General features: G+C 39.8%; 2 protein-coding genes across 3 annotated transcripts in view; one reads left to right on the forward strand and one right to left on the reverse strand.

Moving 5' to 3' along the window:
- Positions 1 to 1927: 1927 nt before the first annotated feature.
- Positions 1928 to 38334, reverse strand: LOC137037790 (cilia- and flagella-associated protein 44). The gene is made up of 32 exons (XM_067412082.1): positions 38244 to 38334; positions 37307 to 37469; positions 35381 to 35483; positions 35044 to 35260; positions 34516 to 34630; positions 34250 to 34414; positions 33948 to 34103; positions 33777 to 33824; positions 33595 to 33694; positions 33401 to 33495; positions 23730 to 23939; positions 23545 to 23655; positions 23288 to 23440; positions 19401 to 19637; positions 18693 to 18835; positions 18222 to 18501; positions 18083 to 18138; positions 14943 to 15105; positions 14713 to 14843; positions 13549 to 13754; positions 13295 to 13460; positions 13042 to 13219; positions 10866 to 11333; positions 10582 to 10785; positions 10297 to 10492; positions 9347 to 9460; positions 4387 to 4517; positions 4176 to 4292; positions 3844 to 4045; positions 3496 to 3656; positions 2365 to 2499; positions 1928 to 2182 (listed from the first exon to the last, which is right to left on the reverse strand). The coding sequence occupies exons 1-32, from the start codon at positions 38324 to 38326 to the stop codon at positions 1934 to 1936; spliced, it is 5256 nt and encodes a 1751-aa protein (XP_067268183.1). The 5' UTR covers positions 38327 to 38334; the 3' UTR covers positions 1928 to 1933.
- A 20398-nt stretch (positions 38335 to 58732) lies between these two features.
- LOC137037071 (catenin beta-1-like) overlaps positions 58733 to 72089 on the forward strand; it is a 14303-nt gene continuing 946 nt past the window's right edge. Inside the window, exons 1-16 of one of the 2 annotated variants that reach the window (XM_067410817.1) lie at positions 58733 to 58912; positions 60897 to 61003; positions 67332 to 67379; positions 68070 to 68294; positions 68437 to 68690; positions 69168 to 69406; positions 69556 to 69757; positions 69842 to 69986; positions 70071 to 70174; positions 70264 to 70602; positions 70688 to 70846; positions 70942 to 71061; positions 71218 to 71368; positions 71554 to 71675; positions 71777 to 71837; positions 72007 to 72089. The exon at positions 72007 to 72089 is cut by the window's right edge and continues 149 nt beyond it. In XM_067410817.1, the coding sequence (XP_067266918.1) occupies positions 67367 to 67379; positions 68070 to 68294; positions 68437 to 68690; positions 69168 to 69406; positions 69556 to 69757; positions 69842 to 69986; positions 70071 to 70174; positions 70264 to 70602; positions 70688 to 70846; positions 70942 to 71061; positions 71218 to 71368; positions 71554 to 71675; positions 71777 to 71837; positions 72007 to 72089 (2217 nt within the window). In that variant the 5' untranslated portion in view covers positions 58733 to 58912; positions 60897 to 61003; positions 67332 to 67366. The remainder of the gene's footprint in view (positions 58913 to 60896; positions 61004 to 67331; positions 67380 to 68069; positions 68295 to 68436; positions 68691 to 69167; positions 69407 to 69555; positions 69758 to 69841; positions 69987 to 70070; positions 70175 to 70263; positions 70603 to 70687; positions 70847 to 70941; positions 71062 to 71217; positions 71369 to 71553; positions 71676 to 71776; positions 71838 to 72006) is intronic. The other variant, XM_067410816.1, reaches the window with a different exon arrangement.

Consider the following 72089-nt stretch of genomic DNA (forward strand, 5'->3'; position numbering starts at 1 on the left):
TATTTAAATCTAGTGTTTTGCAAATGTTTCTGTGACGGTTGTGTTTAGGGGTAGGTAATAGAAAATATCATGTAACCTTAAATAAAATCAATGGACGTCTATGCAATGTCCTCACTAATATAATGACACAAACAAGTGTGTGTGAGTGTGTGTGTGTGTGTGTGTGTGTGTGTGTGAGAGAGAGAGAGAGAGAGCTGCTTTTATAGAGAGAATTGATAAACAAGGCTTTGAGATTATAATATATATATATATATATATATATATATATATATATATATATATATATATATATATATATATATAAAGTTTTTGTTGTTGGTGGCGTTTTGAGGAACAAAAGTGGCGTGCCTTGCAAAAGAATGGTCATATATGGGTGTCCTTGGCAACAAAACGTTTAAAAAACCCTGACCTAAATCAACAGACATGATATTTGCCATTTGCCTACCAGCTCAGATCACACATCTGTGGAATAAAACTCATCTTACATAATGAATTACATAAATATTGTACAGGTATTAGATATGTGTACATATAGAGATTATAAAACACACAGAACAGCCGTCACACACATGCTAGTATTCATCGTAAAATACCAGATCATGTGATTTGTTTTTGTAATGGGCGTGTCTACGGATATCGTCATGACGTTCCTCCGCATCTTCTGCGGTACCTAACGTACACCTTGCGTAAACAAACAACCTAAAAAAAGTCATTAAAAATGAACATCTATATTTCATTACAGCCCACCTTGTAGCCAATAGTCTGTATCATCAAACATGATAATGTCATGACTTAGATACCGTCTAGATAAATGACTCTGTCTGGATACTCACAAGTGAGGAATCCCCAGTCAATGTGGAAATCATATAAACATTTATTGTCGTCCGGATGATACGCGCTCCACAGATTAACTGTCCTCTTCAGGTGAACAGCGTTAGTCACGGCTACGATAAAGCAAAGACTAGAAATATAACGTTAACGTTACTTTTGTCTCTGAAGAACTGAAAACCTAGATTGTCGAATTGTTTCACTAACTGAATTGTGATAAATGTCTCAACAGCAGTCGTCGAATCTCCAAAACCTTTCAGATTTAATTCTTAGCTCCTCTGAGTGTACATATTTTGCCCATCCTGTACATCATCCTTTCCTCCTTTATCACCTCCTTTCATTGTCAGTCTGAGAGCGCCGCAAAGCTCGTGACGTCACGCGTCATACGTTCCTGCAGCAACCAGCACCAGAATGTCACACAAAGGACGTGACACAATTTCTCTGTATTCGTTTATAGAGCTAAATCTTCTAGGTTTCCTTATTTATTTTAATTTATGTGTTCATTTGTTGACTGTAGAAACGGGAGGGATACGTATATTTGGAACTGACCTGTTTAAATTACAGACATTTTTAATGCCAAACATCCCTACTGTAGACTTTATTATAATAATATTATATATTATTCTGTTTATTATTCTGTTTATTTTATTCTATTTTTTATTTTGCAGTTAAATAGTTACAAGTGCAAATATTCATTTAAGTCTTGAATTGTATATAATTTCATAAAAGGTGCATAGAACGAATGTAAATGTTGAATTAATTGTTTTAGATATAGCATGTCACACTACAGGCAATGTTGTGACACGTCAACTGCTCATACACAGTATCATTTTCTATTTGATATGGTTCAGTAGTGCTTTGACATTGTGATTTGGATTTGAAACTTGCCTGATTATTATGATAAAATAATGGGGAACATTTCAGAGGTTATACAGCAATTTCCAAGAAGGTAAGTTATGAGGAAGAAGATGCATTAAAACACATTAAAATCACCAAGGTAAGAATTTATTGCATTTAGACAACTGCATATTTAGCCTATCATATATGTCTACAGGAACAGATTGATAATTTGAGGTCTGTGTGCTAACATGCTGATTTTGTGGATCTATTTCACAGCTTTGCTGCTGAGGTTGAGTTTCCTGTGCACACCAGAATTGCTTGCTGTGTGTCTGTGGGGTGGGGCGGGAATTGGAGGCGGGACAGGTTCGAGTGGAGGGAGAATGTGTCCATCTTTGCGTGAGAGAGCATGGATCTCATTGCTGAGAGCCTCAATGTCTTGTGCTTGAACTGCTACCAGCTGCTGCAGCCTCTGTAGTTCCTGCTTCTCTACCAAACGGCCTTGGAACTGACCCACCTTAAACAAACACATGCGTTTGAATGTCTGAGGAGTGTCCTGCAAATTAATTCACAGCTGCAGGTGCTAAACTGCAGTCAATTTACAGAAATTCAAATGGAAATATAGTAAACCAAATCATGTCAGATATCTGGCTTTATCAATGTGAAGAAAGTGATGAAATGTGAATAATGAAAGAATACCGTCTTCCTCTGTTTGGAGTTGAGTTGGTCGTCCAATGCTTTTTTCTGACTAAGCAGGCTGTTCATTTTACGTAGTCTCTCTGTGTTCTGTTTCATGACTTCAGTCAGTGCCTCTCTTGCTTCAGCAACTTTTGCCTGGTACACACACAAATAATAATGAACAATTGCTCTAGATGGCAAATTCAACAATAAAAATTGCCTCATAACATGCACAACTGGGTAAGTTTGGGGTCAGAAAGTTTTTTTTTTTTTTTTTTGAAAGAATACTTTTATTCAGCAAGGATGCATTAAATTGATCAAAAGTGACCATAAATACATTTATAGATGACTTCTGTTTCAAATAAATGCTTAACTACTTTAAATTCATCAAAATGTTTTGACACCGAAGACTGGAGTAATGGCTGCCGAAAACTCAGCTTTGCCATCACAAGAATAAATGACATTTTAAAATATATTAAATAAATTAAAATGTATTATGTAACATTTCACAATACTGCTGCTTTTACTGTATTTTTGATTTTCAGAGACTTCTTCCAAAAAGACCCCAAACTTAAAGGTGCTAAAGAGGATGTTTTGTTTTATACATTTTTGCAATATTACTTGAAACTGTCTTTACTAACTGATAAAAGACTAATTATTAGGTGCACTGAAAGTAATAATATACATCATCTGTGCACGAGGTAGGGCCTTAAAAACATCAGCCAATCGTTTACATGATCATCGCGTAAACGATTGGCCCTCTGGTTGTCAATCACTGCCATGATGTTCCTTGTGAGAGACGAGCACGGCTGTGCGCTCCAGTAACTTTCCACACTCCACAGGCGCTGCATGCAATGTTTTTGTCAGGAGACAGGAGTAACAACTGCAGATTATGAGTTACCTGCGCTGAGTCCGACATAATGAATCCAAAAACACGATACAGCGAACACTCGTTTTCCTTTGAAATGGGCTATGAAAGAGGGGGGTTGTTCTTACGCATGCGCTCATTTAAAAAACTCAGTAACAGTCTTTGGATTCTCAGTCGACGAAAAAATCCTCTCTATCACCTTTAATGTAAAGCAATAGTAATGTAAAGCAACCCCCAAACAAGGTCACAGATGTCCCATGCACCAGTTCTTTGTGTCAGTGTACCTCCCAGTGTTTGAGCTCCTGTGTGTTTTTGGCGTCTCGTTCTCTGACCTCGTGTCTCATCTCCTCTACCTTCCTGTTGCCTGAAAGAGTCTGCAGAACTTTAAGTTCAACCAGCTTTCCAAACTTCATGAGCATCAGCTGCTCGCAACGTACTTCTGATTCTGCAAAGAAATTATGCAATGTATTTATACACTGAAACTCAAAACTCAGATTTAAAGTAATTGTCCCTCAGTTTGTGAAAAAGACTGGAAAATTAGTTTATAATACACTGTAAAATTGCCTAGATAATGACTAACAGGAAAGTACGTGTGTGATTTGAAATAGTGATCATGTATGTAAATCTCTGACCCATTATTTTGGCCTCCATGTCTTTAAGGTCGTGTCTGAGCTGTACGTGTTGTTGTTTGGCGTGTTTATAGAGCTCTCGCTGTTCAGTCTTCTCCTCCTGTAATTCTTTAATGCGTTTCTGCAAATGCTGTAGATCAGCTGTGTTCAGGATCAGTGCTGAGTCAAGCTTACCCGGCAAGAGACCATTATTCACATATTCAATCTGCTCAGACAAGGAGAAAGAGAGAGACTTGATGTTGGTTGTTACACTTTAGCAGAGGCTGAGATGGTACAAAATATGTACAATATAACAAGATAATCAACAAGTACAGTATGTATAATTATGTTCACACCTGATGCAGTCTGAGTGGCACCACCACATCCACTTCATTCAGCCTTTGCTGCTTTTCTCGATTAATGAGCTCCAGATCGCCCTCTGCTGCCTTACGATTGTTCTGCACAATCTTCTCCTACACAAACAAACATATTGTCTATTTAGGGTGTTCTTTTGAAAAACAAGTAACAGAAAGAAAGGTCAGAGGAGTGGAAAGAAGTATCTCTCACTTTCTTGGCCAGTGTGTCACACTCCTTCTTTAAACTGTCAAGACTTTTTATCCCCTCTTGCAGCTGCTCCTCCACATCTAGACGATGTTCACGCAACCTCAGTGTGTTATCAAAGAGCTCAGGATCACAGTCTGAAACACAGAAACAGGACTTATATTACATACATATATACAACTATCAGGCATAACATTATGAACACCTTACTAATGTTGTATTTGTCACGACACACACGAAGACAAACAGGGTAGGTCCAATTGCAGGTATTTATTGGGGTAATCCAAAGCGTAAATCCAGAAACAGGCAAGGGTCAAAATCCATGAAAACAGTCCGTACACAAAACAAGAAAAACACAACGAAAACCAAAACAGAGAAACCAGGAACGTTCGTGAAGACACCATAACAAGGGCAGAGACAAACCAGGTATAAATAGACAGACACTAATGAATAAACACAAAACAGCTGTGTGCAATGAGTGGGATAATGAGTCCAGGGGTGAGTATGGGTAATGTAGTCCAAGGGGTGAAAACAAGAGTCCGGAATGGATTGCCCTCTAGTGGCTGACTAGGGCACTCTCACTAGTGATCATGACATTACCCCTCCTCAAAGGAGCGGCTACCAGACGCTCCACCAGACAACAAAAACAAAAAACACAAAAACTCAGGAGGGAGGTGGACAGGAGGAGGATCAGGGGGAGGGATGGTGGGCCAGGACCAGAGCCCCCAACCAAAGGCCAGGGGGGAGCCGGTGGAACAGACCACGGGGGCTCTAAGAGGGTCGGGGTCCTGGCTGAATGCCAGGGCGGCACTGGAGGAACTGACCAGGCGGGTTCCCTGGGGTCTGGAGTCCTGGCTGGTTGCCAGGGCGGCGCTGGAGGAACTGACCAGGCGGGTTCCAGCGGTTCCAACGGCCGGGGCAGTGGCAGCAGGGCAGGAAGCCTAGATGACGGCGGCAGGGCAGATATCCTGGGCGGCGGTGGCGGTGGCGGCGGGGCTGGCGACCTGGGCGGCGGCGGCGGCGGGGCTGGCGACCTGGGCGGCGGCGGCGGCGGGGCTGGGCGGCCCGGGGCGGCGGCGGCAGGGCAGAAGGCTTGGATGACGGCGGCAGGGCAGAAGATCTGGGCGATGGCGGCAGGGCAGACCAAGGTTGCTCTGTGGCCGTGTCAGGGAGAGCGGGCAGCTCGGGGACGACCTCCGTGGTCGTATCAGGAAGAGCGGACAGCTCGGTGATGGCAGCAGGCTCGGGCTGCTCAGGCGGCAGGGCAAGGCGCTTCGGTGGCGCCGGCAGGGCAAGGCGCTTCGGTGGCGCCGGCAGGGCAAGGCGCTTCGGTGGCGCCGGCAGGGCAAGGCGCTTCGGTGGCGCCGGCAGGGCAAGGCGCTTCGGTGGCGCCGGCAGGGCAAGGCGCTTCGGTGGCGCCGGCAGGGCAAGGCGCTTCGGTGGCGCCGGCAGGGCAAGGCGCTTCGGTGGCGCCGGCAGGGCAAGGCGCTTCGGTGGCGCCGGCAGGGCAAGGCGCTTCGGTGGCGCCGGCAGGGCAAGGCGCTTCGGTGGCGCCGGCAGGGCAAGGCGCTTCGGTGGCGCCGGCAGGGCAAGGCGCTTCGGTAACCCACGAACAACCACCAAAGTGGTCTCCAGGCCTTGTAGGACGGAGGAAGCCCTTTTCCTCCTTCTCCTCCGCTTATGAGGGTGTGGCGGTGGCTCACCCAAAGTGGACTCACTGGCTGGAGCGGGCTCTGGAGCGGACTCACTGGCTGGAGCGGACTCACTGGCTGGAGCGGACTCACTGGCTGGAGCGGACTCACTGGCTGGAGCGGACTCACTGGCTGGAGCGGACTCACTGGCTGGAGCGGACTCACTGGCTGGAGCGGACTCACTGGCTGGAGCGGGCTCTGGAGTGGATTCACTGACTGGAGCGGACTCTGGAGTGGATTCACTGACTGGAGCGGGCTCTGGAGTGGACTCACTGACTGGAGCGGATTCTGGAGTGGACTCACTGACTGGAACGGACTCACTGACTGGAACGGACTCACTGACTGGAGCGGGCTCTGGAGTGGACTCACTGACTGGAGCGGACTCTGGAGTGGACTCACTGACTGGAGCGGACTCTGGAGTGGACTCACTGACTGGAGCGGACTCTGGAGTGGACTCACTGACTGGAGCGGACTCTGGAGTGGACTCACTGACTGGAGCGGACTCTGGAGTGTACTCACTGACTGGAGCGGACTCTGGAGTGTACTCACTGACTGGAGCGGGCTCTGGAGTGGACTCACTGACTGAAGCGGGCTCTGGAGTGGACTCACTGGCTGGAGCGGACTCCCTGGCTGGAGCGGGCTCTGGAGTGGACTCACTGACTGGAGCGGACTCTGGAATGGACTCACTGACTGAAGCGGGCTCTGGAGTGGACTCACTGACTGAAGCGGACTCTGGAGTGGACTCACTGGCTGGAGCGGACTCACTGACTGGACCGGGCTCTGGAGTGGACTCACTGGCTGGAGCGGGCTCTGGAGTGGACTCACTGGCTAGAGCGGGCTCACTGGCTGGAGCGGACTCACTGGCTGGAGGCTTCCTCCTCCTCTTCCTCCTCCTCCGTGTGGGAAGCGAAGATTCAGCGCCCACCTCCTCAGTGACCTCAGGAACGGATTCATGAGCTGGAGCGGACTCTGGCTGAGCATGGGTTGCCCATTGACTTCTGTGGGAGAGATAGCTGACAAAGCCCCAGAAATCCAGGATCTGGAGCCCCTGTAACTCCCACTGAGGAAGAGGGTCATCAAGGCATCCATTGAACATTTCTTTCAGTGCCTCATCGTTATAGCGCAGCCCTCTTGCCATTGTCCAGAAAAACTGGGCAAAACATCCTACCTCACTTCCCTCCTGTCGCAGAGCCAGCACCGCCCGAACAAGAGCCATCCGCTCCCTCACCGTGGCTGGAGGAGTGATCCAAATCCCCATCCTGCTGGATCCTAAAATGATGGTGTCTTCTGTCACGACACACACGAAGACAAACAGGGTAGGTCCAATTGCAGGTATTTATTGGGGTAATCCAAAGCGTAAATCCAGAAACAGGCAAGGGTCAAAATCCATGAAAACAGTCCGTACACAAAACAAGAAAAACACAACGAAAACCAAAACAGAGAAACCAGGAACGTTCGTGAAGACACCATAACAAGGGCAGAGACAAACCAGGTATAAATAGACAGACACTAATGAATAAACACAAAACAGCTGTGTGCAATGAGTGGGATAATGAGTCCAGGGGTGAGTATGGGTAATGTAGTCCAAGGGGTGAAAACAAGAGTCTGGAATGGAGTGCCCTCTAGTGGCTGACTAGGGCACTCTCACTAGTGATCATGACAGTATTGGTCCCCCGTTTGCTGCCAAAACAGCCCTGACCCGTCGAGGCATGGACTCCACTAAACCCCTGAAGGTGTGCTGTGGTATCTGGCACCAAGATGTTAGCAGCGGATCCTTTAAGTCCTGTAAGTTACTAGGTGGGGCCTCCATGGAATGGACTTGTTTGTTCAGCACATCCCACAGATCGATTGGATTGAGATCTGGGGAATTTGGAGACCAAATCAACACCTAAAACTCATTGTTGTGCTCCTCAAGCCATTCCTGAACTATTTTGTGGCAGGGTGCATTATCCTGCAGAAAGAGGCCACAGCCACCAAGGAAGACTGTTTCCATGGAAGGGTGTACATGGTCTGGAACAGTGCTTGGGTAGGTGGTACATGTCAAAGTAACATCCACATGGATGGCAGGACCCAAATTTTCCCAGCAGAACATTGCCCAAAGCTGCACACTGCCTCCGCCAGCTTGCCGTGACGTTCCTTGTGAGAGACGAGCGTGGCTGTGCTCTCCAGTATCTTTCCACACAATGTTTTTGTCAGGAGACAGGAGTAACAACTGCAGATTATGAGTTACCTGCGGTGAGTCCGACATAATGAATCCAAAAAACACGACACAGCGAATGCCGGTGGTAAACACTCGTGTTCCAATACTCGTGCACGAGTTTTGGGAGGCGTTCCTTTGACTCAGAAACTCTTTGGATGAAACAGTCTTTGGATTCTCAGTCGATGAAAAAATCCTCTCTATCACCTTTAAATGTATGCTTTAAATTTAAATGTATGCTTTAATGTATGCAGTTTAAATAAAGTTTACATCTTACATATTTCAACGGAGCATTTTGCTTTATTAATATTTAATATATATAGTTTTTGAAATAATTAACTTTTACAACATATGGGTAGATCCCTTGAGTGCAGCTAATGACGCTTTGAAGTGATGCTAAAGGGTGCGAGGATATATCATTTCACATGATTCAATTCCTCCGTCCTCGCATCTTTTCCTTGTGTCCTTCCCTCACATCCTGAAAGGGTGGTGGAAAGACGCGAGGAAAGGAAGTGAGGAAAGGAAACAAGGATGCACAAAGAAGCACCCAAAATGTTCACTTGCTGCCTAATATGAAGAGATAATCAGTGTTATTCACTTCACCTGTCAGTGGTCATAATGTTATGCCTGATGGGTGTAAATATATATATATATATATATATATATATATATATATATATATATATATATATATATATATATATATATATATATATATATTTATATACACACACACACACACACACACACACACAAGTAACAAATCAAACGTACAGTATCTGCACTGGGCACAGTTTTGACATAACAGCATACCCAGTTAAAAAGTCACCACTCGCCACTGACATATATATATATATATATATATATATATATGTCTGTGTGTGTGTGGGAGATAATTGTTCATTAAGAAAAACAATACTGTTATTTGAAAAAGCATTTATTGAGATGTGTTTTATAAGATAATTGTTCATTAAGAAAAACTGGTTTTTGAAAGAATTCAATAAGATATGTGATTAATAAGATATGTGTTTTATGATATAATAAATCATTAATTCTAATAAATAAGGGTTGATCTTACTTGGTGGGCACACACTGTCATCCAGGGGAGCTCCAGTCTCAGAGTCATCATAATCCTCATCATTATCCCTGTCTGAATCCTCATCAGAGTCTTCATCACTGTCATCTTCATCATCTGTCACATCACCGCCTGATGGAAGGAGTTATAAACAAAAAAAATATTACATTTGAATAACATGCTCTATATTTCAACATAACTGTGATGGCAATATCTGACAATTTTATCTGTATCCTAACTGTTGCTGCCAATACATTATATTTTACCCCAAAAATCAAAAGAAAAATGATATTTTTCAAACTGAAAATAAAGACCATTGAGCTCATTTTACCAGTTCTCATTAGTAACTTGGATTTTGAAGCCCAAAAAAGAGCATCCATCCATCATAAAAGTAATACATACGGCTCCAGGGGGTTAATAAAGGATCTGAAGCAAAGCGATACATTTTTTTTAGGAAAATATCCATATTTATAACAAACTATAATCACTGGCTTCTGGCAATGGTCACACGCAAATCGAGTTCCAGAGGAAGAGTGAACTCTGACCCGACGTACAACGATGTAGGTGTAGTGTAAGCTTAGGTGAGAGTAGGCACCTCCCACGGTTCAAACAAATAGGGCTGAGCAACAAACTCAAGCTCCTCTGACATTTCTCTTAAAAATTCTCATTTTAGACTTCTAATTCGTTACAGGTGTTTTGTTTTGCTCCTCTGCGCTTCCGCATTCGTCAATATGTCAAACCTCGGGTCAGAGTTCACTCTTTGACAGGAACTCAACTTACTGGAAGCTATTAATTATAGCTAGTGATGCTTAATCATCTTGAAAATAATGTCTTGAAAAAAGGGTCTTAATATATTTCCTTTTATGCAAAATATGACTTCTTTTTATTAGTTTTCAGGGTGAAATGTGACATTTTTGCAGGTGAAATACACAAAACACACACTTGCAGCTCACCTTCACCTCCATGTGTTTCTTTCTTCTTCGTACGCTTTATCTTTTTCTTAAACACTCGGGTGAGGAACTCCTCAAACTTGTTGTTCTCCCCCAATGAGGCCTGAAAGGTGGCGGTGAGAGTTTTCTCCTTCCCTTGGAGTCTCAGGATGTCTCTCTTCTTCAGCTCCATCTGCTTCTTACATTCATGCATCTTGGCCTGACACACAAAATAATGAATATGGAAACTGTTCTGTACTGGACACATACACATCATAAAACTACATGCACAAATGAAAACACACCCACCCTGATCTCTTGCTCTTCCTGTATATAGGTGGTCAGTCGCTCCTGTAGTATGTCCTCTCTCTTCTCAAACTCCTTCAAAAGCAGCAGCTCCTCAAACAGGGTCACGTGTCTTAGATCAGCCATTTTCATGTACACATCCAACTCTTGTTTCTCGTGACGCAACACACGTAACTCAGCGTCGAAACGCCACACTTCCTCCTCCATCTACAGAAAGAGAGAAAGACATTTGAAAGATTGTGATAAATAAAATCCCGCTAGAAGTTCATAATACGCACCAAACTCACCTGTTTAAGAAGTTTGTCCTGCTGGTACAGATTTCTGGTCTCTTCAACTTCTCTCATCTCTTTCTCTAGCTCTGTGAGCTCCTCTTCCTGCTTCTGAGATTGTGTTTCCACACTTTCATCCTCCATGTGTGTGTTCTGAGCCTCAGTGTGTGTGTGTTGCGTCTCTTGTTCAAGCAGCTCCAGGATGTTCTCCCCATTCTGTTGTTCATCCAGGCCAGTGGAAGCCATCTTTACCCTAAGAGTGGCGTAACGCTCCAAGGTTGCCCGGGTGTATCTGTGTTTCCTCTCTGGAATCTCTTCTGGCATTAAGACAGGCACAGCTGGCAGTGGATGACGTTTCTCGGGTGGCAGCTGCTGCTGGATCGCCTGTAGCTGCTCCACCTTGGCATGAAGCTGAGACACGATCTCCACCTTACTGTCTCTAAGAGCCATCACACGGGAGTTCATCTCAGATTTCTTCTCAAAGATCTGTAGCATACATAAAAATAAGTTGACCACCACACGCATTTATCTGTTAAATCATTTAGTAGATTATAAGAGCTTATAATCATCAAGATTTATTTTAGTTAAAAAACCACAAAATCATTTAAGGAGGTCATAACTTACACTGCTAGTAAAGTTTTTTGGGTTTTTTGACAAAAACACACACAAAAAATCCAATTCAGTTTTTCAATTTGATGAATTTCAAACACAAACTAAAATGGCATACATATATATATATATATATATATATATATATATATATATATATATATACCCGATTCCAAAAAAGCTGGGACACTGTATAAATTGTGAATAAAAACAGACTGCAATGATGTGGAAGTTTCAAATTTCAATATTTTATTCAGAATACAACATAGATGACATATCAAATGTTTAAACTGAGAAAATTTATAATTTTAAGGGAAAAATAAGATGATAATAAGATGGCATCAACACATCTCAAAAAAGTTGGGACAAGGCCACGTTTACCACTGTGCGGCATCCCCTCTTCTTTTCATAACAGTGTGCAAACGTCTGGGGACTGAGGAGTTGCTCAAGTTTAGGAATAGGAATGTTGTCCCATTCTTGTCTAATACAGGCTTCTAGTTGCTCAACTGTTTTAGGTCTTCTTTGTCGCATCTTCCTCTTTACGATGCACCAAATGTTTTCTATGGGTGAAAGATCTGGACTGCAGGCTGGCCATTTCAGTGCCCGGATCCTTCTTCTACACAGCCATGATGTTGTAATTGATGCAGTATGTGCATATAAGTTGCAAATTGGTCCTCCAGCTGTTCCTTATATGTACATTTAACTTTTCTGGCCTCTTATTGCTACCTGTCCCAACTTTTGGAATGTGTAGCTCTCATGAAATCCAAAATGAGCTAATATTTGCCATGACATTTCAAAATGTCTCACTTTCAACATTTGATATGTTATCTATATTCTATTGTGAATAAAATACAAGTTTATGAGATTTGTAAATTATTGCATTCTTTTTTATTCACAATTTGTACAGTGTCCCAACTTTTCTTTTTTGGAATCGGGTTTGTGTGTGTGTGTGTGTGTGTGTGTGTGTGTGTGTGTGTGTGTGTGTGTGTGTGTGTGTGTGTGTGTGTGTGTGTGTGTGTGTGTGTGTGTGTGTGTATATATATATATATATATATATATATATATATATATATATATATATATATATATATATATATATATATATATATATATATATATATATATTTCCATTCACAATAATACACAAAAAAAAAAAAAAAATGTTCAAAGGTTTGGGGTTAGTAAGAGTTCAGCAAGAACGTATTAAATTGTTCAAAAGTGACAGTAAAGACATTTTTATAATGCTAAAATAAAATTATTTCAAATAAATGCTGTTCTTATTAACTTTTTATTCATCAAAGATTCCAAAAAACAAATGTATCACTGTTTCCAAAACATTAATAATAAGAAATGTTTCTTAAGCACCAAATCAGCATATACTGTAGAATGATTTCTGAAGTATCATGTGACATGGAAAATTCAGGTTTATCATTACATGAATAAATCAAAGCATACTGAGTATTACACAGTTCAAGTTCACTGTCTATATTACATTTACAAAATATTAGGCTACTTTTACGTTGTGGAAAGTTTACATTTCTGTTAAAGAAAGTGTGATTTATGCTGATCCGTTTGTGTCATTCACCTTCTTCTCCAGTTCCACTAACTGCACTCTCTTCTTCTCCACATTCATCCTCAGGTGTTCAGGGACAGTAAAGTCTTTCGCAGACTTCAACTTAAAGTCACCCATTTTCTCTTTAGCCATTCGAATCGCTTCCACATCCTTAGGGTCCTCATAGTCTTCACTGGGCTTTGAGGCATAGCTGAGGAAGAAGCATTAATAAGGTTACAGACAAAAACACGGAGACAAAGAGACACACACACTGGCACTCACTCACAGTTCTGCCCAATCTTTTTTCCTCTTCTCTATCATGGCTCGAGCTTTCTCTGCTTTCTCAGCAGCTTTGCGGAGTTTCTCTGCCTCTCTGCTGCCCAGTTTCTGAGACACTGACTGCATCCTTCCTGACTGCATCACAGAATCTGTTACCAACTCATCCTGCACTGCTTAGAAAGAGAGAAGTAGATCAATGACTGCAAACATACACTCATACACAAGTCTAGGTGTCAATTTAACACACTCATCCTGTCTCACGTGAAATGTTGCTGACTTCTTTGCCGGGCTGTGATTTGTTCTGCCAATGCTCTTGTTCCATGGGTACGCTCTTAGAGGCTGCTGTGCCGTGCTGGTGCTGATGCATTTGTATGGCAGGCAGAGCCAACAGCCGGTAGTTGGAGATCTTATGTCCACTCTTAAACGCATACACTGTGACTGTGTCCTGCACCACTGACTCCCAGAACCTACAGAGACAACAGCAATTTGAAAGAATAAACAAGAGCAGTGGTTCTCAATTGTTTCTTCCTACAATTCAATGAGAATAAATTAAATTTACAAATGAAGACTGTGGCGACCAGGGCGGGCGAGAGCCGTGAGGGAACGGCGCGAGGCCGGTGACGCAAGTGATAACAAGCATCACCTGGGAGGCGCACCGGCCTTGAGTCTCTCACGGAGGAGCTCCGGGAGCATAAAAGGAGGAGCGACGACCGTGGAGGACGAGAGAGGACCAGGCCTGGACTTTATGTTATGGTTTTGTTATGTTTGTGTGGCCGGCAGACGTCCGCGAGGGTCTGCCGGCATTACTTTCGTTTTGTTTGTTTATTTTGAGATTAAACTTTTGTTGAACGTTCGCCGGTTCCCGCCTCCTTCTTCCCATATTTACGAACTGTGTTACAAAGACTTTTTCTTAAGCTTCTAGCTTCTCAGATTTTTATTTTTGTTTATTCATTTTATGGCTATACTGTATATTGTGTGTCAACAATTGTCTCATTTAATTTTTCCTTTAAAAGCTTTGTTTTTAGAAACATCTAAGACTAAAGGGAGAGTTCATTAAAAAATTAAAATTCTGCCATGTTTCATGTCGTTGACTTTATTTCTTCTGTAGAACACAATAAGATTTTTAAGACTGTTTCAAGTGTTTTTGTCCATTCAATAAAAGTCATAAGAGTACAGTGTTGTTTTGGACCAAACTGACTGTGATTGTATGGACAGAAACATTCAAAATATCTTCTTTTGTGTTCCACAGAAGAAAGTCAGTAATATAGATTTGGAACAACATGAGGGTGAGTAAATGATAACAGAATTTGTTTTGTAACATATTTGGAGATTTTGAGAAATTTGAAGAGAAAGTGGCATTGAGAAGAAAAAACATGTAACAGTAAAGTAATAGAGAAAAAGTGGATCTGCGTGGAGGTATAGTACATGGTCTGTAATTTGTTGAGGCCAATCCGGTGTTTCTCCTCTTCCCAGGACAGTTCTTTCCTGACCTCCATCACTCTCTCTTCAGTCTGTCTTTCAATCTCCTCGTGGAAGCGTGGGTCCAGTTCAAACTCCTACAAACACCCATAAAATATTATGTTAGATCATTGTGTCAATGTAATCATTACACTGCAATAGGTGAATGAGCCGGGAAGCGTATGAGAGCTGTGCACCGAGCGATGGAGGCGAATGTGTTCAGGAAGGCTCAGGTTCTGCTCCAGTAAAGCTTGAAATCGACTCTGCAGTTCAGCCAGCTTCTTACGCCGCTCCTGTTTCCTCTCTTCAGCTTCCTTATGCATGCGGTCCAGCTCCAGCTTCTGTTTAGCTGTTTCTATGCTGCACACAAACACTTATGCTAAGTAAACAAGCACCATGCATAATAATAAAAATGGAAATTCTGTCATTATGTACTCATTATTTACTGGTGTTTTTAAAGGTGCCCTAGATTCAAAAATTGAATTTATCTCGGCATAGTTAAATAACAAGAGTTCAGTACATGGAAAAGACATACAGTGAGTCCCAAAATCAATTGTTTCCTCCTTCTTATATAAATCTCATTTGTTTAAAAGACCTCCGAAGAACAGGCGAATCTCAACATAACACAGAGTGTTACGTAACAGTCGGGGTATACGCCCCCAATATTTGCATATGCCAGCCCATGTTCCCAACATTATGAAAGGCATTAGACAAGGGCTGTCAGTATTAACGTCTGGATCTTTGCACAGCCGAATCATCAGACTAGGTAAGCAAGCAAGGACAATAGCAAAAAATGGCAGATGGAGCAATAATAACTGACATGATCCATGATATCATGATATTTTTAGTGATATTTGTAAATTGTCTTTCTAAATGTTTTGTTAGCATGTTGCTAATGTACTGTTAAATGTGGTTTAAGTTACCATCGTTTCTTACTGTATTCACGGAGACAAGACTGTCGTGACATTTTTTAAACGCTTGCAGTCTGTATAATACATAAACACAACTTCATTCTTTATAAATCTCTCCAACAGTGTAGCATTAGCCGTTAGCCACAGAGCACAGCCTCAAACTCATTCAGAATCAATCTAAACATCCAATTAAATACTCTTCTTACGCGATTAGACATGTTGCATGACGAACACTTTGTAAAGATCCATTTTGAGGGTTATATTAGCTGTGTGAACTTTGTTTATAGCTGTTTAAGGCAAGCACGAGCTCCGTGGGCGGAGAGCATGAGATTTAAAGGGGATCGTGCTGCATAAATCGGCGCATTTATAATGATGCCCCAAAATAGGCAGTTAAAAAAAAAATTAATAATAAAAAAAAAAAACTATGGGGTATTTTGAGCTGAAACTTCACAGACACCTATTCAGGGGACACCTAACACTTATATTACATCTTTTGAAAACATGTTCTTGGGCACTTTTAAAGCCCTAAGATGTGATGGATAAAGAAAATGCCAATATTTGGTATAGAAGATATATTGAATTCATATTTTTTTCCATACTATGGAAGTCAATGGGGTCCATCAACTGTTTGGTTATCCATATTCTTCAAAAATATCTTCTTTTGTGTTCAGCAGAAGAGAGAAATTCATACAGGTTTGAAAAAACTTGAGGGTTAGTAAATGATGACAGAATTTTCATTTTTGGGTGAACTATCCCTTAATTATTCTGTTTATTTATTTGTCTATATTTATAAAATTATATATATAGTCCTATATTTAAATGTTGCTTACAATTAAGCACTTTGTGAATGAGACTTTTTTTTTATGATAAATAAGTTGTGGTCTTGACCATTTTTTATGCATGATCACAAGAGAACAAGACATAATTAATTTTGTTTACTAAATTAATACTTTTATTCAGCAATGGTACACAAAATGTTTCTACAAAAATATTACATATCTCATCTAAAATCATTCTTGTCGGTTATTGGCTGGAGCATGTTTATTATGTTTTGTGGTCCAGGCTGCACCAGTTTGTTTTTATTGCCGTTTTCGGAGCTTGTGGCGACTACAGAGACCGCAATGTTTTTACAGTGTGTTCAGGGGACAGGCAGCTAGCGGATAGTGAGGAGATGTTTGCTGTATGTGACAAAAAATGTTTTGGCCTAAAAACGTGTGACATCGCTTAGAGCACCTTTAAGTATTTTAAAGATTTACAAATGACAGTACCTCTGTGGCCCACTGGGGGGCTATGGCACACAGAAAAGCACAGAGATAAGCACTGCTCTTGTAAAGGCATCTTTACACAGAAAAAGCGGCACAGAAACCAACTCTGAAGCGGCATAAAATCACAAAAATGTGCATTTACACAGACTGTTTAATGCTCCTCTGAAGCGGCATAAATGCATTTACACAGGAATTAAAATCGTGGGAAACGATCTTTGAACATAAGTATTTCAAAACTAACAGTTTTAACAAAATTAATTTAAAAATAATTAAAAAATAAACAATGAAATATAACTCGAAATAAAAAAAAATACAAAAATTTAAAGTAGTAAACTGTGTGCTATATCTCACGCTTTGATGTTTGTCATAATAAAAATTGAACGATGCAACGAAAAATTATTCATTATTACTCCGGGTAGTTCACAACAGGATTAAAGAGGTCGAACATTTTTTTTTTTTTTTTTCAAAGAGACAGAAACAACAAATTATGCTAGCATTTGTGTGTATCAGGCAGCAGCATATCACCAGACAGACCGTCGTGTGTGGGAGAAATATCGTCCTCAAGGAGATGATTTTTGGAATATAATATCAAAGTGATGCCGATTGTGTTAAGCATTTACCTTATCTGAGAGAAATGTAGCAGCGCGTTGATCTGACAGTCTCTTCATAGGATTATTACAAACGGCGAAAGCCAATTGATGACACACGACGATTCTCTGCTGTTATTTTGGTGGTTTTCTTTCGCGATGTGAGTACAGGGCTCTTTTACTTCAATGCCCCTTGTTGGAAGACATTATTTTTATTATTTGCCCTAAGTTATATGTTTCGTCTCCCGCTTCTTGAATCTCGTGCTGCCTGAGCTGACTGGAATGCTCTTGGTTGTCATGACAATGACATAGTTTAGAGCGGCTATATTTTGTGTTCATTTACACTGAACCAGAACAGTATCAGACTCGCCTTTGATACTAGGGGCTGAGGTGGGTCAGACCCGGCGTATTTTAGGTCTTCTTTAACACGGCATTGCATCTTTACACTGAATTCTGAGCAGGTAAAGACCCGCTTCAGAACAGCCATAATCGGCTGTGTAACGATGCCTTAAGTAGCATATAAAAACACAAGCCTTGACCCTATTACTTGCCTTAATTAAATACACATTGTCACCTGTAAGCAGATGGATCCTCTATGTCCTGTGCTGCTTTCTCCATCTCTAGCCCAACCTGTTTTCGTGACAGAGTAAGGTGGTAAAGTTGAAACAAAGAAGTACACACTTACCCACCCACGAACATATATATACACTAACCCGTGGAGATGGCACTTTAGCATGTTTGAGCTGCATGGCTTTCTGGAGCTCTTCCTCTGGCAAACAGCTGAAGGAAAAGATGTTGCCATCCGCTCCTGCTGTCAGGACAAACATATCATCAAAGCTGAAGCGGATGTGCCACACATGGCCGTACTGGTTGTCATGGACGCTGAGGGCCCAGTACGCCTGCATGGAGCTGAGCTGATGGTCCGAGGCCTGTACAGGGTACACCCGAATACTGCCGTCCTCCATGCCACATAACAATAACTGCCTGCTGGAACTAAGACGGGAAGAGTAAGAAGTAAGCAATAGAAAATATTATCTTTCTGATTAATTGCTGAATATAAATATTGACTCAAAAATTTAAAAAAAATGAAATAAAGAAGCTAATAATCATTTCTCAGTTCCTAGGCTATTAGAGAAACAAATGCACACACAGACACACCAAGTGTAGAGAGAGAAAAACCTCACTTGAAAGTGATGGTGAGAATGGGGTTATGGTCTGTGCCATGTACAGGTATGAAGAAGAAGGGCTCATCTTTCCTCTCTAATGGATCTTCGCTCTGCTGTTCAGAGAACTTACAGTGGTACAGATACCCTGAGTCATAGCCACCCTGAAAGAGAGAGGCATTTTAGTGACACACACACAGACAGCACATGTATTAGTAACATTACAGTTCAAAAATTTGGGATGTGAAAATTTTTTTAAAAGAAGTCTCTTATGCTCACCATGGCTGTATTTATTTAAGCAAAAATACAGTAAACACAGTAATATTGTGAAATATTATTACAATTTAAAATAACTGAATGTATTTTAAAATGTAGTCTATTCCTGTAATAGCAAACCTGAATTTTTAGTGTTCAGTGTGTCACACTGTCATTCAGAAATCATTCTAATGTGCTGATTTGCTCAAGAAACATTTCTTATTACTCTCATTGCACGTGCTGCTTAATATTTTTGTGGAAACAGTGATATATTTTGCAGGATTTTTTGATGAATAAAAAAGTTTGAAAGAACTTTCCAGCATTTACTTAAAATAGAAATATTTTATAACATTAAAGATCACTTTAATTAATAAAAATATTGTTTTATTTAAAAACAAAAACAAACAAAAAATCTTAATAACCTCAAACTTTTCAACAGTAGTGTATGTCTGTGAGTGTATGTACTGCATTTACCATAGAAAGCCAGAATGACCCTGGTGTTGAGTAAAAGCCGCATTGTAAAGGACTTGGTCGAGATGGAATGTAAAGAGGAGGCAGTTCCACTTCTTCCTCATCTTCTTCTTGCTCTTTCTCCTGTAGTTCTTCATCTGTGGCATCTGGCTTCTGCTCCAACAGTTTCTTCAAGCGCTCCTCCCTCTCTTTCTTCTTCTTCTCTTTTCTGGCCTGCCTGAGTGCTATTTCGGCATCTCTCTGCAAACATTATAGACATTATTACAGACCATTGCTGTGATTTTAATCATTTTGTTGGTATTATCACTGTGCATATTATTAATTAAATGAATATGAATCCCAATCAATAGATTTATAAAATTAAAAAAAAAAAAAAATGTAAATTTAGAAAAATTGTTTAAAAAATAATTAATTAAACTGGTTTCTGAATCACCCAGTGGTGCAACTTCACGAAGATTCAAAGCTTGTTGAATCTTTTGTTTCGAATCAGTGATTCAGAGCATGTTTTAAACTTTCAAAGTCACGTGAACAATTGAAATTTCGAAACATTTCAAAACACTTATGACATAACGAAGCCTCATTTACTGAAATCACATGACTGTTTGATACAAGCTCCGAACCACTGATTCGAAACAAAAGATCCGTAAAGCTTTGAAGCTTCATGAAACAGTGTTTTTAAATTGCCCATCACTAGATATTGTTGAGTAAAGTCGTTATTTTGTTTTTTTGTGCACAAAAAGAATTCTCATCACTTCATAACATTAAGGTTGAACCACTGTAGTCACATGAACTGTTTTAAATAAATCATCTCGGTTACGTATGTAACCCTCGTTCCCTGAAGGAGGGAACGGAGACGTACGTCAGTAGTGACCGACGAATTGGGATATCGCTAGAGAGCCCCTATCAGCTTCGAGAGAACTAAAACAAGCCAATGGAATTGGCGTGCGATATTTGCATAATGCGCACCTCCCCTAACAGGTGGATATAAAAAGGGGGGCAGATGCAATCGCACTCTGTTTTTCGCTGAGGAGACAACCGGTGTCCGCACTGCAGCGAGGGTACAGAAACTGTGGCGACGGGACGTACGTCTCCGTTCCCTCCTTCAGGGAAGCAGCGCTTGCAGGTTCACTACCTGATCTCTGAAGGGAGTGGTAGGAACCTTGGGCACATATCCAGGCCGGGGTCTCAGGAAGACGTGAGAATCCCCAGGCCCAAATTCCAGGCACGATTCGTCGACCGAAAATGCGTGCAGGTCCCCTACCCTCTTAACATGAGGCCAATACAACCAGGAGGACGGTCTAAGAGACAGTACAAATCGGCTGGAGGGACCGGCTCGATTGTATCCCTCGCCAGGAGGACAGCAATCTCCACTCGGAGAACAGGTGCAATGTCCAACGACACCTAAGTGAAGTGGACACCCCTGGACGCCGGAGGACACCGGGCGAAATGAATCGCATAGCCGAGTCTGATAGTACGCATGAGCCAGCGGAATGGGCTGGGGGCACTAACCAGGCCTCCAGACACCGAGCCAGCAGAACCAAACGCACCACAGACGTACCGGGGGTGGGGCAGCGAACCAGAGTACGGGGACCCGACTCGGGCGGCGTGGTAGCGGCCCAGAGTGTGATCAGACTCTGCGAGGTAGCAGTGCGTATGGGAGACGGCACACGGGGCGCGGCCTGCACCAACACACTGACACCTGCTGGCGAGGTGAGAGGGGGCTGGGAGTAGCAACGCGGGGCGCTGCACATCGCCAGCCACACTCTTGGGACGTAGAGGATCGGAAAACAGTTCTTAGTGGGTACCGCTGGACTCCGGAGAGCCAGCGGCGGAACAGACCAATTCTCCACCCGGCCCTCCTCCGGGGAGAAAGAACCGTTTACGTCAGCTCCAGGTCGCCATATCTCCAGGACCGTCTCCCGCTAGTCAGGTGACTGCGGGTTGAGCGGGCTGGGTTCAAGGCCAGTTTGTGAGATGAGCGCATCGAGAAAGCACACTTTGACGACGGCACATCCCAGCAAGACTCGCCAGGGGTGTTTCTGGACCACCATGGTGGACATTGTCTGGCCAGGGGCCTGCGCTTTGATTTGCATCCTGCGTAGCTCAACCCCGACTCAGAACTACCCACATGCAATGAGTGCTTTGACCTACTGCAGACTTGCCAGGGGCCAAGACTCATGCAGGGCAGAGGTGGTGTGCCCGTAGCACTGCCACCCCACCCTAGGGGGTAGAGAGAGAGAAAAAACTTGTAGTGCAGATTATGACCCTCTTGGCGTTCCATATTAACGCCAAAAAAGGCCACAAACTACCAAGTTTTTTCATGCACATCCGGGCTAAGCCAGGGGGCGGGGCAAGGCGAGTATGCGTCGCACGACACCCCCAGGGGCCCGGGAAAGCATGGTTGCCAAGTCTGAATCCGATTCGGCATGAGCACGCCACAACCGTGGGACGCTCAGCCTCATTTTCATGTTCAGAGCCCAACAATACTCTCTCCAATGTAGCAGTCGACATCTGATCCTCTGCTAGAGCCCTGACTAAGATGTTAGGTCCTCCATATTTATTTTAAGGAGGACCAGCAACACATGCAGAAGCTACCAGCCATGTTGGACAGTGAACGTGGCCGCCCAACTGGACGACACACGGCACCCTGGGCACCGACGTGGCCATGTATCTAAACATGATCCACCCACGAACATAGTCACAACATGTTTGCGATGCACTAGAGGAGTGGGGGGCCCACGGAGAATGACTCGGCGGGTATTGCCCCACTGTGATCCTCTGGTCACCCAGGCTTATTAACCAAAGTAGCACTTTTCTGATTCAGAAAAATAACTAGATCGGGGAATAAGTGAGGGGACTCCACCTCATTAAAGGCAGCCGAGTCTCGACCGTGCATCTAGAGCGCCAGACAGCGCGCAGGGTTGCCGTGGCAACGCGCGCTGTCAGCCGGCAATTCGACGGCACACGGCGCGCTGAGCGCTCAAGCCCTTACGAGAAAGGCGAGCAAACAACGCGCCGACGTGGACATATTTCCATAAGAAAATATGACCACCCACAAACACAGTCTCAGCACGCTAAGCAGACATGAGAGAAAGTGATCGTGGCCGTCAGAGAGGATAGGAAACGACCGCCTCCAGAAACGCACAGACAGAATGACATCTTGAAAAAGACGCAGTGTCTGTCTGTGAAGCTCTTTTAGAAGGGGAAACTTCAGCTCTTTTGTGTCGAGACACACAGGGAGCGTCACGACGTGTTTAGAAAAACACAGGAGGAACCAGACCAAATCGCAGACCAACCAGTGGAATTACAGCGGAACGCTGGGAAAACAGTAGATGTTTCCACCCGGCTCACTCCAACTCGCGACCTCGCTGCAGGCGTCGTCACACCAACACAAGCGCCGAAACTTCTTCAGAGGCTTGAAGTTCAAACAGCCGCAGGACACCAGGTAGGCTCCGAAGCGAAAGACAGAGTGCGATTGCATCTGCCCCCCTTTTTATATCCACCTGTTAGGGGAGGTGCGCATTATGCAAATATCGCACGCCAATTCCATTGGCTTGTTTTAGTTCTCTCGAAGCTGATAGGGGCTCTCTAGCGATATCCCAATTCGTCGGTCACTACTGACGTACGTCGAAAGTGACCGACTGAAAGGGAACTTTAGTACCTTTCTGGCCATTTGAAAGTGTTAATTATCTTTCTGTCAATGGATGCCTCACCGAGCCATTTGATTTTTTTCAAAAATATCTTAATTTGTGTTCCAAAGATGAACGAAGGTCTTACGGGTGTGGAACGACATGAAGGTGAATAATTAATGACAGAATTTTCATTTTTGGGTGAACTAACCCTTTAAGAGAAATAGAGAGAGAAAGGCAAAGAGAGACTCAGTGGGTAACCTTAATTCGGGACTTGATGCTGCTGAAGCAGAAATGCATTGTAGGAAGTCCTGAGAGCTGGAAGGTGTTTCCACCGGTCTGAGCTCCAGGATCAGGACACTGAACTTCCACCACATGACCATTTTGACAGAAGATCAGCAGAGTGTTTTTTACCTTTAAACACATACACAAACCTTTAGTGCTTCGATAAATCATATATGACACAATCACAACAAGAGCCTCAGTGAGTGGCACAGTAAACTAACATCATCACTCACATGTGACTGAGGTGACCACTCCAGGCCTTGCACAGGACCTGGGACAGTAACAAACCCAACTGGCTCATATCTTTCTCCCACCGTAAAGAAGAAAACAGTGTTGTCTGTGCTCTAAAGAGAGAGAATATCATATTAACACAGCAGAATATTCTAACACAAATCCTGCTCACTCACTCAAACCTTACCCCAGTAGCCATTATCTTTCTATTTCTCTCATAAGCGATGGCGGTGACAGGTGCATTGTGGGGCTTGAGAGCTTGTCTAAGGCGGAGTTCGGCATCTCCAGAGTGTGTGCGCCCTGCAACCGTGTGCAAACTCTTAGGGTTATACAGCTCCAAGAGACGTACCACACCATCATCAAAACCGACAACCAGCAGACCCCCGGCACTGTTCAGCTGCAGAGACAAACACTATCCATCAACATCCAATATGCACAAATATTGGTATTATACTGGTAATAGAGACTTTTAAATTTATCTGTATTGTTTGATATTGGATATGTATTTGTGAAAGACCTATTTTTACAATTAAGTTACCTTTGCTGTCATTACACACTCATTTAAAAACACTAATAATTATTACACTGTTAAATTGTAATCTTCATCTCATATACTATTATAGTATTTCAGTATACTATATATAATATACTATTATAGTATTTATTCATAATTTGAATTTGATTTGAGTTTTCATTTTAGTTTTAGTTTTAGTCTTGGTAATTTTGTTGTGTATTTGTCTTTATAATTTTTTAAATATTTCTATATATCTTTAATTTATTCTTATTTCATAATTAGTTTTAGTAAATTTATCACTTCAACCAATTTATTTTAGTTAGTTGCAAAGGCAACATACCTATTTCTAGTTTTAAGTTCCATGTAGTGTATTTTATTTCAGCATTATTTCAATTATTAAAATGATTTTCAATTGTTTTCATTTTAGTTTAAAATAACAACACTGTAGAATTTAAAATATATATTTTAGGGGTTTTGTGTGTGTGTGGGTGTGTGTGTGTGTGTGTGTGTGTGTGTGTGTGTGTGTGTGTGTGTGTGTGTGCTTTTGTTTATATTACATTGTGGGGACCAAATGTCCCCATGATGTAATATAAACCTGAGTTCACCTACATCGTGGGGACCAGCCAGCGGTCCCCACAATGTAAATGGGTTTATAAATCATATAGAATGAGTTTTTGTGAAAAAGTAAAAGTTTGCACAGTTTCCTGTGAGGGTTAGGTTTAGGGGTAGGGGCAGGGTAGGGGGATAGAATGTACAGTTTGTTCAGTGTAAAATGCATTGAAGTCTATGGAAAGTCCCCACAATTCACAAAAACAAACATGTGTGTGTGTGTGTGTGTGTGTCACGAATCCTGTCAGTTCCGGACTACACTTCCCATAATCCTCCCTGCCAGTCACATGCACACTCCACACCAATCACCCGTTGCCACATACAGCTTAGCACATTATCTGGACTATTTAAGACTCACTCACACACCACCTCTTGGCGAAGTCTTGTTTACCCTGTGTTACAGTTCTAAGCATTATTCTCCTGTCTGCCTGTCTGTTACCATTCCTGCCTGTTACCCATTATTGACCCATTGCTGCCGGCCTTTGACCCTTGCCTTGTTTTCTTTTCTGTGAGTGATATCTGCCTGTCCTGATCATTGCTTGTATCTCGCCCACGACTCTGCCTGTCCCTTGCTGTTCCTGTTTGTTCCCGTTTGACCCTGCCTGTACGACCATGCTCACTTTTAATAAAAGCTTTGGACATGGATCTCTGTCTGTGTCCAGCCTCGTTACAGTGTGTGTGTGTGTGTGTGTGTGTTATTTTTAATTATTCAGACAAAATAGTAAAGGGTATCAATATCAATACTGAGTTTCAATGTCAAGTTGGGGACACAGTATTCAGCAATATTATTGTTAGAAAGGCCGAGTTCTGTGCGCAATATTGATTAAGTGTAGGTACTGCATTAATACAATGTTATACTGTTCATGACAGACGAGTATTTATCATCATTGAAGCCATTATCGCGTGCTGTCGAGTGCCCATGAATATGTTGATTATATTCAATATTACTAAGATATATCTTGTAATCAGTGTTTGATACCTATGTATGGATGTATTATCATCACATTTGTTACTGATATATCTGCTATTTATAGTTTATGTACGCGATGTTCCTGATTACATGCTGCTCGTTTGAATAATTTTACGATTAGTTTCGTTTTGAATGTTTTCCCGTTTTTGACCACTGGGTGGCAGTATTGTATAAGAATTCATGGCTTGTATGGTGATTTCTTTATTTAATTCTAGATTTAACTTGAACTTCTTTATTTGAGAGATTTGTGACTGTTAATTGAAGCAATGCTGTGTAATAATAGCCAAGATGTTTGTTAATATATATCTTTATTTCTTTCCTTTGTAGACCACACCTAAATTTATACACACAAAAGCCTTTAAATCCTGTGTACTGCTGTGTTGTGTACCACCCAAATTGTCAACATTAAACCCCCTTTCATGGAACTGATCTGATTCAGTGTGTTCTAACCGACACCCCATTGAGGAAAGCTAGAAACAGACCATCACCTAATACAGTCCGACCTTTTTAAACCTGCTATTGAACATATGGTCCTTCGAGCCGGATCTGGCGTTTCTCATGGATAAAACCTTGATCAGTGGCCAAATGCAACCTGAAGGAGCATCAGCACAGATTGTAAGACCCAAACGTCAGGTTCATCCTCCTGCCTACTTTAAAGACTTTGACCTTACGACTGTGCGTCATAGAGTACTTAGCCAGCCGGCATTACCTGACACAACACAGCATACACAGGTTCTTGGAGATGCTGCAGAGAACATTCCTTCGCCCTCTACCAGAGTATCGAGTCCCATAAGTCAAGGTCCATGGGATACAGTGGATAAATGGTCCATGGTCGGCGAAAGGGCTCCTTCCTTTCAAGTTATGGATAATACTGAACTGCAACCACCTAGTGCCAGATACAGCCCAGTGCAGCCAGTTCATCATCCTCAGTCTTCTCCATATCATCGGCCATGGGAAGAGCATCAGTCCACGCCTTCGCCTCAGATCTCTTACACTCCACAAACTAAGAGAATCCCACATCGTGAGCAAGCATCCTACCATCCACCATCTATGTTATCTCCATCCTTGGGCCCATACCAACCCTTTCATATCAACCCTGGTAGCTCCTCACTTAGTTTGAATCAAGGGACTGGTTATCATATTATGTCCAACACAGCAATGGAGAGAACAGTAGAGCCTCAGAGTGCCACAAACATGCTAGACATTTTGGGAACAATGATGGGTGAACTTCAAATTATGAAAGATCATATCCTGGCTGCCACACCTACTAAATCACGCATTGATTTAGCTCAGACTGGTGAACCTCCTCACCATAATACACCTCCCTGGCAGCATCCTGATAAAACCAATTATCAGAATACAGCTCAACCAATACCAGACTTCTATGTTAATACTCCTGTCCCTCACTGGCATTCAAGAACATTGTATGAATCACCTAGGGAAACAATGGAATATCCTGAACAAGAGCGTTATCAGTACAAGCAACCCACTGGGCTGAAGTTAGCACCTAGAACTAATTTTCTTAACCTGAATCCTGCAGGACAAGAAAGCACCTACAGAGGTCCAGTGCCAACCATCCCTAACTTCTGTACTAAAGATCCCAGCGAGTTTACTCGATTGAAGATAGCCCTTGATAACCTTTTACCACCAGATGCCACAGAACTGTTCCGATACCAAATCCTACTAGATCATCTGAAGCTAGATGAAGCACGTCTGGTGGCAGATTCCTATCTCAACTCACCATTCCCTTACTCAGATACTATGGCTGCTTTGAATGAGAGGTTTGGCCAGCCACACAAGTTAGCACTTAAGAAGATAGCCAAAGTGATGGATTCCCCAGATCTCCGAAGAGGAGATATCGAGGCATTTGACAGATTCGCTCTACAAATTAGCGCTCTTGTTGGTATGTTGGAGACTCTTGGAGATGAAGGAGAATCTGAGCTGCAATGTGGGTCACATGTGGAGAGACTGTTGAGTAAGTTACCCGCTGAAATGAGATCAGGATTTCAAAGACAGATGTACCACCGTCCGGGGTCGGTGTGTAACCTCCGTGAATTTTCTAAGTGGCTCCAGTATGAGGCTTGGTGCCAAAGCAGTGAGTCGCAGATCAGTTACAAGAGCCAAAGACCAGAGCAGAGACCAGAACGCAGGCGAGAAACCAAACCTACTGCTCGTACAGCAACTATCCTTCATGGGGCAAATGACACGGTCACAAAGGTACCCCCTGCAGCAGCCCAAGTTAAGGTGGAGAAACCCAAAGTCTCACCTAAAGCCTTCTGTCCTTTCTGTGATAAAGATGACCATTTTCTAAGTCAGTGTTTGACCTTTAAGTCCTTTGATAAACAGCAAATGATTGACTGGATCCAAACCAATCATCGTTGCTGGCGATGTGGACGTGCACACCAAGCAGCCCAGTGCACACTGAAGAAGCCTTGTAGCATCTGCAAAGGGAAGCACTTACAAATCCTGCATGAGGTCAACACCAGGTGTACCAGAGAGGGTTCCTGCCTGGTTAGTTCAACTACTGAGACACTGTACTTGGATAGACCCACTGACTGCAAACGTGTTCTGCTTAAGGTCATCAGGGTTCTGCTGCGCTATGGAGGCAAGACGCTTGACACTTATGCTGTTATGGATGATGGGTCTGAGCGCACAATTCTTCTTCCTGATGCTGCTCGTGTACTTGGTATACAAGGTCAAGCTGAAAATATAGCCTTGCGGACCGTCCGCCAATATGTGCAGACCATCAGTGGTACTTCAGTTGACTTCCACATATCTCCTGTAACTCAACCTCGGAAGACATTCAAGATCAATGCAGCATTCACTGCCAAACACCTTGGTCTGGCGATCACTCTTATCCAGTGAGTTTGCTAGAGAAATACAGGCACCTGAAAGATCTCCCACTGCAGGCCTTTGAAAGAGTGAGTCCTTCACTTCTCATCGGTGCTGATAATACCCACCTAATCACCCCTATCGCACCTGTCCGAATTGGTCCTTTTGGTGGTCCAGCCGCCATAAAGACGAGGCTTGGATGGACACTGCAGGGACCAGCCAAAATCCTGGAGACCCAATTGCAGCCACAACAGTGCCTTTTCCTGTCTCTCACCCCAACTGAACTAGAACTCATAGGAGACGTTAAAAGGTTATGGCAACTTGATATTTTGCCTTTCCGCTGTGAAAAGCAGGTGACAAGGAGCAGGGAGGATCAGGAGGCCATTAATCTCTTAGAGAGCAGGACAACCCGCGTAGAGGTGAATGGTATCTTCCGCTATGCTACACCCTTGCTGCGCAGAAAGAATTCACCCCTCTTTTGTGCCCCCAAAGAAGCTGTGATGCCAAGTCTTCGGAGCATGGAACGACGACTGGCCCAAGATCCAGAGAAAGCAGCAGTGTACAATGCGGAGATTGAGAAGTTAGTACTGAATGGCGCAGTTACCAAACTCTCATCGAGTGGAAGCAATGTGACAGAGGAGACCTGGTATATCCCACACCATTTAGTCAGCCACAATGACAAGGACCGCATTGTGTTCAATTGCTCCTTCCAATATAAGGGACTGAATCTTAATGATTCCTTGATGCCTGGTCCAACCCTGAGCCCCTCTCTTCTGGGTGTTCTACTTCGTTTCAGGGAGCATTGTGTGGCGATTAGCGGCGATATACGTGGAATGTTCCACCAAGTCCTCCTCCTACCTGAGGACAGGCCCCTCCTGCGCTTTCTGTGGCGCGACATGAGACGAGATGACCCACCTGACATCTATGAATGGCAAGTACTGCCGTTCGGAACCACATGCAGTCCCTGCTGTGCCTCCTTCGCCCTTCAAAGGCACGTCTTGTCACATAGCACAGCAGATGAAGATGTGAGGCATTCTGTTGAAAGATTCTTCTATGTGGATAATTGTCTGCAGAGCTTACCATCTGCTCAAGAAGCAAGACAGTTACTAGACGAAATTCGTAAGTTGCTGGCAACAGGAGGATTCGATATCCGCCAGTGGGCCAGCAATGTGCAAGAGGTTGTCAGTCACTTACCCCCAGAAGCCAGATCTTCTAAGCTAGAGCTGTGGCTTTCACATGATAAAGTGGACCCACGTGAATGCACCCTGGGACTGAATTGGCTCTGTGAATCAGACTGTCTAGGATTCCGGCACAGACCTGTTACTTACCATGCTCTGACTATGCGGAACATATATTGTGTCTTAGCAAGTCAATACGACCCCCTTGGTGTTATTCTTCCGTACACTACACGTGCCAAGGTGATTGTTCAACAACTCTGGACTAAGGATAGGAACTGGGATGATCCACAACTTCCTGAGGGTCTTCAGCGGGCATGGAAGGTGTGGGAAACTGAGCTTCAGTACTTACCTCAAGTAGTCCTCCCTAGGTGCTACACTCCATCCAGCATGGACAAACCGAAAGTCACACGTGAGATCCATATCTTCACAGATGCCTCGGAGAAAGCTTACGGGGCAGTTGCTTACCTTCGTTCAGAGGATCCTAGTGGGAGGATACACCTTTCCTTCCTCCTGGCCCGGTCACGTGTAGCCCCACGTAAGCAGTGCTCAATTCCTAGACTTGAGCTATGCTCTGCTCTCATAGGAGCGCAGTTGGCCAAACTAGCTGAGAAAGAGCTCACCTTGAACATCCATAAAGTCATTCTCTGAACAGATTCAACAACTGTCCTCCACTGGCTGCATTCTGAATCCTGCCGCTTTAAGGTGTTTGTGGGAACGAGGGTGGCAGAGATTCAAGAATTAACTGATCTCAAATCATGGCATTATGTTGACTCTGCCAGGAACCCTGCGGATGATCTTACCCGTGGTAAGAGCCTGAAGGACCTCACTGTACCCAATCGGTGGATACAAGGACCAGAATTCCTCATTCAACCTCAGAGTAATTGGCCATCACCACCAGTAATGCACAGCTCAGAGCCTGAGGATGCCACAGAATTAAAGCGTAGTGCCTTTTGTGGCATGATTAACTCAGCACCGCTGACAGCAGATGGCCGCAAGTTCAGTAGCTGGAAAGACTTGGTTGAAGCAGTAGCACAGGAGCTTCAGGGGGCGGCAGAGCAGAGGGGCTCCACTCTAGCAAGTGCTTACAAAAAAGCTGAGATGTCTGTACTAAGACAGATCCAGATGGACAGTTTCCCTGATGACTACCAGCTGTTGAAGAATGGTAAGCCCGTTCGTTCCAGCAGCCGGTTACTTTGTCTCTCCCCAGAATTCGATGAAGCCAGTGAATTAATACGTGTTGGAGGACGATTAAGACGTGCGGAAGGACTCGACCCAAGCACACTACATCCTATTGTATTGGATCCCAGTCACCCTAACACTCGGTTGCTCATAAGGGATTACGATGCTCGCCTTTGCCATCCAGGACCAGAGCGAGTGTTTGCTGAGCTTCGTCGAAAGGTATGGATATTGAAAGGGAGAGAGGCTGTGAGGAAGCACCAGCGATTGTGTCCTGAATGCTGCAAATGGAGGTCGAAGCCAGCCTCTCAGAAAATGGTTGATCTCCCTCCACCTCGGCTTCGATTGTTCAAGCCTGCATTCCATTCAGCTGGAATGGACTGCTTTGGACCTTTCTTGGTCAAAGTGGGACGTCGTACAGAGAAGAGATGGGGACTTCTTTCTAAGTGTCTGACCACTCGGGCTGTGCACCTTGAGGTTCTGACATCCGTAGACAGTGATGCTTTTCTCATGGCACTTCGCCGTTTCATAGGTCGCCGTGGGAAACCAGCAGAGCTATACTCAGACCAAGGCACCAACTTCCGAGGAGGTAACACAGAGCTGAAAGAAGCCTTCCGTCAGCTCAGTGGCGATCTACAACAGCAACTGGCTAAGCAGCAGATTAGCTTTCATTTCAATCCTCCAGCTGCTCCACACTTCGGAGGAGTGTGGGAAAGATAGATTCGCTCTATCAAAGCTGCACTTTACACAACCCTGGGATCAGACACAGTAACTGAAGAAGTGCTTCGAACTGTCCTCATAGAAATAGAGGCCATCCTGAACTCTAAACCTCTTGGGTATGTTTCAGCGGATATTGCTGATTTGGATCCCCTCACCCCAAACTGCCTTTTGATGAGGCGGCCAGATGGTTCCCTGCCTCAGGTTATATACCCAGTATCTGAGCTCCTGGGAAGACGTCGGTGGAGGCATTCACAAGTATTGTCTGACAGATTCTGGACAGCCTTTATAAAGAACTGCTTACCTGAACTTCAGACCAGGACAAAATGGCAGACTCCATCAGCAGACATCCAACCTGGCATGGTTGTAATGCTCGTTGACCCCCAGTTACCACGTTCGTTCTGGCAGATTGGAAGAGTAGTAAATGTATTCCCTGGGGCTGATGATCGAGTACGAACAGCTGAGATACAGATAAGGGACAGAGTCTATACAAGACCCATCGCTCGCTTGATTGTTCTGCCAGAGATCCAAGATGAAGAAGATCACATCCAAACTAGAGACTAATGGTAACCCATATAGTATCCGCCTTTCAGTGGAGCAAATTTGGGACCAAATTTGGGGGCGGCTGTGTTAGAAAGGCAGAGTTCTGTGCGCATGCGCTGATTCCATCAGTCATCACTGAAGAGAGAGTGACTCAGCAGAAGGTGCAAGGGCGCTGTGTGTATGCAACGTGTGCGTTGATAAACAAATGTAAGTTCTTTAGATAATCAATAGTTGATAAATATTGATTAAGTGTAGGTACTGCATTAGTACAATGTTATACTGTTCATGACAGACGAGTATTTATCATCATTGAAGCCATTATCGCGTGCTGTCGAGTGCCCATGAATATGTTGATTATATTCAATATTACTAAGATATATCTTGTAATCAGTGTTTGATACCTATGTATGGATGTATTATCATCACATTTGTTACTGATATATCTGCTATTTATAGTTTATGTACGCGATGTTCCTGATTACATGCTGCTCGTTTGATTAATTTTACGATTAGTTTCGTTTTGAATGTTTTCCCGTTTTTGACCACTGGGTGGCAGTATTGTATAAGAATTCATGGCTTGTATGGTGATTTCTTTATTTAATTCTAGATTTAACTTGAACTTCTTTATTTGAGAGATTTGTGACTGTTAATTGAAGTAATGCTGTGTAATAATAGCCAAGATGTTTGTTAATATATATCTTTATTTCTTTCCTTTGTAGACCACACCTAAATTTATACACACAAAAGCCTGTAAATCCTGTGTACTGCTGTGTTGTGTACCACCCAAATTGTCAACATTAAACCCCCTTTCATGGAACTGATCTGATTGAGTGTGTTCTAACCGACACCCCATTGAGGAAAGCTAGAAACAGACCATCACCTAATACAGTCCGACCTTTTTAAACCTGCTATTGAACAATTATTGATTTGACTGACCTGACAGTATTGGATGAGAACTGAACTGAGCCGGACGAGGACATGACTGTTTTTCTGCATAACTGTTTTATCGATGAAATGAATTAATTTCATATAACAGAATCAACACTGAACTGACTTCAGCTGAACATTGCTGCTGTCAAGCTGAAATGAACTGTTTGCATCATTGAATCATTTTCCTGTTATCACTGTAAAACCGCTTTGAAACAATCTGTATTGACCTGACTATTTACTGGTTAATGGCCATTACATTAAAATAATTATCAGCCTATTTTATCTTCCAGAATTTAATATTGAACAATGGACATCCCTATACACTCATCCCTATGATGCACAGAGAGTATCCAAATATAAGAGGTTTCTGAGAGGTTTATTTACATTACCATGTCTGAGGCCCAGGTGAGCGTTGTCCCTCCTTGTTTGAAGCGACTCATCGTGAGCTCTTTTTTTGAAAGAAAGTCAAACACCCTGACAGAAGCTGGGTAGGATAAAAAATGTATTTGTCAATGTTTACAGAAGCACATTATAGGTCTGTGTATGTGGGTATATGCTTGGTCAATGCTACATTTTTTCTTACAGTCCAATGCTGTAGTAGCCATGAGGTGGCTACTTTCAGAAACATCCATGCCCTGAATGGCACCAGCATGAAATGAGAAGAGACACTTTGGATCTTGGGTCTGCAAAAAAAAGGACCAGGAAAAAATGCTTAACGGACCCACCATCAAAAAAAAGATTAAGCTCCTGTTTAACATGACTCACAATGTTAGAGAATGAGAGATCCAGTTTCCAAATACTGCCTTTCGAGTCCTGTTAAAATCAAACACACACAAACACACATATATACAGTATATATATATATATATATATAAAATAAATAAATAAATAATGCAAGATTGCAAGATCCACATGTAAAAGAAAAAGATTTTATACCTGAGCAAACCAGATGGAGGTTTCTGGGATGGAGCTCTTGACCATAGAATACAAGCTGACATTACGGCCTACTGTTATCTCATTCATGGGTTCAATCTCAAACAGGCCACTGTCATCAACTGCATCTGCAGTGTCTATGGTCTCCAAATTCCAGCTCTGAGAAAAAAAGATGGAGAAATTACTTTAAAACTTCAAAAACCAAAACATCCTCCCTGTGAAATAAATTAGTTTCAAATAAGTTTACACTTTTTAGCAAAAGCAAAAAAGTAGCATAATCTCACTGATAATCAGTCTGTACTTACTCTGACTACACCATCAGATCCTACAGTCATTAGTTCTCCCTCATCCAGGTTAAACTGGTAAATGGTTCCGCTATGACAGGTTCGTCTACCTTTACGGCATATTTCCACCTTTATCAGACCCCCCTCCCAAAGGAGCATATTCCCCCACTCTGATCCTGACACAACCTGAGAGAGAGAAATAATTATTTCTTCAAGAACATATTTCATTAAAAAGTGAGTAGTTTGTGTGTCAATATGCAAAATGTAAGAAGGTTCTGAAAAATAACCTTTCCATCTGGAAGCTCCACATATCCTTCTATATCTGTTACAGTTGTTTTTCCAAAACTTCCTAGCAACCCTTGCAACTTTAAACCAGTGAAGGTATTGGCCATTTTCCAGAATCTAAAAAACATTAAACCCAAACTCTCTCAGCACATACACAGACTGTTCAAAAGCTTGGGGTCAGTAAGTTTTTATAATGGTTTTGAAAAGGTCTCTTTTGCTCACCAAGGCTGCTTTTATTTGATCAGAAATACAGTAAAAACAGTAATATTGTGAAACAGTACAACAATTTAAAATAACTTTTTTTTTCTTCTTTTTTTTTTTTTATTTAATCCTGTAATGGTAAATCTGAATTGTCAGCATAATTACTTCATTCTTCAGTGTCACATGACCCTTCTTCAGAAATCATTCTAATATGCTGATTTGCTGCTCAAGAATCTTTGAACAGTACATATTCTTTCTTAACATACAAAAAGCATCTTTGAAAGATCTTTGTAAAAAAAAATTTAAATGTAAATTAATCTAATACAGACCTAATGTGTCCTGTGCCAGATGTAGTGAGCTGTCCGACACAGTCGGGGGAAAAGGTGACCCTGTAGACGTCCTGAGAAAAAGCTTTATTGCACAGCGTCACTTGTTCTTGCCTCCAGTCCCACAGTGTAAGCATGTAGTCTGGAGCACCACCCACACTGGCCAGTAAAGAGCCATCACGATTAAAATCCACATAGCTATATGTGCTGCCTGTGCCACCTTCACATTAAACACAAACAGACTAAAATGATGTATGATTCTGTCTCATATCACATCTTGTTCCAATTTAAGTTATACTTAAGTTAAAACATTTGATCTGATCTGCCAATGATGTCCTACCTCTGAGGATCCTGTAAGGCCGCAGGGATGGGTACTCATATATGATGATATTAGGCTGATGGCCTTTCTCTGCCACTGTGAAATATTGCTTACTTGGATGAGTCTTTGAAGAGAAAAAAAGTAGATATTAGGTCTTCAGGTCCACAAAAATCTGTATAGTAACCCCATAATTGTGCATAATCAATGTGAATACTATACAGTGTAAAATGAATGATGAATATAAATGTTAATATGACTGCATGAGCCTGTAAATGCTATGACTTTTCTCATGTTGCTCATACACTCATGTGTCAAGGCCATTCTTTGTTCCATTTACATACAGTCACCTAAATACTATGCTCAGCGTAAATGAGTACGCCCCCTTTGAAAAGAAACATTTTAAACAATATCTCAATGAACACAAAAACAATTTCCAAGTTTTATATAACATCAGTTTAACTTATAACATGAAAGTAAGGTTAATAATATAACTTAGAGAATAAAATTTTCAGTTTTACTCAAATTAGGGTGATGCACAAATGAGTACACCCCACTGAAAGTCTCTGGAGCAAAGCTAAAAGACTACAAATGTCTAATTTAACAAGAATTCAACCACATGTGAGTCTAATTATTCATTACTTAGGTGTCCAGCAGACAGTTGACTATAAAAGGATGTTAAAACCCCTTCCCATTTCATGCTGTCAGCAATGGCACCACATGGAAGAGAAAGACCTGAGAAAGAAAATAATTTCTTTACACCAGAAAGGTGAAGGCTACAAGAAGATCAGCAAAGCTTTACTTATCAGTCAGAATACTGTAGCAAAAGTGGTACAAAAATTTAAAAAAGCTGGAACTGCAACCATCTCACAAAGACGTCCAGGTCGTCCACGGAAGTTAATAACTTGACAGGAGCATCTTCTGATGAGAAGGGTTGAAGAAAATCAGCATATAAGTTCACTGCAGTTATCTAAAGAAGTAGAAATCCAAACTGGGGTGACTATTTCCCATGACAAAATATGGTGTACACTGCAGAGGAATGGCTTGCATGGGTGCCGTCCACAAAAGAAGCCTCTCCTAAAGCCCAGGCACAAAAAAGCCTGCTTGGAGTTTGTCAGGGCCCATGCTGACAAAGATGAAGACTACTGGGACTCTATACTCTGGAGTGATGAGACCAAGATAAATGTTTTTGGAACTGATGGCTTCAAAACTGTATGGTGTCGCAAAGTTGAGGAATGCAAAGTAAAATGTATGGTGCCTACAGTGAAACATGGTGGTGGCAGTGTCCTTATGTGGGGCTGCATGAGTGCTGCTGGTGTCGGGGAGCTGCATTTCATTGATGGCATCATGAATTCACAGATGTACTACTCTATACTCAAAGAGAAGATGCTACCATCACTCCATGCCCTTGGTCGTTGTGCACTTTTCCAACATGACAATGATCCTAAACACACATCTAAGGCCACTGTTGAATTTCTGAAGAAGAACAGGGTGAAAGTGATTCAGTGGCTCCTGATCTGAACCCAATCAAACATCTATGAGGAATTCTGAAGAGACAAGTTGAGCATCACTCTCCATCCAGTATCCAGTCTCTAAAAGAGGTCATTCTTGAAGAATGGAAAAAGATAGAAATGTCGCCAACTTGTTCATTCCATACCTAGAAGACTTGGTGCTGTCATTAAAAATCATGGAGGCCATACAAAGTACTAGATAAAGTAGTTTTTGTTGTGGGGTGTACTCATTTTTGCATCACCCTAATTTGAGTAAAACTGAAAAATGTTATATCATTAACCTTACTTTCATGTTATAAGTTAAACAGATGTTATATTAAACTTAGTCTTGTCAACATTTTGGAAATGTTGTTTGTGTTCATTGAGATATTGTTTAAAATGTTACTTTTCAAAGGGGGTGTACTCATTTACGCTGAGCGCTGTAACAGTATTAATGTACCATGATGGCACCAATGCCGCCCCCACTGCTAGAGCGGATGTAACGCTGCTCTTTGGTATGCACATCCAATAGGATGAGCAGATTTCCAGCTATGAAGACCAACGTGTGCTCATCCAGTAGCTGTAGGTTTCCTCTCCGTCCGCAGTCATAGCCAAACGAATGTCTGGGCTCAGTTTAAGGAGCAATTGAAATGAAATGATAGTCAACAAACTTCATTACACACACACATACAGTATATACATACATATATAAGTTAGGAATGATTAAGATTTATAATGTTTTTGTTAAGTTAAAGAAGTCAGATGTTAAAGAAGTCTCTTAAACACACACCAAAGTTAGCTTTAGTGTCACACAATTGATTGAAATTATTATCAATTATTATTGGTGATCAATTATTAATGGTTCTTTTTATTATCAATGTTGAAAAGTTTTTGCTTTTTAATATTTTTGTGGAAACCATGATATTTCTTATCATGACGAATAGAAAGCATGAACAGCATTGATTTGAAATAAAAATATTTTGTAACACATTACAAATATCTTCACTGTCACATTTGATAAATTAAAAGTGTCCTTAGAGAATAAAAGTATTAATTTCATTTTTGTTTTAATCGTAATTAGCCAAACTTTTGCAACTCAACTGTTTTCAGCATTGATAATAATAAGAAATGTTTCTTGAGTAGCAAATCAGCATATTAGCAAAGGATCATGTGACACTAAAGACTGACGTATAATGGCTGCTGAACATTTTAAAATATATTCAAATAGAAAAAAATGTAATATTTTACAATTTTACTGTTTTTACTGTATTTTTGATCAGCCTTGGTGAGCAAAAAAACATTAAAACAATCTTAATTATTTCAAACTTTTGACCAGCAGCATATACAGCATTATACAGTAGTAATATATTTTATATAATGTTAGCTGCTGTGGATACGACAGGTGCAGTAGGTTTTGTGGGATGTTGGAGTCTGCGGTGATGAAGGGTCTGGAGCACAGGTCCTCATAGTTGTAATACATGTCATGTGGGATTAATTTCTTGTATTCTTCCTCAGGGTTTCCTTCACACTCTTCAACCCCCACAACATCTGCCTGCTCTGTAATTTAAATGCCATTAAAACAGGACAAATCATGAAAATTATGTTTTTGTCACATAAATATGCAAGATGTATGTGCTAATATGTCTGCATTAAATTTTGAAAAACAATTTTAATATTTCTTTACATGACAATAATTGGTTGTTAGGCAAACAGATGTCAAGTTTGTTTACTGCTAATGACCTAGAGTTAAAGAGTTCTGTTTTTTGTTTTTGTTTTTCATCAAATTTGCTTACGAATTGCATTTAAACGAGAAACGAACACGTCGCGTTTCTCAAACACATTGTTTTGTGTCAAAATTACGCGTCAAAAGTGTTATTTCACCTTGTAAAGTAACTTCATCTCTTAGCGTCTCGGAAGCGTCCATCTTCGTCTGACGACGTTGCTTAGCAACCGTACACTTCGCGCAATGCTCACTGAGAATTGTAGTCCATTGTTATTGCAACAGAGGAAAGTATCTTTCCGTTTTGTCTGCAACGCGGAAGTAAACTTTTTCTGTGAATGTGCGGGCACTTTTAATTAATTAGTCGCTATAGTAAATAACTGGAAGAATAACAAAATGTAGTAGGCCTAAATAGTCAAATAATTTGCACTACAAATCAGTGTGTTTACGATTAGGATGATAATATAAAATAATATGATAAAAACATAACAGTTTGCAATATCAGGCAGCATAACGGACAGTTTTTGTACAGCTAAAACATCTGAAAGCAGATGAGAACTGAAGCCTCGATACTCAAGTTACAATGGCCGCGCCAGCTCTTAGGTAGAACATTTTACGGAGATGCCACTAGATGGCAGTACAGCACAGTGGAGAGTAGTCTGGTCAGCTATAGTGCTCTACTAGACTAGAAGAATAGTTGCTACGGCAGACAGATATAATAGAAGGATCATATCTGTTGACATAAGATTGACTGAAAGTTTGAAAGCATAAACAATGTCTGAAATACAATGACATTTCTTTCACATAAAGCCAAAAAAGCTGGCATACAAGCACACTCTTTTCAAATGTGAGCAAACTCACCTGCTCATACAAAAACTGTGCATCACTCAGCAGTGACTTACAAGCCTGAACACACACACTTCTGCTCACACGCACATAAACATGCTGTCCCCATTTCTCACAGCCATAAACAATAACCCACCCACACACTACAACTGGGACAAAACCTGAACCGGCCTTCACATGATTTTTTTTTTTTTTTTTTTTTTAAACGTCTCATTGCTTGTAAAGTGGAATTGCGGAAGTCAGCATTACTTGGCGTCTGTATGTGAGTGCATGTATAATTTTATTATACAGAGGAGTGATACTTCAAGATACAAACACACACATAAACAAAAGAAGGAATTGGAGAATGGCAACTACATTCATTTTTACTACAAAGGGGTAGTTTCATCTTAAAGTCACCATGAAATCAAGTCCCGCCCTACATTTGTTCTTGTTCGAAAAGCTGTTTCACATGACAATAGGGAAAAAATGACTATAGCAACTTCTGTTTCATGGCGACTTTAAAGGGATAGTTCACACAAAATGAAAATTCTCTCATTATTTGCTCACCCTCATGTTGTTCCAAACATTTATGGCTTTCTTCTTTAATGGAACATAAAACAAGATGTTATGAAGAATGTTCAAGCTGCTCTGAGTCTGTTCCATATAATGAAAGTAGATGGCGAGCTATGATGTTTTTATGTAAGAAACAGACTGAAAATATCACAATATACAGTAAGTACAAAAAATACAACATTTAAAATTAAGTAGCCTTTTTGTCAAGTGAAGTCACCTTTATCTATATAGGGCTATATGCAATACAGATGGTTTCAATGCAGCTTTACAGTGATAAACAGGAAAATAATGATACAATGATGCAGAATTCAATTCTGCTGTAAAGCAGCTAAAAGACATTCATTTGAAATCAGTTCAGGGTTGATCCAGTTTGGTTCAATAAATGTGTAAAGTTCATCAATTATGGAATTAGTTCAGTTTATCTATAAAGCAGGGGCACGTTCAAGCTCACACCGGTGCGCAACGTTTTGCTACATTTTCCGGGTTTAACGACATGTTTCCTGGAAACGGTGTGCAACGGGTTTGAGATGCGTTTTCTCTTGTTTGGTGGGTGTGTCAGAAATGTCAGCCCAATGAGCGGCAACCTGTATATAAACCACGCGGTATTAAAGAGACAGCTCGCACACTGGGTATTAATGTAACATAAAAATACTTTACTTATATATTTTGCTGTTGTATTGTGAAGGTACACTTTAATAAACTTTTCTATACTCCTCTGATTATATAATGGTAAATATTACAATATCAAAGCACAACAACAGTGATCAGCATTAATGATAAGCCTATTAAACAATAAAATAATATAGATCATAACAGTCTTGGAGGTAAGAAGTGGATTATCCTTCACCTGAAATGTTTGTCTTTTCATCCTGAAATGCAAGGCAAGTGTTGTATCAAAATAATTAGAAGATTCCACAAATCCCTTCACTCGATTGGGATGTTCTCTTTTATTCTGGACGGCAAGGGCAGTGGCTGTAACATCGAGGGTACTTTGCAATATTAAACATGTATTTATATCGACTTCATCAGGCTCCGAAAATTCTTCAAAAAGAACACAAAGATTGGCCTTCTCAGTTGCCATAGTTGCAACGCTTGCGTCATCACAACAGGGTGTTCAACGCGCCACCGTTTCCGTTTAAAAAACGTTTTGCAACGTTTTGTCAGGGCTGAACGCAGCCCAGCTCTGGAGAAAACAGTGATGTCATCATCCAGCATAATTATACAATTTATAAAATTAAGTAGGTATATATTTTTTTAGATATTAAATATTTGTAAATATTGTTTTAACTCAACGAAGAACAAAGAATGCGAATCAGGTGTGTTTTTGCTATTTAAAAAAAATAATAATACCGTAAACTACGTTGCATCCTTGCATCCATCGTTTCCATCATGTTTGACACGCCCCAATTTATAATCTCGGGGCTCGATGAAAACCCGGACAACAGCAACAGTTTGAAGAAAATATTCTTGAGCAAGTAAAGTAAAGTGAGTAGGCCCTGTATGCATTTGAATTATACATTTTATAAGTTTGTTAAGGCCAGATCAACGCAAGTATGTTCAAACCGGTTCAAACTTACAGACCGCGCGTATAGTGCTTTAGCTAATTGCTCGCGTCTTTGCATATTTCTTGGTCTATATTTTTAGGTTAACTGGCCTTTTTACCCGATACGTGGGAATGTATGCGTGGGTGTTGGTGACAGCACGTGTGGTGTTACTCATAATGACTCATTCTTTTATCCAAAGAGGTCGTTCACCTCTGTTATCGGCAGGTGAGTCCCCTGACATTTTTTTTCTCTGTGTGCTATCTAACGCTTAAAGGTACAATTTGTGATATTTTTTTCCGCTAGAGGTCGCTAGAAGCCTATTCAAAACAAAGGCGTAGTTTGATGACGCCAAGTTTTAGAGCGGAAACTTGGGACATGTGGTCTCCATCTCAATGGACGGTGCAAAAGAATAGGGATTGGAGTCTGGAAGAACTCATGTTCGTGGATGCGATTATTAACGTTACTGTAGTATGAAGCAGAGCAGGACCGAGTGTTGCGGGAGCTGAACGAGGAGCTGGAGCGATTGATCAACACACACCTCACGAGCAGCGGGACTTTTATTATGACACAGCCGCCGGCGCCGCTTCCGCTTTTCCGGTCATGAGTTTACGGGAGCTGTCCTTGTCGACAGAACCAGCGGCAGATGGTAAACAGTAATTATGTTCCATAAATAAGTAACACAATCCACCATAAAACGTGCAAGAAGTAAATAAGGAACTGCTTGAAGCGAGCTAGTGGTTTGCTGGACGCTAGACACTACTTCCGCATTTGTCCACGGCACTGTTGTCATGTGGTTTCTACGTCAGTAAAGGCGGTAACAAAGGTAACTGACGTCATTTACAGGCGACTGCACTGCCCCGTGTCACTGTTTAGAATGGGAATTTTCTCATGATTTACAAGTAGTTGAAAACATTAGATATATTGTTAGTAATCAGCTGGACAAAATATATAACACTAGCCTAGTGGTTTTTGGATATTTTACTGGAAAAATTTTACATATTGTACCTTTAATACACATATGGAAACCCATTTCCGCCATATAAGAAAAAATAAATCATGCTTGATTTAAATTTGAAAATTTTAAAATGTCGAAATTATGAAATACTAAATCGTATTAAAGGTGTCCTAGGATTAAAAATTGAATTTATATTTGCATAGTTAAATAACAAGAGTTCAGTACATGGAAATGACATACAGTGAGTTTAAAACTCCATTGTTTCCTCTTTCTTATATAAATTTCATTTGTTTAAAAGACCTCCGAAGAACAGGCGAATCTCAACATAATAACAGTTGAGTAACATAAATGTAACAGTCGGGGTAACATAAACGTAACAGTCGGGGTATTCGCCCCCAATATTTTCATATGCCAGCCCATGTTCCCAACATTATGAAAGGCATTTGACAAGGGCAGCCAGTAACGTCTGGATCAGTGCACAGCTGAATCATCAGACTAGGTAAGCAAGCAATAACAACAGCGAAAAATGGCAGATGGAGCAATAATAACTGACATGATCCATGATATCATGATATTTTTAGTGATATTTGTAAATTGTCTTTCTAAATGTTTCGTTAGCATGTTGCTAATGTAGGGTACTGTTGGTTAAAGTTACCATCGTTTATTACTGTATTCATGGAGACAAAAGCCGTTGCTTTCATTTTTAAACACTTGCAGTCTGTATAATTCATAAACACAACTTCATTCTTTATAAATCTCTCCAACAGTGTGTAATGTTAGCTTTAGCCACGAAGCACAGCCTCAAACTCACTTAGAATCAAATGTAAACACCCAAATAAATACTATACTCACATGACCCGAAGCATGCATGCAGCATACATGACGAACATCTTGTAAAGATCCATTTGAGGGTTATATTAGATGTGTGAACTTTGTAAATGCACTGTATTATAGAGTCGCGAGCTTGATGGGCAGGGAGCATGAGATTTAAAGGACCAGCAGTCCTGAATCGGTGCATAGTTAATGATTCCCCAAAATAGGCAGTTAAAAAAAATTATTTAAAAAAATCTATGGGGTATTTTGAGCTGAAACTTCACAGACACATTCAGGGGACACCTTAGTCTTATATTACATCTGGTAAAAAAAAAAAACGTTCGATGGCACCTTTTAATAGGATGAAAAGTCAAAATTATGACAGCCTACTACAGTGGTCTCAAACTCAATTCAACTCACACCTGCTTGGAAGTTTCTAGTAATCCTGAAGACCTTGATTAGCTGGATCAGGTGTGTTTGATTAGGGTTGGAGGAAAACTGTGCAGAGCTGTGGCCCTCCAGGAAATGAGTTTGAGACCACTGGCCTACTAAGTCATAAATTTCACATTAAAAGTTTAAATTATGACATAAAAAGTTGAAATGACAAAGTCGTATTTTCAACTTTTTATCTTAATTTCAACTTTTAATCTCAATTGTAATTTAGTCAACTATTACTTAGTCATGTTTATGATTTAGTATATCGTAATTTTAATGTTTTATCTCATAATTATGACTTAGTATGTCATACTTTCAACTTTTTATCTCATAATTATGACTAACAATTTCTGTCATTTATTATGAAATAAAGTTAGTTATGACAAAAAGTCAAAATTGTCATAGTATGTTATAATATAAATGTATCACAATTTGTCATAATTTAATAATTGCAACAGTGAAATATAATTAATATAATTTAATAATTATGACATTAAAATACAATTATTAAAATTATGACAAGTTTGTCATAAATATAGTAGTATGTCATAAATATATCATAAAAAGTCAATTATATAAAAGGTCAATCTCATAATTATGATTTTTTATGTCACAAAGTTTTTATGTCACAATTATGACTTAGTAATTTTGACTTTTTATGTCATAAATAGGATTTACCAAAGTAAGATTTTTATTTTCTTATATGTCTTTCTCGAGATATGTCTTATTTGCATATTTTTCAATAGCAAAAGTAAAAAACATTCATTGCACATGCTGAGAATCCAAACAGCATGAGGTTGTCAGAAAAATGAATTTCAATAGGAAAAGCAGTCTGAAAACATCTATACTCAAGTGAAAATCCAAGTTACCCACTGAGCAATTTAGATTACTGGTTTTATAGCAAAGTTTGAGATATCTTTCAGGAAATGACTAGTTGTTTTGCAGACAGAACTAAGCTCTCGCTTAACAGTCCAGTCCAAATCATCTATAGCATATCTCTGTGAATAAATATGCAAATGATGTTATTGTGCAGCAAGTTTAATTTCCTCTTTGTCAAAAGTAATCGTTCTTACAGCTCCGCCCCCTGCTGTGAAACTTAATTAGTATTTGTACTGCCTGTGCCCACACTGTCACTCAAATTGCACACACAATTATTTATGAAAAAGACTTGAAGTAGAATGTGACTGTATATGTGTGTGTGTTGGGAAAGAGAGGCCAGCCTGTGAAAAATTCATTCCCTTGTCTGTTCGTTCTAACTAGCCTGCACAGCAGGAATCACGCTTTGATATGTCTCTTATTTAAAAAAAAAAATTAACAATTGTACGTGCAAACATGCAGTTGTCACAATGCGACAATCCGTTGACAGTGTGCACTTGGACTATTTTAAGCCTTAATTCAGCACTCCCTATACAGTGCTGTCTGTCTGTCAGTGTGCAAACATCATGAAGCATCTGTGTATGTGTTCTTATGAAGGTTTGGGCATAGATGAGGGCAAAGCAAGAATCTAAGTATATATGTGCGTGTTTTGTGAGTTAGTCTGGTTAGCGCAGAGCATTGATGATGTGCTCTGCGGGGGGTAAGCCGCCTCATAAATCTCTGGATTTTTGCTCTTTCATGGAGGGTCTGCAACAGGAATGATAATGAAACATAAGAGACGGTGTCCCTGTCTATCATACACACACATGCGCACACACATACTCAAATATCTAGTTTAGACATCTTTTCGAGCAGCCAGTGGAAATTGTGTTGTGGAAGTGCAAGCCAAGGTTGCAAATGCAAAAGATTTTCAAATGAAGTTGCAATGTGCAAATTTTGCAGTATGCAATAAGCATTTCAATTCAGATATCACGTTGTCTTCATGACTTAACCAAATTCTGTTTGTGGTCTCGCAGAGTTTATTTTAATAGCACAAAATATATATACTTATATCAGGTTGTTGATGCTTAAAGGGATAGTTAAATTTTGTTCTTTTTACTGACTTGCTTTTGTAGAACACAAAAGAAGATGTTTTGAAGAATATTTCAACTGTTTTTGTCCATATAATGACTAGAATATTGAACCCCATTTATATTCATTTTATGGACAAAACATCTTCATTTGTGTTTCACATGAAATGCTTATAGGTTTGGAACTTCATGAGGGTGATTAATGATGACATAATTTTCAATTATCCCTATAATTATTTTGAAAAAGATTATAAGCAAAATTTCAACATTTATTTTGCTTTTGTAATTCAACGCTCTCCATGTGCAGTATGTTTGGGGTCTTAGACCCGAAATTTTGGCTAAGATCAAAACAGAAACAATGTAACTGGATACCATTCTAATTTCTAAAAAGTGTATACTTGCTTTTGCTTCAAACAGAGGGTTGAAGCCTCAGTGATATCTGTCTAATGGCTTTAAATTAAGTTAGAGGAATTCTTATAATCATTAAACGCAAAAATAAGTAAAAAATATTTTTTTAAATTTCCTGTTGGAAATTGCTTGGAAGCCCCAAGAAGCTATGGTTTACAGTGAATTTATAACAGCTACACAATATAAATACAAATATTAAAGTAAAAAAATATGTACCAATGCAACTTTCATGAAGTAAAATCATTAAAAGGCTTCCTTCCGCTGGAAAAAATAGTCCCTGACCATGAACAGCAACAGACGTTATATGTATTATGCCATTAGATGGCGGCAAAGATTGTCTTTATGAGAGAGTCACTCAGTCACAAAGACTTTTATATTGAAACTTGTTGTGAACACGGAACAAGACTCAAATGACAAATGCTTTGACTAGCACTGTCGGTGTCAACAGGGCACGGGAAAACCCATTAAAGGGTTAGTTCACCCAACAATGAAAATTCTGTCATTACTCACCCTCATGCCGTTCCACACCCATAAGACATTTGTTAATCTTCGTAATACAAATTAAGATATTTTAGTTGAAATCCAATGGCTCCGTGAGGCCTGCATAGGGAGTAATGACATTTCCTCTCTCAAGATCCATAAAGGTACTAAAAACACATCTAAATCAGTTCATGTGAGTACAGTGGCTCAATGTTAATATTATAAAGCGACAAGAATATTTTTGGTGCGCCAAAAAAATAACAAAATAATGACTTGTATAGTGATGGCCGATTTCAAATCACTGCTTCAGGAAGCTTCGGAGCATAATGAATTAGCGTGTCGAATCAACTGTTCGGAGTGGCAAAGTCACGTGATTTCAGCAGTTTGGTTGTTTGACACGCGATCCGAATCATGATTCGATACGCTGACTCATAATGCTCCGAAGCTTCCTGAAGCAGTGTTTTGAAATCGGCCATCACTAAATAAGTTCGTTTTATAATGGTAATTTCTTGATGATTTGAATTTAAACTTGAACTGCCTTACAAGTAAATATCTGTCTGTTAAGCCTATTCCAACAATGATGATTACAATATGTTTTGTTTATTTTGAATGAATATATTCCCATGGCAGCATTTGTTGCATTCTGTTCTTCTGCATGCTAGTTTGTTGTCACAGTAACATTAAAAAAAAATTGTATCTATACTTATGTGAAGACTAGATACTTGTAGTTCAATAGCCAATAGTCACTACACAGTTACCTGATCTCTATATAGATATTTATACTGTTGTAAAACAACAGTAGGTCTTAAACCAGTAGAATAAGCTTTGAAGCTAAAAACCCTTTGTGTTTGAAAGTGTATAAAAGGGGTCACCAATGGGCCTGTTGCAGTATTTGCATTTAAAGGCCTTAGTAAGCCATACGTGTATTACTTTGTACCTCATTTCAAGTTGTATTGCTCATTTAGGCCTTCTAAATTTGCAAATGACCAACAAATGAGAGAGACCTCTGTGTTTCTGGCCATGCTATTTTTGGAAAACAGCCTGTTATATCAAACCATATGGCAAAACAACAAGCTACGGAACTGTGTTATGCAGTCCCTGTGCCTCTTATTGAATCCCATTAGTAAATATGTATCTGTATTCTAGGCTGGTAAATGCATAAATAGGAATGAATGACAGATGAATCTAGCCAATCAGCTTTGTGAGATAGTTATGACTACAAATTCATGCTATTGTAAATGCAAATCACTGGTGCACTCAAATATTAAACTAAAGATTTATGTAGTTATTGTTGTAATTGTGTAAAAATTGTAATTGTATATTGTATTTTTTATTTTTTATCTTATGAATATAGCATTTGATTCTAATATGAAATTACAAAAATTTAAACTTTTTGGTAACATTGCAATGAATATCGTTACAGGCCACAATAAAGGACAAAACATTGATAAATACAACGTTAAACAAACAACAAAAAAATGATGAACATAAAGGAAGCTGGAGGTGGACAAAGGCAGGAGCGTCCGGCTGCAGAGAGAAAGAAAACAAGAGAGACTCTTTTGTGAGGAGAGGGTGCGGAGCTTCGCAGAGGTGAGTCAAAGTGACAGCCGAATGAGAGAGTGTCAGTCTGGGTCTCTGTGTGCAGGGTAATGCCTTTAGTCCTGTGACCCCGTTCTGCACAGGGACCACAGCATTTCCCTAATCCACCCCCTCTAAAGCGACCGACCAGCTATTCGCAAACTCCATAATGCAAGGCTGCCTTTAGGCACAGGGTCATTAACATGATATTAGGTTCCAGACATAGTCTAGAGAGTGTGTGTTTGTGTTCATGTTGGTTTAGCCAGTGTGTAAGCTGCACTGGTCCTTTCATTGCCCTCTCAGTCTGAAGAGACCGAATGTGACAGTCTGACTGCATGTAGTGGGAAGATACTTTGCTAATATATTGTGTGTAAAAGCAGTGATGGAGCATATGTAGATCAATAAATATGTTTCTAGCCCTAACAACAGACATTTACTGTTACAGTGATGCAAATTATTATGCTATGTATAGGTTTGATAAAAGTCATTGATTTTTTTTTTTTTAAAACATTACACACCTAATTACTGTTTGTCAGCTCAAAACGCTACATTACACTGTTTCATGCGTAATGAGTGTATATGCATTAATGCAGGTGTTTGTATTCACATGCCTTTAGGTCATTTAATTCAATTATAAAGTAACGTGATGTAAAATATAGTGTAACAAATATAATGCATCTTTATCTTTTTGGATTGCTCAAGTGGAATGATTTAGCTTTCTCCCATATAAGTCTTAATATTTCAAAGGTATTCTGATATTAATTTTCTTTTTACACAATATATCATTCTCTGTGCTAAGTGAGTCTGTTTCTGGCTTTCCCAGCTCCAGGCCATGCTGTGCACAGTTGGGGGGCCTGAAGCTCCAGCAGCCACTTATTTAAGGAAAGAAAAGCGAAATCTTCAGTGTTCCAGCCTCACTTTCTTCTTACAAAGCCACAGAGGACTGAACACAGACTTGGTCTCTTTATTTATTTTCTTTACTTTTCTTTTTACATCATTTTATGTCTTTTCTGAACCGAAATGTCGACCCGGGATTTGAGTTAATCAACCTGCAAAAATTTCAGCCATTTGACAATTAGCTGGAAATACTATATATTTCTGAGCAGAAGAAAAAGATCTCAGGTATGTAAAAGTTAGGGTTAGTATTCGGTCATACCTAGTTCTGTGTAATGGAATGCTATTCTGTCAAGACACTGAGATGCTAACGCTTGAGTGTTCCCATTCACACTCACTATAGATGCATAATGATGGCTTGAGAAACAGGTAATGATTTAATGAGAGGTTTGAGGAGATGTGTCATAATTCGATCGATACAGTACCTGAGCTAGAATAGTACAGCTTTTAGGAGCTGATCAATATTTGGCTCACCTCTCCGGGTATGCAGTATAAGAGCAGCTTTGTGGTGAAATATCATTTAAAGTCAGCATATGCTCATATTTTCAGATTCTGCTCTGTGCTAATATTGGCTTGACTTCAAATTCTTGCCATAGCGGAGAGTTTGGGATGTTTGGTTTGGTGGGAAGCCAATGCTGAAAATGCCATAATAGTTACTGCAGGCCTAGTAGCAACTAAATTTACAGCCTGTTCAGAACATGTGAATATGGGTTTGAATGCAGGCTAATTGTTTGACATTTCTAAATCTGTGATTAAAAAACAGCTCTAAAAATAGCACACTTTCATCAGGTTGATGAACTGTATAAAAGGGAAATATGAAAAAGAACTGTTTTTTGCATGTCATCCACCTGTGTGCAATATACTCAAAGTGTACATGTAAGTCATTTCAGTATCTTTGCGCTGATAGCTTTAACACAAGCAAGGGCATGAAATGGGCTGTTTCCTTGCACATTGCAGTATCAGCTTAGGATGATTACAAGGCTTTAGTAGATGAGGTGAGAAGTGCAAACTGTTATTAGATGAAAGACAACGTATAATCCCTTGTATCTGTCTAGAAAGAACGTAAGAACACTGGTATTAGACAGATTCACATGAAACCCAGGCCATAAACGGAGCTCTACGGGTATTAAACTGTAAATTAAACTGTCCCGTTCGGAACAATGACTTTATATTCCATGTATTAATGTAATCAATTTTTACATAACTGATTACCATCTTGATGAAATCTGCTCATTAAATGATCAAATCAAAATGTGTTGTTCTGTGGCAGAAAATGCCTCATGATTGAAATACCTTTATCCATTAGGGTTTTATAATAATGTTTTTACACTGTTTACATGCTAAACAGAAAATTTACAGCAGTCAATATAATTATATTTTCATCATTTTCATGTGAGATTACCATTATAAATGTAAAAAGCTGTTTGAAAGCACAATAAATTAATTCAGGGTAAGTCTGCATTATATATTTATTGTTTGAAATATAAAATTTTTCATATATATTTTGCTGGCTAATTTTCAAAACAAAAATTTATGAGACAAAACTTAATGCATGCACAGAAGTGTGTAATAATTATAACATTTAAATAATTTTATATTTCAAGGGAATAAATCGCTTTATGATGTTTCTCCTTAAATATGGCTTTATCTCCCAATTGAAGTCCTCCATTTCTGTGTGACAAAGAGCACCTCTGGAATAATTTGAATGTTCGTGCGCACTGAAATTTTCTTTATAATTTCTTGAGGGGGTTTTTTTCCCACTAAATGCAAAACTCACATAGCCAGAGAATTAACTTTATTACTACTAATTAAAATAAATTCAATTACACTGCTGCTTATGAAAATAGGCAGCATCATACTGGGAGTCTACATACTGTGAATTTACATTTATAAATATCACAACTTTGATCTCAGCAATTTTCTCATTTTAAAGAACACAGTGTACTATGCCTACAGCTCTGAATCATGCATTCATTTTTCAAGAGAATGCTGTAGCGAATCAGAAACGGTTATTTTGTGTTCAGGTGATTTACTACCTAATCACAGATGTGGAAGTGCGACTGAAACTGTGCTGGCTTGTAAGAGGTGCAATTTGAAATATAATTACCAGCAGAGTAATTAAAACAATGTAGTTTGTTTCGTACCACAGGTCATGCAACCTGTTTGAAACATACAATTTAGGATTAAGAAAAAACAGAATAATGCTGAATAATACCAGTTCAAACAACATATTTATTCTAAAAGTAGACTACTTTTGTACAGGGGAATCTATCCACCCGAATTGATCCTCAGTGTACATTGCTGTTTTCCTGTACATTTTCTCTCAGAATAATCTGTATGTCCATAAAGTCTGGCAGCAAAATGGAATTTATGTCTCCTTTGATATAAAATGAGGCCCCCATCTCAAAGGCTGTTGTGTCCAAGGGCATCTTGAAGTGATGGGCTATATGTGATATTCTTGTAAGGTATAATACAATCTGAAAAGGTACAGACATAAATTTTCACATATTTTCCACCTCTTGTTTCTGACCATGTTGACGCTAGAAGGTCATCATTCCAGCAGTGGTACAGAATGCTCGTGTACGTTGAAGATACGTGTATATTGGGTTTTATGGGCATGTCTTGATGTCAAGGTTGTGTTGACAGCATATATAAGTGTGTGAGTGAGGAGTGTATGTGTTTATGTGTTTTTAGCTTTACCTCGTACGTCTTTAATTAATACTTAAATAAAACAGAAGGATAATTCCAAATATTATCTGTTTAGCATTCCATGGAAGCTTACAATGAGTGTCTGATCTCTAAGACTTCAGATACTCACATTGATGGTAAATGTGTATGTATTCTACTTATATACATATATATATATACATACACATATATATATATATATATATATATATATATATATATATATATATATATATATATATATATATATATATATATATATATATATATATATATATAAATATACAGTATTTTCACATTTTATTTGCCTAAAAAGCAAAAAACCAAAATGCATCTGTCCTTTATTAGAGTCTATAAATAATGCAAAGTGCAGCATCTGTCACAGGATGATGTCCTATTTCTTGACGCACAATCACACATATACAAGTGTTCAGAAAACTGACAGTGGCGGTATGAATGATGCTGATCAGAGGGAGAAAATCTAGTTATGCTGTTGTGAAGCAAACTGGATATCTAACAGCAGGCTTCACTTGTCTTGTATCACTCTCTCAGACAGAAATACATATGAACATTTTAGATCTAATTCTGGATATGATTATAGGTGGGGATGAGGAGGAAGATGTGAAATGGAGAGAAATTAGACTCCAAAAACGTATTGCTATGATTTCAGTGATATGTGTTGTTGGAAATGCATGGCTTTCACAATGCGCATTCACCCTCTCTCACTCACTCACACACACATACAGTCTATTCCAGGAAATTAATTTACTTTTAGTGCCACTAGTATGCTTTTAATTACCAATATAACTGTTTATGACTTATTGCAGGGATATTAAAACAGGCAAATGTGTCAAATTCATGCCAATCCTGATAAAAAAAAAGATATTTCATAAAACCACAGTGTGTGACGATACAGTTTACTGTAAATTGCATAAAGCCACTACGCCTAATTATGCATCATTTCTAAGATATTTGCTACACAGAGTGTCATATATATTGACCCATATCTGCTTTCTGTTTTTATTTCTATTCTTCTTGAAGTGATCTATTAAAAAGGGGTGGGGGGGTTGATTTTAATACTTTTTCGTTTATTTTGATTAATAACAGATACAGAGAACAGCAGCAAGTTTCACTTTTGTGACACTGATATTGTGAGGTTATTATTTTTATTATTATGAAGCCAACGTCTAGCACATGCTTAACTTGAAACACACAGAACACATTTTTTCAGCGACTTACGCATGAGCACCACATTTTTAAGATGCTGTGTCAAGTTAAAGGGATAGTTCACCCTAAAATGAAAATTAAATCACCATTTACTCACCCTGTTGTTTTTCCAGTGCCATATGCCCTTCTTTCTTTAATGGACCATTTAAAAATGTCCCTCTCACACTCGTCCATATAAATGGCAGTGAATAGCGACCAGCATCAAGCTTTTTTAAAAAGATGCAAAAGTATCACAGAATGATCCCATGTGACACATGCCTTATATTTCCAGTGTTCTGGAGGTATACAATAGGGCTTAGAGAAAAACAAACCGGAATTTAATATATTATTTAACAAAATTCTTGACCTTTGCCATTCGTCTTATGGCTGATACTCTATTAGCACTTCAGTTCACTCCATCTCGCCCAGAAAAAGCACATAAGTTGAATGAGAACTCAAGATTAACAAAAACAAGACATGAAATACAATGCCTAGAAATCCTAAAAAATTATCTTTGTACTTTCTTCACTGAGTCAAATATTACCAGACCAGAACTCTGTTTGCCTGATGGCACTCAGAATAACAGTTCTTGTTACAACAAACACAACTGATATATTCACCTCATTGAAGAAGGTACATGAGTTGTATTTCATGTTCCGTTTTTATCTTGATTTTTCACAACTTTTTCTGGGCGAGACAGAGAGAACTGTGCCGTGCAGAGAAGACCAACGGCAAAGTCAAGAATTTCTTTAAATAATAGCCTACATTAAATTTCAGTTTGTTTTTCACCAAACCCAATCATATACCTCCAGAACACTTGGAATATGGCACATGTTGCATGGAATCATTTTGTGATACTTTTGTCTTTTTTAAAAAGCTTGATGCTGGTCGCTATTCACTGCAATTTTATGGACAAGTGTGAGCTGGACATTATTTTAAAAATTCTCCTTTTGTGGTTCATAATAGAAACAAGGGTGTATGGCATTAGAACAACACCAGGGTGAGTAAATGATGACTTAATTTTCATTTTAGGGTGAACTATCTCTTTAAAAGATGTATGGTGTGTTTTTACAACAACAAAAAATGGCCCCAAACTGTCAATTCGCACAAAAGACATATAATTTTGCTGTTTTTAAATGTTTTCATGTAAACATCCACTAGACAGACATTTTAACCGTTGCTCTGCTTTCTCAGTGTCTCACGCATGAGCACCTCTAAGAACACGTTTTAAAATGCTGCTGTGCTCCATCTTATGTTTTTAAATGCAAGAGCGCTTTCTGTGTGAACATGAATCTAAGGGTCATGAATCTAGCCTAGGTAACAGTGCACATTTGTTTGTAAGCAAAATATGGATAGAGAATGAGTTATAAACACAATGGAAAGAGACTGCTGAATAGAAATAATGTAGATACAGGTTCCAGGCTCCTTATCCAAGCATAATCCTGCATCCTTTTTCTGGCCAAACATCCCGCTGTTCATTTGAAGAGCTGCGATGCCAACCGAGCCCCCTCACTTCTCATCTCACACATTAACAAAACTCCAGGGTTGCGTCATTTGCCGAAAAGCACAAAAAATATATATCCAAAGCCCCTTTTTACAAAACAAAAAAAAAATAGCAAAACGTTTTTTCCTTTTGTGCCAAGTCCTCATACTCTTTTCATGCTGGCCACCAAACCATGCCTAATGGCTCCTGGGGAGAAGAGGCCTAGATTGCGGCGTCTTTTCCCCACAAAAAGAGCTTAGAAAACTAGGCTTAAAATTTCAGGGTGCCACCCCCGCCAACCCACCCCTCCTGGAGCGCGCATATGCCCCTTCTATCCCAGGAGAAACAAGAGATGAACTCAGAAATGGATGCGAATGGTGAAAGAATACGATCTCCGTCACTCTCAAATTCTCTCCTTTTTTTGGTCAAATACTGTAAAGTCATTAAAATAGAAACTTTCTTTTTTAATATATACTTCAGGTGAATATCTGGGTTAATGTGCAAATCTGATCCATCAGGAGTGGAGGAAGTTGCATGTTACTATGGGTAAGATTTTGCTTAAATACATTAGACTATGCTAATGTTTTCTACTGTGGGTTTGGAGTAGAAATCAACAATGAAGATATATTATTCAGGCTCATCACATTGTTCAAGAGATGATAATGAAAATTTCATTAGATGTGGAATGTTTTTGGAATGCAATACTGTAGAAACCAAGATGGCAAAATAGTTGGACATGGATGATGATAACGGATCCTGACAGTGTGCATGTGATGTAATGAAATGGATTTCATAAGACAGAGTATATAAATAGAGCACTTTGAATGATTATTTTAAGTGTTTATGCATTTTCATTATCACTGTTTTTGAATGGATATTTTCAGACGGGTAAGATTTTGCCTGCTTTGTGGTTTAAATGGAACCGTTGGTAGTAAAACCTGAAATTACTTACATTGTGTTAATTTTACCAGCCAGTGTTTCTCACAAGAAAAACAGCTTTATAAACAAATTGAAGCATGTTTTAATTAAAATTTTATAAATGCGGTAAGGTTAATGTGAGGATTCAATTTAGCTAAAAAGGACAGCTCAATATAAAAGCAATAGAAATCAATGGAAAGTCCCCATCATGATAGAAAAACAAATGTGTGTATGAGTATGTGAATGTCTGCAAACTGAGCATGAGCAGAAGGAGAGGATTAGATCATTGGGGAGGATGAGAGGAGAAATGAACAATAGTAAAGCAGTGTATAAATGAAATCAATGGGAATATAGTGCACTTCCATCAGGAATCTCTGCTTGGTGGGAGAATACAGGCCAAAAAAGTAGAGAAAATTAGGTTTTTCATCTAAGCTGCATTTATTTGTTTTTAAAATAAATGCAGCTTAGATGAAAATACCCTATGTTATGTTAACAAGCGTGCAGATGACATAATATTACATGAATAATGTTTGAACCAACCGCACATGAGAATTTATTTAATGTAGCACAGGATTGTCAGAGCTGTATTACGAGGCTGCTGATTCGTTACATGTTCAGCTGTTTACACACACACACACGCACACACACTTATAAGGCAAGGAGATGAGAGTTGATTGATTTTCTGCTAGGTTTAAGGTGTGCTCTGGTTTTTAAGAAGATCCCTCCAAAAAGGTGAAAGACAAACACAGTTCTGTGAAAGCATAATAAGATATGGAGTCTATATATTAAGATGACTCAAGAAGCCTTCCTTCGACTTTGTGGCATTTACAGTGTAAATGTAAATGTGATATACGGAGATACTAACATGGCATCAATATGGCATCCTTTTATTGTATACCATCTGCAATCATCTTGCTAATCTTTAGTGCAAAGGCCTCAGTCTCACTGATTTCCTTAGGATACACAGTGTCGATGTGGGACTGTGGAAAAAAAATTTGATGAGAATAATGATAATAAAAATATCAGACTTTGATAATGATACTTTTTGTTCAATATTTCTCCAACAAACCACCATTGAGAACATTTTAAATATTTTTAATTTTTTAATTTAGGACAAACAAATAATCTATTTTTACAGTTTGTTCGTCACCTTATAGTCATAGAAAATAAATATGTTTGGAGCAATTATCATTTTTAACCTAAAAATTAAAATGAGTCTGGTTATTATTTGGCATGGCAGTTATTCAGTTTAGATTTACAAGTTCACATTTAAATGTATATGATTAGGGTTTTTTAATCCTTTTCAAACAGAATTAATTTTATAATTGTAGTTTAATGCTAAAACGGTTGATGCTAAAAAAAAAAAAAAAATGATTAGGCTATTTAATGCTAGAAGGCAACAACAAAAAAATCCCTTTAAACACTCAAAGCAAAATTCTAAGATGTAACAAAATCAGTATTTTTAAAGTATTGTTTTAAATCTGCCTGTGAAAGTAAGACAGACATGACAGACGGATTCTGCAGGCCGTGTTAAATGTGGTGAGTCTGTACTGGGGAACGGTGTGTTAGGAAAATAAGGAACAGGAGGAGGTTATTAAAATATGACTGTTTGAGTTTTGGTTGACTACCTCACACCTGGTACTCTCAGCATGAACTCAAAGTGAGGTGTACCTCTTGCCAAAAGACAAAACAGCTAAATAAAAGACAAATGGGTAGATTTCTGTTTATATATAAAACTGCATGTAGGCTATTACATTTTATTACATAACATAATTTTTTTTTCTGTTTGAAAAAAACTGGTGGTAGTGATTTCAATTCAAATTGAAATGATTTACTTGACTTTTCTTTTTTTCCAATCATAACATATTATTTTTGTTTTTAGAGTTAATAGGCCCATATGAGATCCTGTTTTGGTGTGGGTCATGGAGGTTGGCATGATGAAAGGCATAAAGCACTTAAATTTGTTAAGGACACTCCCACCATTCAGAAGCACTTAGTGTGGCCACAGCCCAAAATGTGCACACACAATTACCATTGGAGGGTGATTGAAACACACACAAGCACTTACAAACACCTATTTGGGATGTCAAATAGGCTTTAATTAATAAGCTGATGATATTTTCTAGATGTTTTGTTACAACTTTTCAATGTGTTTTGTTACACAATTCAAGAATGTTCCTAAAACAAATTAAGTGTAGCACTGAAAACAGTGTGATCTGGTAAATTGTATCATTCCTGAATGTAAACAGTGGTTGGTGCCATTTAGGAAGTTTGTATCATCCAATTAAAATGATAAATAACTTTTATACTTTTTTTTTCTGTTAAATGTGTTTGTTCTCTACTTCACCTAGATAACAAATGTTTAACATTTATATTAAGATAAATTTATGCTCACTTGGCCGAAATGCTTAACAAATTATTGCTTATTTTTCCTGTTTGTTTTTTACCTCTGCATACTGACTGTTGAATGAGCTGACATGAATGAGGATCACACACACACACACACACACACACACACAACCCAACATCTGCAGAAAACCTGCAGCCCAAGCTGCTGTTTAAATCTATGTCTCAATTATTGTCTGATTTAATACATTTGTTTACATCTCATCTGGAAACTACTGCTGTATGTCTTCCTTATTGTACACCAATCATATTAAAATCATCTGACACATTTTAATTTGTCAATACATACATTTCTGATAGACTTGAATTTTATTTTTATTTTTGATTGTTACAATAAAAAATGTATATAAAATATTTACAGCATTTGTGCTTGCTTTTTGTCTTTATTTGTGTATGTTGTGCTTGTTTCCAGGTTAGTGATAATTTTTTTTTTGTAAACAGTAAATCACATTATTTTGATTATTATTAAGTAAAATCAAAAAAGAAAAAAAAAAAGATGAAGATGAAGATGGCTAGAAGATGAAGGTCCATTGCATGAGCAAAAATGTATCACAATTTAAAAGATAAACCTATACAAAAATGTTTCAAGCAATTTAGTTAAAATACAAAAAAAAAAGAAGAAGAAGAAACTGTGTAAGTTAACCGTCCTGCAGCAGGAGCACCGTTTCCTGCATCCCTAATAATACAAATGTTACCTTTGTATAGCTGCTCCCTACATCCCATTCAAAACACCCACATTCCAACCTAATGGACGCACCTCGCCCTTCCTGTAGCTGCTATATTACTCCGCGCATACCATATTCCCGGTGTCAACTTAAAAACACCCAGCCCCCAGACAAGGTATTGTGAATATGATACATTAATTATTGATTATCACATGTTAACGTATAGGCTACATATAATACTAACGCTTAGCTTCATACTGGACGAGTCGCTGCTGCGCTCTAGTTTTTCGCGTGCGGTAGGATACACTATCTGTGCATTCCTCGTATAAGAGCTGCGTCTGAGCGACGCCATTTTAAGGTCTAGATTTACCTCAGCGCGGAAGGTTTGCCGCATCGCTAACGCAGGAGAACAGCTACCCGTCCGGGAATTTCACCGGCTGGCTTGGCTGTTTCATTCTTATTAGAATACCAACGCGTTGGTCATCCTTCACCGGCCAAACAAAGGAGTTCGTCGGTTTAATTTCAGGTAAGCTTTTGAAATGAGGATTGATTAAACTCCATGTAACGTTAGTTTGATTGGAGAAGCGAGATAATCTTCCCAGGGTTTTCCATGCGAGACTTGGGGTTGGATCTTCCTTCCGCGACTTGGGCATTTAAAAACGATTGGTTTAGATTTTTACTTTTTGTTTTATACTGGTTTTAGAAGGAAGTTGCAGGTTTATGCACGACGCACATTGACTCTTGTGTTTGTTTACGGTAGCTTCGCAAACACTGGCTAACGTTAGCTAATGTTAGCTTTCATTCAGATCTATGGCTCGGGCAGCGAGCTAACAGCAAACCAGCATATCTCTATCGATAACATAGAATTATTAATAAATACGCATATGATTTCACTAGGGACTCCACGTGTTGTTTTTTTCACAGACATATTCAACCCATATTTTTTTCTTAACCACATCGTGATTTTAGTTTTAGTTGGTTTATGTCGTCAGACATACCGGGGAGTTTTTACTTGTTTTTGTTTTTTGTGGACATTTTCAAGTTATAGTAAAAACTGAGCAGATCCGTTGTGTTGTTGTAGTATGTAAGATTGGTAAGATTAATCAGTCGGCTAAAAGTGTCAGCTAGAAATGTAACGTTACTAGTTTTATTAGTTGAGACTGAAGGAAAATGTTTTCTCATCTTTTTTATATATATATATATATATATATATATATATATATATATATATATATTTCAGTTTTATTTACGTGTATTTATCTTGAAAACGAGCCGTGTGAAACTTAAATCTGAGGTTGCTGGACATTTTTTCAAAAAATGGACTGTTGTTGAATTTAGTTGTGTTCATTAAAATTGCTGTCTTGACAACACGTACTATCTATCAACACGTAACGTTACGTAGGTGTGTACGTGGATATCCATGATGGACTTGTTAGAAAAAGTTAGTTTTGGCTACAAGAACTAGTGGTTTTGTTTCCTCCGAGGTTTTGATGTGATGTTCTAGATGGTCACATTTTGGTGTTATCTGCTTGGCAAGTTTTTAAGTTTGAGAAGGGGAAACTGAGTCGAAACATTTCAGGATTCATTGCTGCTCCTCGAAACAAAGGCCCCGATGGCCGAATTCCTGTGTGCTTTTAGGAGGGGCTCGAGTTTCTCGGCTCCCAGTGCCCGGAACAGCTGTTTCACGCACTTTAGTTAGACGTACCCACCTTGAGAGGCACGGCAGAACTGACCTTAGATCAGCCATCGCGCGCGTCTCTGCTGGAGGAAGCGTGGGCGGGGCTAAAGTCAGTCGGCAGCTTGAGCTGTGGAAACTGAAGAGGTCGAAACTTTTCCACGATTGCGCGTGTGTGGTCGCGTTGTCTAGCGGCGAGCGTATTTCGGGTTTCATACCTGTGCGGGAAATACCCACAGTAGTCTGTTTAAAAACAACCTCGGTTTCCCATAAGACGCAGAAAATTGTTGTTTTGTTAAAAAAACCTGTGAAAATGGTCACATTTTGAAAATAATTTGACCAACAAAAGCTCATTTAAGTGGATATTTCACCCAAAAATTGCGCCTTCGTGTCATCTGCCGCATTAAATGCTACGGCTCTTTTAAAGTCGGGTTAACTTTGTTTTGATGTCAATGTTTTTGTTTATCGTTCATTAGCTGAAAATTATGAAAGTGATTCCAACAAAATTTGTGTCGTTAATCGTCCTAGTTGTGTTATGGACTTGCCTGTTATCACAATGAGAATTAATGAAACATTATAATCCTTGGTGTGAATGGACCTTGAGGCTGTCAGTTTTGTCCTAAAATTCCTTATTGTCATCAAACAAAACACAAGTGTTTGGAACCACTTGTACTATTTTTGTTCATAGTAAAGCTTTTTGACTAGCTAACAAACTTGCTTTGTTTGCCCTGGCCCTGTGTAGCAACCACTCTGCTTGTGTTAACAGGATACAGTGAATAAACTTTAAACTAGCCCATTAAGAGTGCTAATCAGGCGACCTTCCTTTACTTTGAAGGTTCGGTTTCCAAATCCGTCCCATAATCATACAGTGATTCGTCTGCACGTCCGCCTCCCGTGCGCCTGTGTGGAATGCTGACTCTTGCCGCAAGCAAGAAAAACCCTGTGAGTTTGTGTTTGACTTCCTTCTGTGTTTATTGTCTGGTAAATTAATTCCAGGTCAGTCTCACCACTTTGGAGGATGATGCATTTTGCATAAACTACTACAGCTGCCTCTGCTTGCGCCCGAATCAAACCATCTCCCTTCACATGCACCCTAAAAGCCTAATTTATTAACATTGGCATGGCTTCACAGCATATTCAGCGCAGCCCTGTATTTGAAGTGCTGTATCGTGTGTTGTGCAGACATACACACAGACAGGAGAGGAATGTCCAGTGCTGACTCCAGGATGTTATCATAAGGTTTCCTATAAATGCCTGTATGTGAAAGCAGCTCTTGGTGTTATATTTGAGGTCGTGTTGAGAAATTCTTCTACAGTAGTGCTATAGATTGGTGTACCAAGATTATTCTGCAGTTTCTCCATCATTAAAAGCTGTTCTCAGACAGCCTGGATGCTCCTCCAGCTGAGAACCAGCACTTAACCTAGTTGCAGAGGCTTGCAATTTAGCTGAAGAGCTCTGTAGTGCATGTGACTTGAGAAGCGTTCTGATTCACACAGTGAATAGTGTCCGTCATGGCCATTTAATAAAAATAAAACTGATATGAAAATGTTAACTAAAATTAACAAATATGTCTGTCAAAATATGTAAATGACTATATGAATATGAAAAATAACACTGCTTGGATTATCAATAATGCATGCGTTTTAAAAAAAAAAAAAAACTCTAAAAAGGAATAGTTGCATGAGGTTAAGCTGAAGTGAAAGAACACTAGTAAACTGAAGCCAGTTCTATATGATGCATCCTATATGAGATTGATCAGAAACTTGAGATACACAACATAAATTTAATATTACATCTTATCTGCAGCACAAAAGGATGAGGATGCAAGTGATCTTGAGCTAAGTTACATGCTAGCCAGAAAGTGTTACTCATATTTTGAATGCACTCATCCCCTAACAACACGCTGAAACACGGGCAACTAAAGCAAAAATTCACAACATTCTAGTGTTCTCATTAAAATGTTATGCATATGGCAGATTGGTGCTGCACATCTTGCACTTAACTGTATTTTCATCTACTTTATCAAGTGATTCCCAGACATCCCTGCATCCATGCTTTAATTAAAATGGGCCTACTGTTTTATACCAATTGCATCCTAGATGAGTTTAATCGGATATATAGAACACAAGTAGTATTAACACAAATGTGCACATTAACTTGACTGCTTGGCTATATTTATGTCCCTGTTCTGTTCTATTGTTGCACGATATAGGGTTAGGGTTACTAGAAAGGTATCGCGATACCCTGCTTTTAAAAACGGTCCGGTTCTTCATTTTATTAGTACCGGTGTTGTGCTGAATTTCTACTCCCTGCCAAATTATCACCCCCCTCATTGAAGTCGCTATCTGATTGCCTAATCCTAACCCCACCCCTAATCCTAACTCCTCCCCCACACCTAATCCTTAACCTACCAATACTAGGGGGGGGTAATAATTTGGCAGGGGTAGGAATTCGGCAGAACACCGGTACTTTGAGTGCCAGCTGTATTTCCTAATGTGCGATAGCAGGGGGCAGTGTGCGTGCAGCGCGCTGCTTCTAAAGCACATTATTGAGTGCGTTTTAATTCCTCTCAAATGCGCAATGGCATTTATGGTGACAAAACGAGAGGTATGTTTGCAAATACAGGTGCTCTTGCAGACCATGCACAAATTGTTGAGAAAGCAGATGCACGAAGCGAAATATGGCATTTTGCTTACAATGCAAGCCCACGGACACCACAAAGCCCGTCTGCAAAAGATACAAAATAATGCAATCTTGTTGCATCTTGCCGACAAACATCCTGATTTGTACAAAGAATTTAAAGAGCGACAGGTTAGTGAATGTGATACCAGCATTATGTTTATGCTCTCAAACATTAAATGAGTGTTGTTTATTTATTTTACTCATGCAAGCAGACCTCCACTAAGAGGTGTATTATGGAGTGTAAGTTTTATAAGTGATTTTTGGTTGCAAAAAATTGCATAAATGTGAAGGTATATAGGCTACGGTTATTTTAAGCCAATTTATGCTTGAATAACATTGCTCTTATTTACAGTAATCTAATATTTACAATCTTACTGTCAAACACATGTATAAAAAAAAAAACAGGAAAACATAACAAATTTACAATTTTGAGCATGAAAATAATAAACATTAACGCTAACTTTATGGCAATGAAGCGCAAATCCAGAATTATTAGCCTGCACACTGGAAAAAGAGAAAAGGAAGTTCTGTCATGTTATTTCCTGCTGTTTTTTAGGTTTTTGCCATAGTATCGTTTAAGTATCGGTATCATGATGTTTAAGATGGGTATCGTATCGAAGTCAAAAATTTGGTATCGTGACAACGCTACTCTGGGTATAGGTTCATTGTTGTAAATATGTGGTCTTCCACTGATCTCCCCTGCCACATGATGCTCTTCCTTTCCACGGCACTAAATCAGTGCTTGGTTGACGTTTGTTTGCGGTCCGATTAACCACATTGACTGTTGTTGAGTGTCTAGTTTAGTTGGAAATGAGGATGTCAGTTTCTTGCCATGTTGTGGCAGTACTTTTGTATTTAACCCCAATATCATGACGCATATCGGATCTTTTGAGGCCTGCAGGATGTGAGAGCTGATGTTGTTCACTGCAGCAGGAAGCCAGAATCTGTCAACGTTTCCAGTTCCAAGTCTTGTCCGCTTACTAGATGCCTTTGTGAAAATGTCCGCTCAGTTTATTAAAGTTAATAATAACTAACATGTTTATACAGAACAGTTTAATCTAATGCTGATTTATACTTAAGATGTATTATGCATATTTTATTTTTTCCTTTGAGCCGAGGAGGGATGTTAGACTCATTTCATTCATTTTTAATTGCTGTTTGGTGCACTGAAGGCCCATGCAGGAAGACCGGCCCTGAAGCAGACGTGAGCAGTTTCCTATGGAAATAGAACTCGACCTCTCTATTTTGAGGCCAGCGTGAGGAAATTTTCACATTCTGATTGCTTGACAGCTTTCATTTCATTGTGGCATCTTTTCACGCTTCTAAATATGTCCTCGACCCCGTGAACTGGCATCACTAGCCTGAGGCTCTGCATGAGACTAAGGTTTACAGAGGTCATTACAGCACTGTGATTTAACTTCAAACACTTACATGGTCTGTAGCAAATGCATAGCTTACTGTTTGTGTATATGGTTTATACTAGGGATGTAACGATTCACTCAACTCTCAATGTGATATGATTCACGATATTGGTTTCACGATTGCTGCGACAAATTATAAATGAAAGTGTCCTCTTATTTCTCAGACAAAATGCGGCACATTTCTTTGTAAAACTGAAATATATCTTGTCAAATAACAAAACTAAATTGACATTTAAAACATCCCAAAAAATCCCCCCTAGTAGGTCTTCCAATGCTGCTTTCTTGGGAGGAGGTTGTTTCAGCTCTGTCTGCCTGCCTGTCCTGGCACCTTCACCTTCATCCTGCACAGAAGAACAGCAGAAATAAAAAAGTAAAATTTTAAGTACAACATCAGTGTTATAAAGGCAAGATTTTAATATTTATAATTTGTATCATTACACTTGCAAAAGTTGAAAAACAGAACACATTTACAAAAATCCATGTACACATTTAGAGAAGGCAGCCTTCTCGTTCAGTCTGTGGAATACATCCTTCTGCTATATATATATATATATATACATGCCGATGGAGGTGAGCTTCTCACTATGGTGGTGATTATTAATCTTCAGAAAGACACAATACCACCACACCTCTGATTTGAATGAGTCAGCGTCAGCATCTCTGCTTGCCATCGACATGTTTGCTACTGTTTGATGGTGCATGCCCACTGGTGCAGTTGTTTTCAATTAATTCCTCTGGAAGTTGAGATTCACAATCACATGTGTGAAGTTCATTTCTATGGAAGATGAGCTGAAATCTCGCTCTGTGCCAGTGTGCACGCACTATCTGTCGCTAGCTACAACTTATTCACTGCTATTGTGCCTGTAAAACAAGGTCCCATTATACAGCTTTAGCGCACCTCATGTTAAAAATGTGCATCGCGATTCGTTCAACATTATCAACCGACGTGAATCTTCACACAATTTTACCCCCAACCAGCTTGGAGTGAATCGTTACTTACCTAGTTTCCTAGTTTATACGCTTTTTTTTTTTTTTTTTTTTTTTTTTTTACTTCAAAAAAAGACCTGTGAAAGGGTGTTTAGTGCTTAATACACTAAAGGAGGCTATACTGCACCAACTAGGGGATTAAATGCAGCTTGGTGGAACAAACTGTGATTTGCACTACTGTCTATTCAAAATAAACTAGCATTGTGGATTTGTTCTTTTGTCCAGTAACACTTTAGTTTAGGGTCCAAATCTCACTATTAACTACTTATTAGCATACATATTACTAGGATATTGGCTGTTTATTAGTATTTATAAAGCAAATTAATGCCTTATTATGCATGACCATATTCTACATTCCATAATCCTACCCAGTACCTAAACTTAACAACTACCTTACTAACTATTAATAAGCAGTAATTAGGGGTTTGAGGCAAAAGTCATAGTTGGTAGTTAGTAGTTATTATTAATAATTACTATTAACTAAACTTGGACCCTAAACTAAAGTTTGACCATTTTTCCTATTGTACTGAAATCACACAAACTGTGACTTCAAAATCGATGTACGAAGTAAGGCCTTAAAAAGGTCTTAAATCAAGCAGAAAGTCTCAAATGCATCATAGCATTAAATGTTACTTTCTTTACAAAAAGAGTATATAATTATATAAATCCTTTTTTTTTTTTTTTTTTTTTGTTCTTTTCAATAAAAATACCTAAACATCTTTTAAGTCAAGATACATTTACTTGAAATGCAAATGTAAAATGAAGTCTTGAAAGATGACAATTAAATGACTTTATGATTAAAAAAACAAATATATGTGAATGAGTTTTGAAAATTCAGCAGGAAGTTAAGTCTGACCAGCAGATATTTGTTCATGTTATAACTATAAACTCAATTTTGATTTCACAGAAAACACATCTTGAATCTCAAGTAAATGCTTCTTGATTTAAGAGTCTTTAGACAACTGCACTGGAAAACAAGACAAAATACTGAGGAAGGACAAGATTTTTCTTTATTATAAAGTCTATATTTTTTCTTTTCAAATTTCAAATTTATTAAATTTAAAAATATAATTCCATAAAATAAAGACTTGGCAGCGACTTTATTCAGTAATCCTATTTTATTTATTTAACAAATATTAGACAACTGTTTATACCCAGATGGTAGACTAAGAATAAGAATAAATAGGAATTCTGTGCTCAGGCACCGGCATTCTCAGCACTGTTAAAGTCCTGCTTGAATCCCACTGATTGAAGTCTTAAGTATATATTTTTGCACCATTCTTTTATAGTTAAAGCACAGAATAATGCTGTCAGCATGCTATGACATAACCTTTTTGCACCCTTAAGCACCCCCCCCCCCCCACTTATTGAGGAGCAATAATTTTTTTTCAGTCATTTGCTTGTTACATTTCTGTTTCTGTATTTATCTACACCCCACCCCACCTTGAATATATTGTCAGGTGGAAGTTTTCACCTATAAACGAACGGCTGATAATTTATAACCTAAAACTGGCAATTTTGGTACACCCTTTGTTGAAGTGGTTCTAAGAAAACACTTAATGTTTGTTTTTTGTTTTTTTTTTTTGTTTTTTGTTTTTTTCTTGTTATTTGGGTCAATCCAACTATTCAAGAAAAAGTCAACCTATAACCTATAGTCAAATATGCCTCCCTAATAGGGGAACAAGTAAATCTGATTTCCTTAATTGAGATCCTAATAAGCAATAGTGTTTGTTTCATGTCTTCAGGCTGTCTATAATCACATCATTTGTGGTGCTTTATGCTGTGTTATTCTCGTCAGCTTTGAATGAATGAAGCTGACTAACCTCTTCAGCATGTTTTTACTGGCATTGCCAAGATGACTCACCGTCCTGTCTCCCACTCTAGACTTCTCGCGTGACACCCTACAGTTTAAATGAGGGGAGTTTCCCCACCATTTGCATTACCTTTAGGGTCTGTAAGGTAGTTTGAGGCCTTTCTCGCTTGTAAAAAAAAAAAAAAAAAAAAAAACAGCTGGTGTCTGAGGGGAATGGCCAAATGTTACTGCTGGTTTGTAAAATGTAGCATTTTCTTGAACTTTACATGCTTGGCTTGTCTTATGTAGTTTTATTTTTATCCTGATTTAGCGCATATATATAGATATATAGATATATAGATATATTAATTTTATTCTTTGTCTACAGGTTTGGAATTTGCTCAGGCTGAGGGATTGACAACGATGGCTACCCAGTGTGAGTATTTTTCCAAGTTAGTCTTTCAGTTTATCTGCATTCTTGTCCAATGACTGTGCTGCTTAACACAACCACAAAAACACAGATAAGCCAAGAAAGAACAGGTTTATTCACTGAATGATTTCAGTTAACCCTCAGAGAGCCAGTATATCAAACACTACATAAATGCCACTTTTTTTTTTTTTTTTTAAATAAATGAACTAATTATCATAGTTATACCTGGTTATTCAAATAAAAAAAAAAAACTTGAACTTCAAGAACGGGTGGAACGTCAGCGCTCCCATTTGCATGTCTCTCTTTAAGAGCCAATAAAAACTGAACCCATAAAGGTAGCACAAATTATTTTTGCATACAAAACCAGAGACTTTACACGTTCAGATCAAGCCTCCAACATGCTTCTGTTGCGTTATTTTCACCCTCTGAGTCTGAGTGATGCGTTTACAACGGAGTACAAATATGTAGATTATTATTTTATTATTTAAAGCAGATTCTCACGATTAAAATGAACCCAAAATCAACATAAAATATTGCGTTACTGCCTGTTCAGTGAGATGTAGGACTATTGTGTGCTCCTGAAACTCTAGCGTAGCAGAGGTCTGCTGAGGAGAACCAGACACAATTATAATTTTTTTTTTTTTTTTTTGATTGGAACAACATTAAATTGAATGTCTTTGTATCGGTCTCCTGTAGCTGACCTTATGGAGCTTGATATGGCCATGGAGCAGGATCGTAAAGCTGCTGTGAGTCACTGGCAGCAGCAGTCCTACCTGGATTCAGGTATTCACTCTGGGGCCACCACCACAGCACCATCTCTGTCAGGCAAAGGCAACCCTGAAGAGGAGGATCTGGACAACCAGGTGCTGTATGAGTGGGAGCAGGGCTTCAACCAGCCCTTCACACCTGAGCAGGTGGCAGGTATGTAGCTGTATTTGCTTCCAACACGCTATGATGCCTGTATTAGACTAAAAATAAAAATGAGAGCCCTTCTGCCTGGGTATTTAGTCTTAGTTTTCCTGCCTGCTTCCTGTCTGGCTAAATCACAAATTTCCTCTCTTAGACCTGGATGGGCAGTATGCCATGACCCGTGCCCAGCGTGTCCGTGCTGCAATGTTTCCTGAGACTCTTGATGAGGGCATGCAAATCACTTCTACCCAGTTTGACTCTGCACACCCTACCAATGTGCAGCGACTGGCTGAGCCTTCACAAATGCTCAAACATGCCGTTGTCAATCTCATTAACTACCAGGATGATGCTGAGTTGGCCACCAGAGCCATTCCTGAGCTCACCAAACTTCTCAATGATGAGGACCAGGTTAGGCATGTTCCAATACTTCATGTTTGTTTCCTAAGGTGTTAAGCGATTTAAAATTGCACTTTCCTTTGACAAGACATTAGGGACTCCTGGGAATGTTTATTTGCAGCTGAAGCTAAAAATGGAAGGTGTTTTAGCAAGAGCCTTCATTAAGATTATTTTTAGTCAAACAGTGAAAGTTTGAAGCAATGACAATGCTGTCTGAATCGACTGAAGTTTTCTTTTTGGATGTTGTCAATTTCACAAGGTAACTGTAGCCTGTTTGCGGATGTGAGGTTGGCAGAGCGATTCACTATTTTAAAATGACCCTTGAAAGATTTCTGCATTTTACAAGCAAAAGTCCCTTCAATTGAGTCCCTTTCTCTGGTTGATCTGTGTCTGCAGTTATGCTAAACCTCACTGATAAGTTTCCAAAATCCAGCAGTTTCAAATTCACTCCATCTTCATACCCTAAAAAAACTCACTCTTGCTGTCCAGGTGGTGGTAAACAAAGCTGCAGTGATGGTGCACCAGCTCTCCAAGAAAGAGGCCTCTCGCCATGCTATTATGCGCTCCCCCCAGATGGTGTCAGCCATCGTGAGGACCATGCAGAACACAAGTGATGTGGAGACTGCCCGTTGCACTGCCGGCACCTTGCACAACTTGTCCCACCACAGAGAGGGCCTTCTCGCCATCTTTAAGTCGGGAGGAATCCCTGCCCTTGTCAAAATGCTGGGGTAAGGGCACCAAAGCAAAGAAGTCAGGGTTTTTTTTTTGAAAGCCTTGAGTAGAGCTGCTTGGAAACACAGGCACTTTAGTCTTGAGATTTTGTTGTCCTACTTGTACAGATTCTCCACTAAACTATATTACATGATTGTGTTTTCAGATCCCCTGTGGACAGTGTGCTGTTCTATGCCATCACAACCCTGCACAACCTCCTGCTCCATCAGGAAGGTGCTAAAATGGCTGTCCGTCTAGCTGGAGGACTTCAGAAGATGGTGGCCCTGCTCAACAAAACCAACGTCAAATTCCTCGCCATCACCACAGACTGCTTACAGATCCTGGCATATGGCAACCAGGAGAGCAAGGCAAGTACTGCATTGGTCTTGCTAAATGGGGAATAAAAATAAGATGTGTTAGTGACTTATTCATCTCAACTCCTGCCACCACAGTTAATCATACTGGCCAGTGGAGGACCTCAGGCTCTGGTCAACATCATGAGAACATACACGTATGAGAAACTGCTCTGGACCACAAGTCGTGTGCTCAAAGTATTGTCAGTCTGCTCCAGCAACAAACCTGCCATTGTTGAGGCTGGTACGTACTTACTTGTGCCTTTTAAAGTGTGCATTCATGTATGTGATGTCAGTGTCTCATCTTTTGCTTCCTTGTGCATTTCAGGTGGTATGCAGGCTCTCGGCCTTCACTTGACAGATCCCAGCCAGCGTCTGGTTCAAAACTGCCTCTGGACCCTCAGAAACTTGTCGGATGCTGCCACAAAGCAGGTAAATGTTTGGAGAAAAACACAATGTGTAGCCTAGGTTTGATGGAACTGCACTCATTTTTAAGTTGACCATTTTCTCATGGGTTGTAGGAAGGGATGGAAGGACTTCTTGGCACTCTAGTTCAGCTTCTTGCTTCTGATGACATCAATGTGGTCACCTGTGCTGCTGGCATACTATCCAACCTCACATGTAACAACTACAAGAATAAGATGATGGTTTGCCAAGTTGGTGGAATCGAGGCCCTAGTCCGCACTGTTCTCAGAGCTGGTGACAGAGAGGACATCACCGAGCCTGCTGTATGCGCGCTACGCCATCTTACCTCCAGACACCAAGATGCTGAGATGGCCCAGAATGCAGTGCGTCTTCACTATGGTCTGCCTGTTGTGGTCAAACTGCTGCACCCACCCTCACACTGGCCGTTAATTAAGGTGAGTCTGCTAGATTGTGTCCAGTTTTTCTGCATTTTGTGATATGATTGCACATTCTAACGCAAGTCTTTCCACATTCCTGTAGGCCACAGTCGGTCTGATCCGTAATCTAGCACTATGCCCTGCCAATCATGCGCCACTCCGTGAGCAGGGTGCAATTCCTCGATTGGTCCAACTGCTGGTGAGGGCACACCAGGACACCCAGAGACGCACCTCAATGGGCGGCACACAGCAACAGTTTGTGGTGAGGTTTTTTTTTTTTTTTTTTTTTTTTTTAAATAGTGTGTGTATTTGGAAAAACAAATGTTTTATACTAATTGACTGATTTGTAATATTCAGGAGGGAGTTCGTATGGAGGAGATCGTGGAAGGCTGCACTGGAGCACTTCACATCCTGGCCAGAGATGTGCACAACAGAATCGTTATCAGGGGGCTCAACACCATCCCCTTATTTGTCCAAGTATGACTTTACTTGCTCATTGCCTACATGTGTGCACATTCACCACCTAATCCCCTACCAAGTCAACATGCAAGATGGCTGCCATCTATAATCTTTTGAACCCTGTTTTTTTTTTTTTTTTTAATGAGTTTCTAAAGTGTATCTCTTGCTCTGTAGCTGCTTTATTCCCCCATTGAGAATATCCAGCGGGTAGCAGCAGGTGTGTTGTGCGAGCTGGCTCAGGATAAGGAGGCTGCAGAGGCCATTGAGGCTGAAGGAGCCACGGCCCCTCTCACAGAGCTGTTACACTCCAGAAATGAGGGAGTGGGTGAGTGACTGCCCCCTTTGACTTTCAAATACCAGCATTACAGCAAATTTCAAACAACTTTTTATATCGGTGTACATATCTTTTTAAATTTGTGAATTGTGCTAGCAGCTAAAGGGTAGAAGGGGTCTAGGGCACAAAAGCTTTCCATTTAATCTTACATCACTCATGTACTTTTCTCTATATAGCCACATATGCTGCAGCAGTGCTGTTCCGCATGTCTGAGGATAAGCCTCAGGACTACAAGAAACGTCTTTCTGTGGAACTTACCAGCTCTCTTTTCAGAACAGAGCCCATGTCATGGAATGAGGTACACTTTAATCTGCACACTGATAATGACCTATTAAACATTTACACTATGATGCCATGTTTATTGCCCTTTTTTTTTTTTTGTTTTTTTTTCCATCTTAGACTGGTGACCTAGGTCTTGATATTGGTGCTCAGGGAGAGCCTCTTGGATACAGAACAGATGGTAAGACATTTTTTCATTGCAGCTATTTAAATATCTTTATTTGAATGTATTCACTTAAACTTTTCTGTTTCTGCACATGTAATCATAATAAAAAAAAATAAAAATAAAAAAAATTCCCATTTGAGCACCTGTTTACACACGACTCATTGTTTTCTTGAATCCTTTTTAGACCCCAGCTATCGTTCTTTCCACTCTGGCTACGGTCAGGATGGTCTGGGTATGGATGGCATGCTGGAGCATGAGATGGGAGGA

Source organism: Chanodichthys erythropterus, chromosome 15 (assembly GCF_024489055.1).
Source record: "Chanodichthys erythropterus isolate Z2021 chromosome 15, ASM2448905v1, whole genome shotgun sequence".
Taxonomy (NCBI): domain Eukaryota; kingdom Metazoa; phylum Chordata; class Actinopteri; order Cypriniformes; family Xenocyprididae; genus Chanodichthys; species Chanodichthys erythropterus.

Excerpts from the sequence above, each read along its gene's own strand:
- LOC137037790 (XM_067412082.1), bottom strand. The coding sequence starts at position 38,326 with ATGTATTACAACTATGAGGACCTGTGCTCCAGACCCTTCATCACCGCA. Across the intron at positions 23,940-33,400 it reads TCACCTGGGCCTCAGACATG|CTGAACAGTGCCGGGGGTCT; the intron begins GTAATGTAAATA and ends TTGTCTCTGCAG. Across the intron at positions 18,502-18,692 it reads ATTCTCACCATCACTTTCAA|TTCCAGCAGGCAGTTATTGT; the intron begins GTGAGGTTTTTC and ends TTCCCGTCTTAG.